This window comes from Channa argus, chromosome 2, assembly GCF_033026475.1.
Source record: "Channa argus isolate prfri chromosome 2, Channa argus male v1.0, whole genome shotgun sequence".
Lineage (NCBI taxonomy): Eukaryota > Metazoa > Chordata > Actinopteri > Anabantiformes > Channidae > Channa > Channa argus.
The window spans coordinates 16,706,880-16,778,968 of NC_090198.1; the positions used below are offsets into that span (position 1 = coordinate 16,706,880).

The 72,089-nt window shown below is 41.7% G+C and overlaps 1 protein-coding gene and 1 long non-coding RNA gene across 10 annotated transcripts; one reads left to right on the forward strand and one right to left on the reverse strand.

Annotated features, from left to right (window-relative positions):
- Positions 1 to 4,708: 4,708 nt before the first annotated feature.
- sema6d (semaphorin 6D) lies at positions 4,709 to 25,112 on the reverse strand. 7 transcript variants are annotated; one of them, XM_067495930.1, is made up of 20 exons: positions 24,956 to 25,112; positions 18,720 to 18,891; positions 18,100 to 18,211; positions 17,384 to 17,444; positions 17,116 to 17,178; positions 16,891 to 16,992; positions 16,572 to 16,662; positions 16,224 to 16,343; positions 15,801 to 15,889; positions 14,790 to 15,007; positions 14,572 to 14,703; positions 13,841 to 13,996; positions 12,631 to 12,804; positions 12,146 to 12,286; positions 11,833 to 11,910; positions 11,669 to 11,727; positions 11,023 to 11,079; positions 10,316 to 10,498; positions 9,095 to 9,336; positions 4,709 to 8,986 (listed from the first exon to the last, which is right to left on the reverse strand). In XM_067495930.1, exons 2-20 carry the CDS (start codon positions 18,841 to 18,843, stop codon positions 7,856 to 7,858), a joined length of 3,333 nt encoding a protein of 1,110 aa, XP_067352031.1. In that variant the 5' UTR covers positions 18,844 to 18,891; positions 24,956 to 25,112; the 3' UTR covers positions 4,709 to 7,855. The 7 variants fall into 7 exon arrangements, 5 of the variants coding, with proteins under 5 accessions (XP_067352031.1, XP_067352033.1, XP_067352034.1 ...); XM_067495932.1 differs by lacking the exon at positions 24,956 to 25,112 and adding an exon at positions 24,022 to 24,409; XM_067495933.1 differs by lacking the exon at positions 11,023 to 11,079.
- LOC137120471 (uncharacterized) lies at positions 24,409 to 46,688 on the forward strand. Of its 3 annotated transcripts, none has more exons than XR_010913726.1 (5): positions 24,409 to 24,649; positions 28,419 to 28,526; positions 29,755 to 29,830; positions 34,271 to 36,121; positions 36,233 to 46,688. It is a non-coding gene; the product is annotated as an uncharacterized lncRNA (long non-coding RNA). The 3 variants fall into 3 exon arrangements; XR_010913727.1 differs by lacking the exon at positions 28,419 to 28,526 and having other exon boundaries at positions 34,271 to 34,433; positions 34,557 to 36,121; XR_010913725.1 differs by lacking the exon at positions 28,419 to 28,526.
- Positions 46,689 to 72,089: the final 25,401 nt, after the last annotated feature.

Genomic DNA, 72,089 nt, shown 5'->3' on the forward strand with positions numbered 1-72,089 from the left:
GCACAGGACGTAAGGCTTTTATCATTATTACAGCATCCCGCTCGTTTACCCAAAGTATTTGCCTGGGGTTAGGTGTGCACTAGTGTTTATGTGTGTTAGTATGTATTTGTGCATTGGGGGCTTTCCCAGGCTCAGGGTTTTGCAGGTGATGGTCCTTTTGGCTGTGATGTGTATGTACTCGTCACCCCTCAGGGATAAGGGTGGGTGTGTTGGGGTGTGTCTCAGGGTGCATGTCTGGGAAGATGTGATTTCCCAATGACAGAGAACCGTAATAGCAGGGTAGGCTTTAGTCATGAAGCAATCAGGATAATCCACTGGTTTACCAACAAAGGATCCAGAACACCCACACTGTAAATGGCCTGAGTCAGACTTCAGAGAAATGTGGGTAAAAAAATATAAAGGAACATAACATAACAAAGGGAAACTGTTGAAAATGTTGTTTGATTTGTACCCATGAACACAGGTTGAGGATGATGTTGCTACCAGATGGACAGTCTGTTGTGATGATCACTAATTTGAACACGTGAAACCCTTGCAACAAGCATTAGACTCAGGTGTTTACAGCCTCAGCAAGTGACTGTGCACTTGATATGCTTGCTGCAACTTGCCCCACTTGCCTACCCTTCTTCAAAACACAGTTTTTACCCTCACACACACTTAGCTTTGTGAGCAGATGAAATCTGACAGATAAGCACCTTTACTTGCAGGTGCTAGAGCATGGTCTGTGAATCTTAAAGAACCACATTGGGCAGATATTCATCTCACTCTCTCTTCCTCCTCTTAGCACTGTTCTATCTGTGTCTCCTGACTCTCTCTGACTGACCTTTATCTCCAGGTTGATGCTCTGCAAGGTAATACTGAATGACATACTCTAAGTCGACATTCAATACCGTGCAACTCAAAATTCCAGAATTACTAACAAACCAAATATGGCACCAGGTACTCTGTGAAATTTGCCCAGCTCGCATCCATTTGCAGATGTGATGGTAAATACATCCAAATTATTTGTGAGTGGGTGTATATGAATGTGACATGTGTCACGTTCACCTGTAACAGCCATATTGATGCACAAGCTAACATAGGCTTTCGTCAGCTTTCCGATGGTTTTCTGGACTAATAGACTCTAATAGTCTCTCTTAACAACTTGTACAAACGTCTGGCTGCACTCAGCCAAGATTGTTTACTAAGAAAGATTTCGTTAGTATTTCTCCAAAAGCTTGGCTGAATTGTCTTTCCTTATAACAACAATCATATTTTCATAGTTCCAGTGTTCAAAATCTTATAGATGAATTTTTTTACTAATACAATGTCGGTAAAACCAGCAGATCAACTTTCAGCTCTTAATCAGGACCTTCAGTCCATTAAAGTAGCTTCTGAAATTTAAGTGAGCCAAAGTGAACCATTTGATTTTTTTGTGCTTCATCGTATGCATAAAATTTATCTTTGAGAGAGAAAGAAAAAACCTTGTTCAGGTAGGCATGATGGTGTGTTTGATAGTAGTAAAAACAGGCAAAAACATGCAACTCTTCAGTTTGTTAGTTCAGTGTAAAACATAACTTAATAGGAGTCAATAGGAAATAGGAGTCAAATGGTGCCATAAAATATTATGTTAAGTCAAAAAATGCAATTTATCATTCTAACATTGACGTATTACAAAACTATTGCATAAGGTTGCTCCCAGTGACTGATAAAGTTTCATTCACAAATATCTGGTAATAGGGACTAAATTTAATACTGTGGTTCACGTTGTTTTCAGTGTGAAATGCACTAATTTAACATAAAGACAGCAAGTTTCCAGTGTGAATGTTGTCTTTAAATCGTCTAAAAGAACAACATTTGGGGAACTGCATTGCTGACACATTACATACCGGGATATCTACCTATATATCTACCTATCTATGCTCGTTTTGTTTTTTGTCAAATTAATGAATTTTATTATACAATCTTAACTTAAAACACATGTAACGTAAATAAGTTCTGATAAAAAAAACTGGAATATTAAGTTGAAATAACCTAAAAATATATTTGTGTTATTTATTAAACAAAAACAACAACACAAAATTCCTGGGTGACAATTAACCGTGTTTGTGGTTGCAGTGAAAGAAAGAAGAAAACACGCTGAAATACATTCTGGACTTGAGTGCATATTTTAATATATTGTCTTTGTGGACTCAGCATAATTGTTTCCATATATAAAACATATTAATAATTCTGTCTCATGACAAAACACCGGTCGTTGTGCCGATGCAGGCATAAAAAGCGATTGTCTTGACATTTTCATGAGGCTAGCTGGAAACACTGCAGCCATGCACTGCAGCGAAATCTTAGCAGCCATTATATAATATACCAGTGAATTCAACTCTCTGTAGCCTAGTTCTCCCTCTGCTGCCATCTCTCACACTGTCGCTCTCTGTGGTGTAAATACAGCTGTGTGTTTGTATGTATGTACAATGCTTTGTTTCTCTCATTAAGCTGTTTTGTTTATCCACCATCTAACTATCTGTATCTACTCATAAAAGTGACTTCCCACTGGAACTTCTATTCCTCATATTTCAACAATTCTACTCTCTTCCTTGCTTTTGCTTGCCTGCTTTTAAAGTCGCTTTTCAAAGAAATGTGTGCCATTAACCAACTGTCAATGTAAGGGTGCTTGGCACATGGATTAGATTTTGATGGCTTTTCCTGACTGTGGAGGCTGTACTGCAAAAGTGTCAAAACTTTATTCAATCCAACTCGATGAAATTTTGACTATTTCCCTGTCATTTAATTCGACTTTCAAATGAAGCATTACCCGGACACTGTCATATTTTAATGCATCAGAGAGTAGAGAGCACATGTACTTGCTAAAGCCACAAAGAAACCCTCTAAGCACCTTTCCATGACTGAGGCTTGTAAATGTAATTGCTGGTTTCACCTCCGGGCATTTAAGAAAAGGGGACAGGAAGGAGTACAGATGGGTGATTTTCAGTCTAATCACCATCCTTAAATTTCTAAAGAGATGCTGCACAGAAAGCCAAAAAGCAGAGAAATGGACCAGATCGCTCTCTGTGTTAGTATGTGCTATGCGTAGCGTGTGTGTGTGTGTGTGATTCGCTCTGTATTTCGTGTTGCAGTTTCAAAGCACATTTTAATGTGTGCTTTGAACTTAAGCAAATTACTTTCATCATACTGCATCTAGATGAGTGACCTTGGAGAGTTCCACTTTTACTTAAGAGATGTTTTTTTAGCATCTGCTTCCTCTGTCCCTTGAGAAGTGGAACAAACACACACACAAGTGCGTGCACAGACAAACACACAGACGTGTCCGTATGACAACAAACACATGCTTTTTGTCCAGGAACAGTCTGTGCTAGTAATGAGACTGAGTGTGGCCAGGCGGACGGGCAAATGAATGAAACAGCTACAGATTCACTGGCTGTGTTTGATTTGCCCCCACTAATTCAAAGAGACCATCTGATAAATTGAGAGGATGGGATGTACATCAGAATAGCAAGAGGCGGCTCTTTGTTGTTCCCCATTCCCAACCAAATCACACCCAAACCCCCATTAGAACACCCAGAGGGGAGAATGTTCCCCTTGTGTGCGTGTGTGAGTCTGAGAGAGAGAGAGAGAGAGAGCAGGGTTGCTAGGAGTTGTGAGTTTTCTGAAGGTCCTGCTGAAAGCAAATGAAGGAGCACTTGTGTCAACATTCTGACGGCAGCGATGAGCCACACAGTTTCCCGGCCAAACATCCAAAGCGCCTGATCACCTCTCTGACAAAAGCAGGAGGCACACTCACAGAGCCCCTGTGCACTATTTATATTTGTGCAAATGAGTGAGATGAAATCCCATTTCCTCCCAGTCTGGATGTTTGAGTTTAAGTGTTTCACAGATTGTTGACTTGTGCTTGATGTTTTGTAAGATTATGTTTTGACCATTTGAAGTGAAGAGGTCCAAGCCACCGTGACATCTGCATTCCTGTTATGTTGTAACACAGTGCAGTTATCTGAACTTCAGAGAAATTCCTATCAAGCCAATTTAATTGTATGTGCATGTTTACGTCTTTTTAACAGGAATGTGAGTGCATGAGAATGAAAAGTTTTCATCCCTCATCTAACCACTATTATTTGTTGTGAATAGCTAATCTTATCCCAGCCCTATCTGTGCAGAACATTGTGTACAGAATGTTTATTCTGCATGCATCTAGTGTAAATGTATCCAAGTAGTGACGTGTGTGTGTGTGTTTGTGTGTGTGAGAGTGACTGTGTGTATTCCTCCACAGCTCATTGCTAGCTTAGATCTTATGCCCTGAGCAGTAGTTAGTCCAGATGTTCGGTGTCTACAGGAACATATTACTTTGGAAACTTTCCCACACGCTATCTGGTGTGGTTGACTCTGAGCTGGCCTCAAACTTCAAAACAACCCAGTTCCTAAAATAGTCTGAAGCGCTTAATCATTCTGCAGACTCTTAATGTCTCTGATAGTCAGCACACAGAGCTCTGCAAGGACATGGGCAGTTTTATACATACAGCTGTCATGCTGTACATACTGAATACATCTCAAGGCTCTTACACTGAATTCACAAAGCACTAAGCATCAGTTTTTAAATCTTCTCAGCTCTGACTTGCTCTTCCTCACCAGAAACACATGATGTAACATAAGGAGCTGACTTACGAAACCAAACCAGGCAAAAAACTACTTCCTCAACATAAAAAAACCAAAAGACCACTCTGTGTGCAGTACTGTTTTATTTCAACTATACATGCCGTGTTAAAAAAAAACCAAAACAACCCAAAGAGTCATGAAGCAAAGACCATCATTATTATTTACAAATTCACAGTACAACTTTACAACATATCTACAAGCTGAAATACTCTGTAGATCGTACGTATATACAGCTGGCCTTGCGTCGCCATGTTGCACAGTATTTAAACCAAAATTACATGACAAAATCTGGTTCATCTGCACGTACACCAAGCTTACACTGAACTATAAAGGCGTCAATTGAGATTGCAACAGAAAGTCCCAGTTCATATTGCAATGTACAAGGCAGTTGAGCAGAAAATGCATGAGCAGTGTATTTGATGTCAGTGTGCATTTGTCAAGTACAAAAGGAGCCCAAATACTAGTGAGATGACAGGCAGAGAGTCTTTACATACAATCATCACTTGTAAACAAAATGTGGCTTTGGGCTATACAGGCAACTGACACTGAAATAAGATGTCTCCCAAATAATATCCCCATTGCTTTGAAAAATGATCCCTCGGTCACCTCTACTGACCAATAGAAACAATTCCAGTCACTGCAATTCTGTGGAATTACAGATTCTATGTAACCACTGCCCATGCCAAAAAACAGCTTTCGTGTGAACACTGTTAATAAATTGGCTGTGGGAAGGATGTGCTGCATTGCATTGCTCCACAGTGCAAGGTCTAACCACCCTACATCCCACTGTCAAGAAAATACATTCACTGCATGGCACCTCTATGTAACACCAGTCTCTTTTCTACAGCGACAGTAAAGGAGAAAAATTGATTCATAAACCAAATAAATGTTTCCGACTGCCCTTTTGCATGACTACCATTTACAAGTGGAATGTTTGTAAGTCAATTTGTTTTCCACATCACTTTGGTTTGGATTAGGTAGTGATTTTTCAACACATCCTGCTGTTCCAAATTTCTCATAAAAACATGTTTATATATTATATAACAATAACATACAGAGGACCAATTGACATTGCCAATATTATATACTGTAGCAGTCCATTTTTTGAGTAAGGCACACAATGCACAGATTCAGGTTCACTTGCCTAAAATATTTATAATCCCCCATTTGTACAATTTCAGTATATACAGGATCTTGTCATTCCCAGCATGACTCATTTGGACACATTGGTAAACGTTGTTGATTGTAGACTGGCCACTCACAGGGAGGCTGCACAGGGAACAGAGGCTGCAGAACCAGGGCAACAGATGACAGATTTTACATCCATGTATTGTTCTAGGGTCAGTTTAATATACCTTTAATGGGACTGATGTAGGAAGAAAATTATGGTGTTCATCTTTTAGGGGACATAGAAGTTTAACAGAACAGATGTGTCCTGTAATGTGGAATTCATACAAATACGCAAAACCATTGGTGCAGCTCTATATTTATATAGTAAATGTTTTCAAATAAAACATTATAAAAGTTTTTGTTCAAAATGCAATTTTAGAATGAGATGAGTATGTTTTCTTAATACCATTGCTACATAAAGAAAGAAATGTCTTGAACCATTTATTCATAGGGGCAGTAGAGGTTATGGGAGGCTTCGGTCCTGGAGAGAATTATTTATTTCTATGAATCCGATTTAACAGTGTTTGGTTGCCAAAATCTAGACTTTTTGGCCTCTGTCTGCAACACACACACACACACACACACACACACACACACACACACTAAGGGTTATCGCACTCTAGTAGAGAATGAAGAATTATTTATTTCTATGAATCCGATTTAACAGTGTTTGGTTGCCAAAATCTAGACTTTTTGGCCTCTGTCTGCAACACACACACACACACACACACACACACACACTAAGGGTTATCGCACTCTAGTAGAGAATGAAGAATTATTTATTTCTATGAATCCGATTTAACAGTGTTTGGTTGCCAAAATCTAGACTTTTTGGCCTCTGTCTGCAACACACACACACACACACACACACACACACACACACACACACACACACACACACACACACACACACACACACACACACACACACACACACACACACACACACACACACACACACACACACACACACACACACACACACACACACACACACACACACACACACACACACACACACACACTAAGGGTTATCGCACTCTAGTAGAGAATGAAATAACCCATCAAAGACAAACACCTGTCTCAAAAACCAGTAGCAGCAAATGTACTAGACAGTATACTGTATATTAAACCTTCCCAGTAAGTTACAGTCCCTCTATCTGTATTTACCCAGCATGACCAACTTGACCACAGCCGAATTAAATTACAAAAAATACTAGAGTGACACAAACATATGGTTTAGACTTTAGACCAAGAAGAGACTAGTTTATTGAAATGAAAGACTTAAGACAGGTTTTAAGGTGCATCTTTATCATATGGCTCCACTCTGGATTACGAAGTGTGAAGACCATATATGTGTGCTGCCTGTAAACCAAGCTGCTTTCCAGTCAAAGCGGACACACAAACACATTTATAGGCTCTGCTCGTTTGCTGCCTTTATTCAGCTGTTTGCGGCCATATGTATCCCAAGCAACGCACACACTGTGATTATTGATTTTCCTCTCCTCTGCCCCCAGCCATCTTACTAATAAAGGCATGGCTTACCCCTCCTCTCAGTTCAGTTCACATTTGTGGGAAGACAGTGCTCAAGGGCAGTGACAAATGAGACCATTCTTCAAGTATTCCACTGTTTTTGACCTGGTAACCCTTGCGCAGATACCCTAGTGGATTCTGCTGGTGTCCTACACCTTGTACTTAATGTGAACAAGGGACACCAAAGCCCAGATACAATGGGGAGCAGCAGATTCACCACTATCCACTGTTCATGTCTTGTGGCTACCATGATAAGGAAGGGAGATGGAGAAGTAGGGAGCGAAAAATGCCCCAAGGAGTATCTTTGGCCATATGTGTGATTTTCCCTTTTTAGTGTGAGTGAATGTGCATATCATTTAAAGGGGGAACACACACACACACCTCAAGTCAATACACAAACACACCTTAGGCCCTACCCCATCCACAGACCCACCCCCACTTTCAAGCACTCAGGGCTCAGCCCTTTACAGTAAAGGACCAGATCTCACTTAGAAGTGTTCATGCTCTTTTAATAACTGTACTTATTGACCACTCGCATCTGTGGAGTCTGTGGTGAAAACCCATTAGGTTTAGGGGGCACATCTGGCTTTAGAGATGGGGTCCGTTTAAGTCCTGTGCGAGGGAGTGAGCCATGCCCACTGTAGCTGCTCTGTCGGGATGCAGAGGATGGGTGGGGTGAGTGCATTCCTGCCTCCATCATTCCACCCTGGGAGTCAAGTCTGGAGGGGGGTGTTGGGGGCATGTAACCCCCTCTATTCATACTGTGTTGGCGAGACACAGAGACCCCCATGGTTACCCCATTTGGTGAGGTGGATAAGGACTGCCTATGAGAGGTGCTCCGGTGGAGTTGGTAACCACCTCTTTGCCTCTCCAGGGTGCCCGCCATGCTCAGGCTACCCGTTGGTGTGGTGGGAGTGGTGGGCATCGGCACATCAACCCTCTTGGTGGGGCTGTGCCTCGGTAGGGAGGAGGAGGGAGAGTATAGGGAAGCCTCACGGCTGGGGACCTTGGGGGGAATTTCAGTCAGTTCCTCCATGGTCTCCAGTGTGAGTTGTGGCCTTGGCCGGAGCCCTGATCCTTCTTGAATAATGGTCTTGGGGTTGGCCACAGAGTCATTGAGGTGCTTTAAAAGATCATTTAGTGTATTTCTGGCATCCACAGACCTCTTCTGTTCTTTTCTACTTCCTTTAGAATCTGGGTTCTTCAGCTTCTTTTCAGATGAATGTGGGAGTGTATCATCTCCATTGTCAAGGTTAGGATGGCTATGTGTGGCATTGGGTAAGACAACTGCACTAGGAATGTGGGAGTGTCCCAGGACAGGGTGAGGATGTTGAGAGTTGGAGTTAGGAGGAGCAGGAGCAGAAGGAAGGAACTGAGCACTTTTGACTGATGAGTTGGACTCCTTACGTGGCCCACTGACCTTTCCATGAGCCCTCTCCCACTGGTTTTTGATGGGCTGCAGACCTTTCAGCTGAAGGACAGGGGTGGACTCGGGTGTAGGCAGGGCAGCTAGCTCAGGGGGCTGACAGCCATCCCGCAGAATCATGGTCTTGGTGTCACCAATGGGTGTATTCAGATCTTTGCCGTTGCTCTGCAAATTGGTGTACAGCTTGGGAGAATCAATGTTGGTTTGGTACTCCTGAGAATGTGACAAAGAAATCAAGAGTAACATTAGACACAGTTTCACATCTTGTTAAATAGTCTCTCTCCACAATATATTTCTGTGTCATTGGAGCTTTTTTTATACCTTTACAGGGCTGTCAAAGAGAGCATTATGCTTAACAAAACTTCCAGTGGAGTCGGAGCATGATGGTGCAGACTCCGCATCCTTGTGGACATGTCTTGGCTTACGGAGGAACGAGTCTCGGTAGCAGAAAACGATCAAACCAGCCAGGAGGGCGCCCATGAGAAAAGCAGCAAACACGCAGGTGATGAGGATGTTCATGTGAACCATCTGGTTGGTCTCTCCTGCCTGAATATCCCACACACCTATAACCATTAAGGCATTGGTTAACTCCTTGGTGAAATGAGTCAAAATGGTCAAGTTATTCATTACTACCCACTCAACAGCAGAAACATGCATGTTTGTATGTGGTCACAACCATGCATGTGTTTCTGCTTTTCCCCAGGAATCCACAACCAGATTTTGTAATATTGAGACAGATCAGATTCAAAGCAACCTAACCACAGATGAAGAAGAAATATGGTGGCATTTGGCAGAAGCTGTTAGGTACCCACATCCATTTCACCACCTATAACAAAAAATGTCTGTAATGCTGTTAGTTCAGAACAGGGGACAGTTTGCGCGATTCCACTAGGGGCTTTTTATCATGCATTTAAAATGGTAAGAAAGTGTTAGGAATGTACTCTTAGCTGAGATAGAGAGGAGCCAAATCTGTCTTTTTGCACAACCAGCAGTAAGTTGGTCAGAAGAAAGAGAAGCGGTGTTTGCATCCAGGCACTGAGAGAGCTATTGCTCAGCTAGAAGTTTGTTAGTAACCACAGACACTGAAAGAGTTAGTCATCCACTGTGCAACCACAGTGGGCATGTGGTAGAGCAGGCCCAGTCACTGATCTACCAGCCAGTTTAAACAGTTACTAAAGCTAGGGTTAAAAATCTATATGGCAGACACATTAGAGACTGTATAGAAACACTATGAGAAGTGAGCGAAATGTGTGTTAGAAAACTGGGAATTTTAAAGAGTGAAAGAACATAAGAAAATTACAATTTAAAAGAAAGAAAGTAATGTTAACAAGGAAACATAACATGAGGAATGTGTGAAACTGTCTATTTGTAAAGAAACCAAATAAAACTCTGCCATGTTACCTATTGAAAATACTAAAAAGCTGTAAAATGCACACTATGTGCATTTGTGTGGCTTCCAAGCTATGTGGCTTAGTGAGAGTGCTTGGCAGCTATCAGATCAGGCTCAATGCAGCATACTGGCTGCCTCCCTATGGGCCTTACCCTCGTGGCCCCCTGGGATAGAGTTTAAAGAATGGGAGGTTGCTGGGTCATCCTGCAGCACAAAGCCTGAGCCGTAGAGCTCTGGACCAGGCCCAGAGCTGTGGCTTTGAGTGGGTATGAGTACTGGGGGGTGTATGGGCCCACTGGGCTGGACAGTGAATGGCGCTGATGAAAACTCCATGTCTGTGGTGACAAACAAATTGTTAACAAATGCGCAGACGTGGGTAAAGCATACTGTTATCATCGCTGTCAGCACAAATGGGCAATGGGTAATTCTTAAGGTTAGTGTCTAAAAAAATAATCTTATCACAGTTTAGCAAAAAATATTTATATCTCCTTCACAAACCAATGACAGCACATTTCAAGTTTTAGGTTAGACATTTCTGAAGAAACAAATTGAGGATACAGGGGAGAAAATAGGAGTTGGTACACAACACTAAGGAGGCTGGGGGATGGTGGGTGGGCATGCAAGAGGAAAGAGGTATTGGAACACTAAGTAATGGGTGAAAAGGAGGAAGTGAATCTGTGCTGAGAGAGCACTTGTGTCGCCTGGTGGTTTTATTCTTTGTGATGATGAAAAATGAAGATGACATTAGCATAAAGGTGGTGTTTGATAAGAAAAGATGAATGGTGGCAGTGGCAGAAAGACAGGGCTGGAGATGCTGAACTCAAGGAAAGAAACCATTTGAGTAAAAGATCAAACTAACCAGAGGTAGGGTCGCCAAATGATTTGTAATCTGGTGCTGAAGTAGTGCCCAAAAATGCTAAGAGAATTAAAAGGACAAGAAATCAGTATAACGGAATTCAGAAGTAAAAAGTAAAAGATAATAAAATAAAATGTCTAAAAGACACCAAGAGTGCAGTTCAGGTAGTATAATAAAAATATTAAGCACTCGCTTGCTGTGTCCTTTTCACGCTGCAGTCACTGGAGGCTCTCTGGTTCTGATCAATACCGAGGTTCAGCTTGGGTCATGTTTAGTGGGTACAAATGAAGGGATGGAGGTTTTAAAAGAAAAATCAGAAAAAGCTACATTTTCTGGTTACCAGATATAAGACCTCTACAATTTGCACCAGCTGAACATGACCCTTAATTGTACATGTCCATGTTTCTTGCTCGCAGGCAGCATTAGTTACAGGTGGCCATGTACTATATGTAGATGTGTGTGTTAATACTGCACATAGACTTATGTAGGGGTAAGTTACTGGACTGGTTACTGGTGTGAGGGTGCAGGCTCATGGTGTATGTGGAGATGAGTTTGTTTCATTTGATGTGTGTAGCATTATCTGTGTGTGTCTATATGTGTGTGTGTATGTCTGACGATAAATGTCATGGCATGGGAATGAAATTCATACCGCGACAATCTCCCAAGTGGGCAGAGTTTCCAAAATCAACGTCCTGCTCGTATCCACTCCTAAAAAAACAAAACATAACAAAATTTTGCAAATAAAAATTCTAGCCACCCTATTTTCTCATCTGTAACGTTTGCACTTATATTGCTTCTGGGGCTTGAACTCACAAAACACCAGGCTCTATCCTCTCACAGGCTCCATGAGGCTTCCAGCCACAATAAGGATCCCTTGATGCAATGCAGGACCTGGTGCCAAATACGAACACAAACACACACAGACGGAAGATCAGAACACCAGGTTTAATCATTCTGGTAAGAGCACTATAATAATTTGTGACTGACTGAACATTAACCAGAAGTTATAAGGTGGAGCTGTTATCATGCCCTTTATGACCAGTACTGCAAAACAAAACAATAAACCTATGACTGACCGTAACAAACAAATTTGAAGCCCCTACGTGCGCATTAGTGCGTCACTTACTTATGGCAGGGAGAATGCCTTTCACAGCGACTCAGGGGAATACGGATGACACAGCTTGAATAGGCAACATACAGGCTGTGTGTGCCTTTGTCTACGTGCAGCGAGAGGACACGCTTGTCATCCTCGCGGTTAGACAGGCATCTGGAAAGGGAGGAGAGAAACCTGATCAGAGGTTTATCAGATAGGTCCCTCTACAGTTTCAGTCTCAGTAGATTTAATCACTTGTTATGTGAAGAAGTATCATAAAGCTTTTTCTCACAGTTTAACCTCTGACACATGACAACATATTTGCCTGCATCCACAAATAGGCACAGAAAAAGGAAATCAATCACACACATAGTGTGCATGCACAAACCAGACACAGACACTGCCATCTGTGCCAGGAAACTTGATTTTAAGAGTTCCTGAATCCTCAGCCAAAGTGGGAAGAGAGAAAGAGAACAAAAAGCAGACAGAGAAGGGGTGAAAAGTGTGTGTATCCCTACTTGGCTCTGTTAAAAACATCTATCTCCTCCAGAAGTAGACCGTCCGTCAGGGACACAGAGGGGGTCTTGGCCAAAATCTTGAGGACAACCCCTGACTCAGCCCCAATGAACACCACTGTGTAGTTCTTGTGGGGTCCTGCTTCATTGTCCACAGCCAGTGCTGTCAGCCTGTACCTTCACACAGAGAAAAGAGGCATGTGTTACTCCCAGCAGGGGGTTGTTCTATTCAAAACAGGGAAGGTCATGTAAATACATTAGTAACTTTGATGCTTGAGATAATAATATTCAAACTTATTTTTTGTACTCAATTTCAAATGGATTTCGAATCATCAATATGTATATTAATCTGTTCATGTTTTACAAATGCTAGTAAATCATTAGATACTGAATAGTTAACTGTTAAGCTTTTAGCTGTGCATTGGACCGTAATACCTTTTGAGGGCTGAACAAAATGTGTCTGAAATACTGAGTTTTTAAAATTTGCATTCAAAGGTTGGCCATATTTTAGGTTTTGTACTTTACCACTTTTACTTTTGCTACACAAAGAATTTGCTGTTTTATCTTTTATTGTATTATACTATATTTAATAAAGTCTTTTTACTTTCTTTCAGCATCCTGGAATTGAATTTTTTTTAAGCCACATGGATGTGGATACTTTTGTTTGTAGGTTAGATATACACTTTTGATTTAGCTGAGTTCTTGTAAGAAGAACTTGCAAAGAGGCAGGATCACACAGACAGTTCTACAGCACAAACTTCATTCTAAGAGCTGAAGCTTCAGCATTACTATAAAAAGTCCGACTATATAAAGCCTCCAGGTCACCCAGAAGTGCATGAAGGTCGATATCAAACATAGCTTTGATTTTCAATAAATATTAGAAATATCAATATACAATAATAAATTACATTATTTCATAATTTGTTCAATGTATGTGTGTGTGTGTGTGTGTGTGTGTGTGTGTGTGTGTGTGTGTGTGTGTGTGTGTGTGTGTGTGTGTGTGTGTCAGGGTTCCCACAGGAGAAACAGAAAACCCTTTAAAATTTACAAAGAACACTAATATAGAGGAGGTTGGGAATATAAATTGATTTTCTGGAGAACTTCCTAGTGATTAAATACCAATGGATTTAGAAAAGTTTGCATTCTACTGTAGAAGGACACATATATATTCCTTTGATCCCTAGTCACTAAGCACTACTACTATGCTATTTACCTGACACGTGTCTTGGTGAACCAAGGCTCATCCCCAATGGAGGGGACAGCTGCGTCCATTAGGGGGTGGGACTTTATGAACTGCAGCGTATCATCCGGGAACTCGGTGGAGCTCTTAAAAGATGCAGCTGGTCCATGACCTGCACAGCTCCCAGGTCTAGCATGGAAGGTGCACATGCACAGAGGGAAAACGGTCAAAGATCAACTTAAACCATCACAAACCAGGGATTAATAACATATTGTAAAATATGTAATCTGCAATAACAGTGTGGGTTAAGGGAAGGAGGAGCCTATTAGGATCACAAAAAAGCCTCAGCTGGAAGCATAAAACACACAAGTGATTATCCTCCATCAATGATTTACTGAGGTAATGTGGTGCTGCAGACTATGTGTCTGTGACACAAGGCAGAGCTACAGATATACGTGCTGACTGTAAACAGGTTAAAATATGCAACTGGTCTATTATGCCTAATTAATAATTTATCATCAACAGATGGTGAATGTGTGTGCACTGGGTCAAAGCTAATAACCTGGTCCCTCACTAGTGAAAAAGATTTGATTTCATTGGGATTAACTTGGACAAAGGAGGGTAGAAAAAATTAGTAATTAACAGATGGTAAACAGCTGCAATCAAGAACCACACGCTCAAGTAAAAGTCATTTTTAAAAACTTTTGCCTTATTGGTTGTTTTTTATTGAACATTTTCTGAACAACGGGTGGTAAAGCCCTTACCGAGGTTTGGGGAGCTTCTCCTCTGGGAATGGGGTCCACACAGAGTCAGGAGTCTTTTGCTCTTTGAACCGGCCCAAGAACACTTTCTCTATGTCATCCATGGAGAAAGCACACACTGCAGACCCGGGGATACTATAATGCAAATAAAGGTCCACATTTGACTTTGTGATGTCTTGCTTCTATCCTCTGTATTAGGCAACTGAAGAACTGCGCCTCACCTATTCATCTGTGTGGTGAACACACCCACCACTGAGGGAACGCCGTTGATGTTGAGGATGTCTGTGACAGACTGAAGCACATCAAAGTAGAAGAATGACTCCCCTGGCACCGAGCAGTTCAGCCTTGCTTTCACAAATGAGGTCCAGTGCTTCTCCAGCACCCGCTGTGACCCCCCAACGTCATTCTTACAGATCCGAGCCACACGAGAATAGACAACCTGTGAGAAGCAGGGGTTTAAGAGAGGACAGAAACGGGTGAAAGAGGGAAGCAGCTGAGTGAATGTCACTGAAAACACTTCAACACACTGAATAATGCATCTCTTCATCCTGTAGCAAGTCAGCACAGGCAACACACACTTTCATATTTGACTTTCTATATGGAGAATGTTTTCCATGCTAGAGCAAACATTTAAAAACACATCTATTGGCCTTGAATGGCCTTATGCAGCACCACATGGTCACGTGTTTGATTGCACGTTACCAAGTCTTACAGTATAAATGGAGTGCTTGAAGCAGTTGGCTTAGACAATTTTAATAATTTACCAGCGCAAACCTCCATCAGAGGCCAGGTGTCACCCCAGCATTAGTATGGTTAAAATATTTATTAGCTAGTGACTGATGGAGGATGCTGGTTTCCTGTGGCTCGGCCACACCAGCTCATGGATGAGGCATGGTCACATCTGAAGTTGGCTTCCAACATAGAACATGTTCATGTGTGTGTCATAGGGAGAGACAGATGCACAGTGTAGAATCTCTACGAGACAAATTCTCTCTACTATGTAATGGTTTTACATTAGTAGAACATTCCCAGCAAACACTGGCTGTTGAAATTCTTGTGTATTCCAATGCGATGTATTGTCATCGCCTGAATGGGCCCCATTACTACTGGGCCCATTTGTAGCAGAAACGCATGCACTGAGGGAGGTGTAAACCTTTTTTTGGATCAAGGCCTGCAACCTGTATCCCTGTGGAATATGTAATGCATTATAAACAGCAGGTGCACTGTCTTACCTTGCCCAGATTGCTGTGCTCCACGGCAATCTCTCGATAGAAGAAGTACACATAATTCCCGTACTCTGCTGCGTGCAGGAAATGAGGTTCTGAGGGAGAGACAGAGGCAGAGCATTGAAGTGTATTTCTGCACCGTCACCAACACTGTGCATGTTGAATATTTCAGGGATTTGTACAAGGCTGTATATGACTGGGGGTGACCTAGATTGCCTGGGAGAGAACAGGCCATATCCCAAAGGGATCTTGGCAAGGGGAGAGCTCTCTATCACTCCAAAAACAGGTCTGACAGCCACAAACATACAGTCGCCATGGAAAGGCACCACAGGCATTTAGCTCGGTTACACGCAGACACAGGTACCACTAGAAAACGAAGGTGGTAAGAAAGAAGTAACATTTGAGAGTGATGAAGTGGCATTCACTTACCTTTCAGCCATTTGGAGTCATATTTGATAGTCCTCAAGGCTGATCCATCACCCATACTACGATAGATGACAGAATCACTGGCCTGGAAGTCAGCTACAGTTGCAGAATACAGCTTCCCTTCTAAAAAAGAAAACAAAGAGCACAGTGACCAACAACTAGGGTGCAGTGCTCTTCAATGCTTTGTTGTTTCTCTTTTATAAGGCTTAATTGGTTTAGTTGTTAGGGTTGCAGGCACAGTTTTACTGTGGCAAAAACACAGAGGTGATAATTGGACCATAAGTAGGAACACATTAGTTTTTCTTCTTCAGCAAGATTAACTGTGTGGGAGGATGTATATTTGACCCTTACCAGCAAAAAGGGCAACATTGGTTTGCTTGGAGTCAAATGGGCATCGTGCCAGTCCATTGATCTCCTCCCCATCTAACTCTAGGTTATCCAGCTGAAAACAATACAATCACCCACACATTTAAAAAGGTTTGCCTAGAGACAGGGTGAAAATAAATACACAGAAAAACAGTAGCATTTGCACGAATCAGTCCAATCCAATAACTTGTCAAATGCATTTAAATAACATGGTATCTGAATGTCTTTAAGAAAATATACACAATACTAATCCAGATTGTGTGTCATGTAAACCCCACAGCAGTTCCTGGCACTTGATACTAACTCTGTAATATCTGCACATGGGGTTAAAACCATTTGTACCACAGATGAACACAAGGTCATCATTTCTGGGAACCAGCACTTTGATAAAGTTGTGGCACTCATCCTAAAAAGAGACAAAGAACATGGGACAGTTATTCGAGAGTCAGCCAGCTTTTCTGTTTAAGTGTTTGTGTGCGCAGTGGAATCTTAAACAAAATGTGCAAGGTGAAATTCATTTTATACGTACTCTGTGTTTTCCCTTGACAGCACACATCTCTCTGTCAGCTTGGCCCGATCTCCATGTCAGTTTCTGTAAAAACCAATACATGAACATGAAACGCCTGTTTGGCACACATACACACCTTCACTTGCATTTACAAATATACACACAGTCTTTGGCTTTTCCACTGTCTCATTTTACAACCTGTCCAGTTTGTGATGAATAGCTCTATGTTTTCTATGGATCCCTTTTAGTACTTGGGGATTGAGAGAGCAGCTCGTGGTGAGAATCTTACCCTGTAAGGAATGATCTCATTCCTGTAGGATTCTCTCAGACTGACTAGGTACACCTGATCTCTGCAAAAAGAAAACGACAAAACACAAAGCTCAATGACATAGCAAATCTAGGAATATACTGAGATTAGAAAATAAAAATCTGCTGGTTTTTTGAGTGTAAAAATGGGAAAACGTCACCAAATCCAAAATCAAGTTTTAATTTATATACATTTTCATCACACACAGTATGTGATGGACACGTCTTTTTCTTCCTTTTTCCCAAATAACCAAAAAAAAAACCCAAATAATTTTTCATGACAACTGCTAATTGTTTTTGATCAGTTTTTAACATTTTGCTTCACCTTAAGTAGAAACATACACCCAACCTGACAACAGTGATACATGTGGTGGTGATTATAGGGGCTTCAGTGGTGGGAGTTTTATGTTGAGGTGATTTCCTGTTACAGTATTAGTGCTGGCCGGTTAATCCCAGTGCCCATAAATAACAAAAACACATGTAAAAATGCCAAGAAATTCCTGACAGAGTGTCAGGTTGGGATGATAGATGCCTTTCCTGGATCAATAGACCATATACATCATATGCAAGCCTAGAAGCCACAGATCCAATAACAGTAAGAGCTTTTCCCTCTTATGCGACTGTTTACCTGCCAAAGAGTGACTGAGTATATCTGTGTGGGGGAGAGACAGAGTGTGTACGTGTATGTGTTGAGTTTACCTGCCAGCGATGAACAGAGTGTCCTGTATCTTGGTCATCAGCTGAAAGTCAAGGCGATGCTGTGATTCGTTGCCAGAGGGCCTGCCTCTGAACACAGGGTACCTCCGTGAAACTGTAAAGACGTCACACACACGCACTATTAATGAGAATCTCAAAGTAAGAACAGACAAATATAGTAAACTTCTTAGAACATTTACCATGACTGTACTAATTATGCAGACTATGTAGTGTATATTTTTTATATTTACATCTCTGTGTCACTTTGTTACGTCTGTGCATTAGATATTGGCCGCTGGTATGAGCATGTCCCTCAAATTTTCTAGTGCATCGCACAAATGAAAATAAAAACCACTTAAAGCTTACACCTGACCATAGAGCAGATTGATGTTATTACCACGAATATCTATTGCATGCTAGGGTCTAAAGAGCTGACGCAAGTAAAAAAGGAGGCAGCTGGCATTTGTCTTTATTCTATTTGTATTATGCCTATAAACATAGGATCTAAGTCGAGTAAAAAGGAAAACTGTATATGAGAGCTGTTCACCTTTACACTGAATTTGCAGTAATTGTACAATTGTTCTTAATGTCTCTGATGAGTTCATTTGCGTGCATGTACTTACAGTGCGCATCAACGACATCAAGGGGTACAATATCCTCAGGGAAGCTGACTGCGAGGAGAGTGCGTGAAGCTGTCAGCAAAAACAGCAGCAGCTCACTGAGCAGAAGCGCAGCTCTCTGGCCCATGGCTGCTCACAGACGACACTTCCTGTTTCACACTAGTGGAGATGTTACCTGGAAACACACACAAAATGCAGGCTTTTGTTGCGAAATATGCAATAAATTTCAAATTATATGTAACACTTTTCATGAGCAAAATCCAAACATTTTGTTAAACCCAGAACAATAAAAAAAATAAATATAAAAAATATTTTTCTTGTTGCCATTTTAGTAAAATCTAAACCTAATACCCTCTCTTGATTGAGCTCTCAGTGGCAGTGCTTGGCATTTACCCTCTACCTCTTCCTGCATCTGCTATCTAAGGGAAGGTCAGCCAACTGACCAGTGGGGTGTCTCAGTGTGTGTGTGCGCAACGGAAGTCCACTCTGTTAGAAACGTAGCAGGCCTGCTGCGTCTGTACATCTGTGCTTCAATTGGTTTGTCCTGGGCCAGACTCAACACTAATCAGCACATTGCAGCTTCATCACCTTCATGTAGCCTAGAGTAGAGTAGCCTCTGCTCTGACCTTAGGTGACTTCTATTAGAGCTCTGTTGACTGTTATTGCTTCTGCCTTTCGTTGGCACTGGCACGCAGTGCAGTGATTCACTTATCTGTGTTATGAACATCTAGACGTGGACAGTTATTTTGACATAGTAGTTTTTTGTGAATAACCGTTGCAGCATCTGATTGCAGACATGATACATCAGCAACTACACTGATAATAAATTATTGTGGGAGTGGCAGAGGTTTAGTATGTATGTTAGCGCATTGGGGAACTCTAAAAAAAAGACTGTCTGTGCATATTAATGATCAGTGTACATTCAAATATTTATAAGTCAAACAAATTATTCATGCAGGCAAAGCCTGAACGGATATAAACAATTTACCGGGAGACGTCACACGAGCAGAGGGATGGATTAGCTGGGAGCGCACTGTGACACACACACACGGCTGCACATACATAATCAGTCTTTCAAACGATGTAATGCAAAGAGTGACAAATGTGTGCGTGCACCAACACACAGAGTATTGACTCATTTTTCAATTAGCCCCAAAGCACACCTGCTCCAATGCTGTCTGTGAGCCCTGCCTGCCAAGCCATTAGTGCTTTGATTGATCCATACAGGAAGCATGGGAGAGCAGCAGCCAGCAAACGCAACGTATGGACTTTACCATATCACTGTGGCCATGTGAGAACTTTGGTCACTTACATTTTATATGGCAGGCTAAACACTCACAACACTAAATGAACCATAATACACATGGTGGTAATAAATTTGAACACACAAGGTTGTCGAATTGAAAATTAGGTGGTGAGGTGTTTCTGTGACAGTAACATTATTAGATTCAAAGTAGTGTATTTGGGTTATATAACCTAATGAATGTCCATGTCTATATACATATAGACATGTAGGAATTAAGTTATGGTCTGAACAGTAATTATATGATTACTGTCGCTTAAAAGAATGGAAGTGTTGGTGAGAAGGAATAAGAGTAAAACCAGTGCATTTTAGCCATCAACTGGGTGTAATCATGGCTATTCACTACACAGTGGGATACCGAGGTCTGTGAAAGGGCAATGTCATTATGACTGAGTAATGCAAGGTTTCAACAAGACAGCCACCATCTCAATAAGTCTACTTAATAGTTAAATTGCAGGTTTGATGTTTTGACTAAATAGAAAAATTGTATGGAGACAAAAACTGTCTCTCTTCCTTTAACTCTTCCCAATGAAGTCACTACTCCAATCTAGACTCAAAACAATCCACAGTTCTCTGCACCCAGACTTCCACATCTATACAGCACAACTATTGGCAACTTACACTAAATGAGAAGTGATGACACTGGTCTGTAAGGAGAGACGGAGGTGTTCCTTAAAAGCATTGCAGCTATATTTTTACTACCTGGTTCAGACGCTCCCTCACAACAAGACTGCTGCGTTAAAACCCAGGCAATAAATTGCTGCATTTCTAGGAGAAGCCTGGGACAGGAATAGATACCTAACACACAAGAATAGAAAAAAAGAGAAGCTATGAAAGGTAAATAAACCTAGCTCCACATTTCAATTCTATGGTGCTATCACACAGGCTGCAGGCTGAGCTTCAGGCCCAAACTTGGCTGTGTTCACAGGTAAATCATTTCCTTGGTTGTCAGAATTTATAGAGTCCTGCTCTGTATCACGTCTTTGTAAGCACACGTACACAGTGTTTTCCTGCCACTCTCCTCACTAAACAATTGGTAGAAAAACACTCCACAACCAGGGGCCGAACCTCAGATCCAATCTCTCGTGATTCCTAGCAGGGTAATAGCCATACTGCAGAGGCAAAGGCTTTCCTCAGAAACTTTAATGTAAAAGAGACGGAGAAGTCAGTGATCTAAAATTACTTCTCAATCTCTAAAAGAGCCCAGCATGTTTTCTAGCGACTATTCCTTTGCGCTTTCTGGTTCCTGCCCTACAGTGTGTAACTGCATGTGTGGGTGTGTGTATATATATGTGTGTGCATGCACATATAGGCCTCAACAAGCCTAGAGATGCTGGTCTTGTCATGCAACTTGGTGCCATTCAGTCTTGCCTCACTCTGCCTCTGTTATTACACTTTTCAGTGTGCTACAACCATGAACTTTCTCTGCTGATGTTGTTGGCTCAGGCCTATGGTGTTAAACACAGGTGGAGGAGGGGGCTGGGTGGATTACTGTTTCTACTAATGGTGGGTGTAGGGGTCTGTAGCCCAATTCTGGTAGTTACAGCTAAAGATTTAGTGTTCCAATCTCAAAATGACAGATTAACACACATTCTTCTTTATGCAGTGCTTTCACTGGCATATGTCAGCCACATAAGAACTAATGTACTTTGCAGGAAGCCCATTTTAATAGGAACAGTACCTAATAAAAGGATGGCAAACAACAGCTGTGCGTGAGAGTTTGTAAGTCATGTGTGAATGTGATGGGTGGATGTAATCCCAACATAACAATGCCTACTGCTGCTTGAGGCTGCTTGACTGTCACCTTGCACAACATACTTGAGGTGTAAACCAAAGAGCATAGGAAATCAGATAGGTCAGGACTTCATTTTTAGGCATTTCACTCCTCCCACTTGGTGAATGTACGTCTAAACACGTACTGTGTACAGCCTAGAATGTGGTTGTCTCAACTGTCATCTGTGACTAAGAAAGTATTCAAGATGCAGCCACACAGGAGAGTGAGCCAGCCTGATAATTAGAGGGGCCTCAACACAGGCCCAGAAATGATTACTAGTCCTTTTCCTACTTCAGTAATAACCACTACACCTAATCACATATTTACCTAAGGATCACTTGTGAGGGGCTTGGTTGGACTTGTTGATTCAAAGATTTGGCAGATGGAGAGGGCTGTGCCACCCTAAACTGTGCTTCCCTCCCTTTCTTCTCTACCTTGGCAAGAGGAGGGATGAAACAGGAGAAAGGCTGTTCTCAGCAGTAGTTCTACTATAGGACAACACAAAGGGCCTGAGCTGCAGGTGTGACCAAGAAACAAAAGGGGCTTTGGGCAAGTCAACACAATGGAGCCCCACCCCCGGTCAGTGAACACACATTCAAGAGTTGTTCGGGGGTTCCTAAAAGGGGTTCTGAGAGTAAAAAGCTAACTATATAAACCTATTGACTGGAAATGCTGTACACAGGGTCAAACTTTTATCACTCAGCTGGTTACAAACTGGACAACCTGACTTGTGAGCAGCAGTGTAGGGCAACCTGAATGCTGTAACGGGTTAACACTGATCGCTGTATGTTTTAATGGTGATTGTTCCAGGGTTAAAGACGGCTGTAGTAGAGGTTAACGGTGGTCGTTCTGGTCGCTGGGTTCTGACCCCGTGGCCAGTGAGCCATACCGGCCAGCTGTCCAGGCAACAAAAGTGGAACTAGCTCTGATGTTTGACCTGGCAGGAGTGTGGCTCTTCTAATAACAAGTTTGTAGTTTTAGTAACAAAAGTAGGGATTGACTATTTCAGCCACAGGCTGACCAGATTTTCAAAACTATGCATGTATCTGGTCTATAAAGGAGCTGCTCTGGTTTGAGGGAATACCAACAATAGAATTTCGACCACAAACTAAATAATGACATGAGTGCACACTTTTGTTATTTTAAGAATAATGTTGCACATAATGTTGTTTGTGACTCTATAGTGACAAGTTGAGAACAAGACTTTTGGTTACTTATTTGGTTCATCTCCACTTGCCCATTTACTCAATTTAGCACGTTCTTGAACGAGGCTTCCTAAAAAAAAAAAAAACACTCCAAAACTCAACACTTCCATGCCTCCTTGTGGCAACAAATAAACCATACTTTTCTTTCTGTACTGCCCTTCCCTTTTTTCCTTCGTTCATAGGTGATTTAATTGTTTCAACTTTCCGTGGACATCTTTCGCATACAGCAGCCCGGACTCCAAAGCTTGCATTGTGCGGGGTACGGCGTAAAGGCATTCAGGTTTTATCCGTGTTAAATCTTTTCACTCCGCTTTAGTCCACATGTAGGACCCATACAAAAGATAACAAAGACTCGGCGGACAGCGGCGGAGTGACAGCACTGATGGGGCTGCGTTTTACTGCCTCCACAGCACTTAATGCATGCACAGGGATGGGTCTTACTCTGCCTCCAAAAAGGTTCCGGGCGCGTCTTCCATATATTACCCAAAATGGGAACGCCATAATTGAGTTGAGGATACATTAAATTGATTAAAAGGCATCGGAGAATGCGCAGTCAACAACATACAAGTAAAACCAGCCCACGTTGTTCGCGTTGTAGCTATTGTTTTCTGTTTGCAAGCAAGGTCCATTCAAACATGTGCTGGTTACCTTTATTTCAAGGTGATTTCTCTGAAAACGATACGACAGCAATACTTCTACACAACTAACAATACACCATAAGACAGATAATGTACTCTGAGCGAAACTGCAGCAAATAAGGACCCTTCTTTGCCAGAAAGGTTTGTTTAAAGGATGTGGCTCTAATTTATCATTATGTGTACAGCTGTTTGTTTTTTTTTGACGTGATAATTTTAATTCAAAATCTAAATTGGCTCAGTGTGGTTCACTCTCTTTGAGTAGAATAAACTCCATAGTTGAAATATACACTACCGTGTATTAAATCCAATGCAACTGCTCACCATAGAACCCAGGGAGTGTACCGTAAAATTTGGATGTTTGGTAATTAAAAATAAGAAAACCTACCTTGAGTATCCGAATTCACTCACAAATTCGGTAATCCGACTAAATGTCATATTCCTTTGGTAATCCATTTAAGAGGAAAACATCATGTAATGTTCCTGTCATTTTATACTCCATCCGGACCCCACTTCTCTTTTATCCACTTGTACACAGATTTCGGCTCCGCTCGCCACACAGGAGCATTTGGACTGTCTGCTCTGTCTCCGTCCACGGGCCCCTGAGCTCTGATGACTGATCTTCAAAGCTCTGCCACGACCACACAGCCCCCTCCCTCATACACCAATACATCAGCCCCTTTCCAGTACTATGAACTTTGTCAACCGGAGAAAAAAAGACATAAACCTTAACGACGCGATATCCTCAGTACGCCGCACTCTGACTTCAGGTACAATCATCGATTTAATGGTGATTGAAAATTAAAGGGCGTGGGGACTGTCGGACAACGTGATACAGCACACATCCACCTGATTATAAATAACTCTTCCAACAAACGCATTGTCTGCGGACACAATGCGCACATAACTTTGGGTCCACCAGTGTCCTGAATGGTTTAATTATACAAATATAGACAACTTAATAAAAATGCCTTGACAGCTCCAACAGGAAAGTAAACTGCTTCACAGATAAAGAGGTGAGTAAACAATTTGGATTTGGTGTATTCCCTCTTACACCGTTTTTATGGGCGGTGAAAAGACGGCGCCGAGCTGCACTGCTACTGCCAGAAATGAATGAACAGTAAATAGGATAGAGGAATAAGTATAAATAGTCCGGACCTGAACTATTTCTGTCCTGCAACCATCAGTTTTGCAGAGCGGCATAGCGACTGGGTGAGAAGCAATTCTGTTACCCAGCAAAGACTTCTCTCTAGTTTTCCCCTCGACTTTCACTGCGTACTGCGGCGCAACAAAGTGCATCCACGTAGCTGCAAACAACTCACCTCATCTGAATTCGTTATTTTGTATCCTTTTGCGTTGCCGTAATCCCCAAAAATATTGTGCGCGTAGCAGAGAACGAACTTCTCCTGGCTGAGAGAAAAACAAACTAATGCACGGCAAATGGTGTAATTCGACCTGTGCTAAGTCAATCCATCCACAGAGAGATCCACAGCCTACCAATAAGCAGCGCTCTTGCTCCGGTCCCTCCCCCATCATCCACTGCTTCTCAGTTAGTTTGGACTTCTCTGCTTTGCTCTGGCTCCCTTCCTTTCTTTCCTAGAGCCCGGAGAGAAAGAAAAAGCGACCCCCTCCCTTCCAGTTCTCCTCCTGTGTGACCCCGTACTGCCCCCCCCCCCTCTCCTCTCCCTTCTGTTAAATCCCATCCCCCCAACTCCAAGTCAGCAAGAGCGCCTAGTTAAAATCATTTCAGCGGTGCTTTGTAAAACAGCCTAAAATATTGGGATGTAAAATTGAGGTGGGTTAAGCAAAAACCTCCTTCTGGCTCAGTGTCTTTCAACTAGTGCACTCACTTAATTACCAAAAAAACTGTACTTTTCAGCAGACTCAATTTGGCCTGTATTTTATTGCAAAGCACCCTCCGCGGCCTTAAGAGTTGGCTTTACCTGCGGTTTTCCCACCACAACTAGATCAATTTCCTCTTCCATTATTAATTTCCACTTGCCAGCTGCTGTTAGCTTCATATATGACAAAATACTCAATGGCTTACAAAGTTGTTCCGACGGTCGTTTGCGGTTAAGTAACGTCTCGTTAGCAACTAATTTGTTGTGGATATCCTAAAGTTTTTGTTATTTTAACTTCCGTCTTCCGTACGTTTTTAGCGCCTAACAACATCGGCATACCTTCAGAAACACCGTTCAAAGTTCAGATTATTATTGCATGTATACGGATTTTGAAATATCTTTTGTACTTTTTAAGAATTTTATACTTTAAGAAATGTCCGTTGATGACGTCACCAAAGCTTTTAAAGCTAACTGGCTTTAAAGTTTGCCTAACCAGTAATATAAGGAAACGACATTTTCGTTTCAGCAAAAGCAAAACTTTCAACTATTTAGGCAGAAACAGCACCAAAGCTTTCATAGTGCATTTTCTTTCTGAAAATGCTTTTTCTAGTTAACATACCGGTTGTTTGAAAATGGTAACTCCATTTTCTGTCAGTATCACCAACTTCACTTCCCCTTTCAAGACCTTTATTTTGCAGCCACTTCCTATTCCCGTCACATTTTTTCCCCAATTTACTAATCACCGGGAATTAGGTTCACCTGCTCTCCTCACTCAATCAGGGATTGGAGATTCACCACAGCTATGTTCGCTCACTACCAGGCCTGCCTCTGTTACGGATCCAGACCACATTTTCCCCAGAGGTCACTCCTCCCACCATTTCCCTACCCTATTGTCAAGTTACTCAACCCCGCTGCATCTCAAGATTCGTCTTCTCTACCAGGAATGTACTCTACTCTTCCCAATAAAATCTGGTTTTACAAGTTTTTGTTTGATAAAACTCTGAAAACGAATCACATTTTACGTTTCGTAATTGAGCTGATAACAAATTCCACAGAATGTGTTAAACGGTGTACCTCCAAGGCCACACACGTTTGCTAAAAAAGCTAAAATGAAATAAACTAGTTAATCAAACTTTAAAGCCAGTCAACCTCAAAATCTTCAAAGGCAATTATGTGATTTCATTGATGATGCCATGGATACAAAAAATCAAAAGTAGAACAAATGCAGGGAAAACTTGCTGGGTCATACGTACACACAAATACTTGATAGTAATAATGTGTTTTGTTTGACCAAGCCATCCATAGGCATTATAATCTGTGTGTGTGTGTATGTGTAAACATCACGTATGTATGTGTGGCTGAGGTCGTCATAGACTCGGATCATTCTGGCTAGGTCTGGAAGGCCTAACAATAGAAGCCATTTGCACCCCATTAGGGAAGTAGGTTAGCAGATGTGTGAGAATCTCCCCCACATGAGTTTCGTCCCCCACGTGAGTTTCCTCAACCACATGCACAAACAACTCCTACCACAACTGTCCTTTTCCTGAAACACCACCTATAGTTCTTAATTTCTCTAACTCACAGCAGGGTATCTCAACTGATATACACTCCTTTTCTGTTTGTCACTTATTCTTTAGTCATCCCATTCAGTCTTAAAAGTCCTAGGTTATTTCTGTGTGCTGTTTCTCTATCCTGTGTGAACTGAATCAGCATGAGCATCTATTATTGTAAAAGGGGGGGGGGGGGGGGGGTATAGATCAATGGCATGAAGGTTTGCTGAGATGCAATTCTGAGTGTCGGGATGGATGGATGGATGGATATATGGATTTGTGTATGTCCGGTGATTGGTGGGTGTATTGATTGGTCTTCTTTTTCCTAGTGAATTGCCAGTTTTATTGGGAGAGTAATGGCAATGTGACACCCTTTCTATAACTTTTAATGGGTTTTGGTTCATGACTATTGGCTTTAACAATCCTTAAACTGCTTGTTGCCTATTTTTTTTAAATGTAAATCGAATTGTCACCAACCCCGAGATTCATACAAGGATGATTCACACACGATATCGTACACTTATCTCAACCTAAATAACCTATTTTGTGAGGTAATAATCATTTGAGGAAAATAAAAATGTTGTACGAACATTTCCAAATATAATGTGAAGTAATAGAAGTGAACCAGATGCCTATGTGACAAAGGGCTTTAAGAGCAAACACATTTCTCGACAGTGTATTGTAAACATGTACTGACGTAGGAGATGAAGAGGTGAATGCAGGGATAAACCTGAAGTGTAGGGTAAACACAGGACAGAAAGCCTGTGCCACTCCTGCAGCCTGATATTTTCCCTTGAGGACTCAACAAGTGTGTAGGTCAAACCAAAAGGGCGAGTCTCGGTTTAGGGGTGCAGAGTAGAATGTGAGGGCTTGGCCTTAGGGCTGGGCTTTCCAGAGAGCGCACCACTTTCTATTCACTTATTTACTGCCACTACAGATGGTCATGTGTCACAATGGAGGCTGCTGGCTCAAGGCTGGGGGTTGAGACCAGACCTGGAGAGAACCAGAGGGTCAGATGTTTTACTACATTAAAACATTATCTTTATGCATCCTTTTAACACCGCGTAATCAGTGGACCTGACGAAATGAAATACCACAGAGAAAGTTAAGCGAATGCAGCAGGAATGTTAAAAGGTTCCAAATTAAAAGTTGTCAAGTTGAATTCAATTGTGAATTGACTTACTGTCATAATCAACAAGCAAAAGATAGATTAAGGCAACTCTGTTATGAGTGGTTCATTTTTCAGAAATGATGAGCTGACAGTAACAACAGCAGTTGTGTGCTAACTAGGAGAAGCTTTGTGGCTTGGCATTGAGTGTTCTATAAGATGACTGCCTCTCACGGTGGAAGGAGTCAGGACTGATTCTCCACGGTGACCTCTGATTGATTGACAGGTACTTGGGGCACCATTTGTCACCTGGCTGTGCAGTCCTGGTGAGACTTCGAGGCTCCAATCTACAGCACATGCAAATCTTTTCTCCAAATCCCCACAGCCAGATCCAGTAAGACCACTCATGTCAAAAATCTGTTTTACTCTCTCTGGTGCACAGCATTTTGAATTAAACACCACACGATGTGATAAATCACAAAAACAGAACACATGAAACAGTTTTTTGTAAGTAAGAAACAGTGTACCTCCAGAGCTACACACTGAACCTTTCACTTCTATATTTTTGCGATCCCCACTACCGTGTAGTAGTTCCCGTGCTCCATTCACTGTCTCTCTTGTAGTCCACGTCTGTTCGTTTCAATTGCTGAGCCAAACTGAACTGTCTTGTAACAAAACTATTGCTATGCACTGTTTCCTTGACAGCTGGAAATCAAACTTAAAAGCTAAACTACAAAGTCAAACATCAAAGCCAAATTATGTCACTAATGACATCATCAGTACGCCTAAACGTATACCTCATAGTCTAATTAACCATACAATACACAAGTGTGCAAGCTAGTGTAGTTAATTGTTGAAAACACTACACTGTTCAGTCTGTCCAGGATTTTGCAAATGTTTCTGTGATTGTGGTGGCCTGCACTAAAATGACACACACTGACAAAAAATAAAATAAAAAAAATTGAGATGCATTTTAATTCACGGGGTATTGGTTGAATTTATTATTGTGATACCAGTATAGCAAATTCCTGGAGGGATGGGTGTGATTATAACTTGTAGATCGTGATCACAGGAGTAAGTTTGTGGTAGAACATGTGTGTGTACAGACCTGTCAACTGCTGCAAAAAACCCACCTAGATAATAGAGGCTTTGAGCTTGTTTCCACCAAAGGTACAAAACATATCCCACATTTATTCCATCTGTTAATGTTATTAATTATTGTACTTGTCCTAACACAGAAGTGAGCACAACTCAGATTTCATTTTGACTTTAAGTTAAGCACAGTTCATAACTGTTTGGATTGAAGTGCCATAGTTATATTATTACTGCTCTGTATATGAGCTATATGTCACAGATTGACAATTTTATGATTATGCCATTCTTTTATTGGAAATTCATTCCAACCAAAGGTCAGAGAAAGGTGGCAAGTTTGATAGCATTGCCAGTTAATTGCAGCGACTGGAGTTCGGACTGAAACATATATTTGTAATTTGCCATGAAATTACCTGTGCTCTGTTTGCACATATTGCTCCTTCAGCTTCCTTTCTGAGATTATTTTGTAGATGAAGGCAAGATCGAAGCAAATCTGTTTTGTCATAACTTGTCTTCTGCTCTGAATTTAGGGAAATTACAGGATCCTAATTTGCTTTGATGCAATCCTGATGGCTGCCACATTTATTCAAGGAAATGCGCAGAAAGGTAGGAAATAGATTCTTATATAATGTAATTGTGTTTATTAAAGTTTTCTTGTGGAAAATGAGAATGCTAATCATATTCATGACCAGTGCTGTGGGTAATTTGCAGCCTGCGATAACCTGCCATATCAGTCTGAACTGCTTATGATTGAGTGACACACGTGACATTTTCCACTCATTTATTGATCCCTTTTCCTTTTCACATCTACATGTCTTATTCTGCTTGGCTATGGAAGTGCTCAAATAGAAAAACTACAGTATATAAAATGTCCTGAATTTGAGCTGATGGTGACATAATATGATGTGTGTATAATGCACCGCAACCTTGACACCACTTGGACAGTGTTCCCAACAATTAAGGGTAGCACTCACAGCCCAAGCCTTACATTGACATTGACTTGGTGTGGGAGGGAGCCCATTGTTAGGGGGGAAAAATGCATTACTTCTGATAATGATAATAAATTCTTCCTCCTACGCACCATGCCCTTAATTATAGCCTTGATCCCATAACATCTCTGTTAAAATCCATCACTGTACCTCTATTAATAAAGGTTCCAAACATAGCAGTCAACTGTGCAGATGATCCAAGACCTTGTCACATTCTCTGTAATGAAGTTAATGAGCGAACAGAGTAGACATTTTCAGGAAGGAAGGGTATGACTTTATTTAGGGTAGAAGGGGATAGAAGCAGGATTTAGCAGGCTGAGGTTGAAGCGTGAATACGAAAGGAAGGGCCACAGAGGTTGCTCTGTTCACACGCTCTGAAGTATTGGTCTATTCTTGTGTGTTAGCTGGCTGGCACACACACATACACTGACATGCACACAGACTTACATATGTGGACAGGTGCTGTGTGTATGGTGTGTATGGCTGTGTTTGGTTAACAGCTGTGTGTACGAGCTTGCTGTTGCATTCTCTGACATTACTACCGGAAACAGAGAGACAAACCGACTCTCTCTCTCTCTCACACACTCACACTCACTCTCTCACACACACTCACTCAAACACGGCAGCTGCAAGGTGCCATTGACTGCCCACACAGAACCGACTGTCTTTAGTGTAATACACTTTCAGCTTATAGCAAGATGACCCTGCTTCTGTTACACATTCAAAAACTAAAGTAGTATCCTTCAACCGTACATCTGTAACTACTAGCCCAGAAGCCAACAGACCCACAACCTGCCACTTAAACCACAACTGTTGTCTCAGATGTTTGCCTACCCCCTTACCCAACCCCAGCACCAGTCATGAGCTCTGGCATCACAACCTCGTTCCACCTCCCATCCTGGCCGTCAGTCGCCAGTTAAGTCCTCCTCGGAGCTCGGAGGCTATCAGGGATTTAAGGGAAAAGCCCTTTATCCAAGGACTTTCTCAACAGGCTGGGGCGAGCAAATGTCTCATGTCAGCAAAAGACTGTAAATGCTGCAAATGGCATCTTTCCCGTCTCAAAGGTGGCAAACAAACTTTTCTAGGACAGCAAACACATGGTGGTATGGTTTAAAGGGGAATAAATCAGTTAGGCAGGAGAGCAGCTGGATTGTGGATCTATTGGTTAATATTACATCTATAGAGCTTTTTATTTATATTTAATTTGATATTGTGTTAAGTACACATGTCCTTGTTCATGCAGACATTACTTGTGTTTACAGAGCTAGTAGGATGAGGTGCTACATGCTGATTTAGCCTTAGGTGGATTGTAGAGGCTAATCTGAGGAATTAGGCTTCTAGCCCTTAGGAATGCCATCAGCTTCTAGATCTAGACCAGGTGTCCATGCATGGCTGGACTGGTCAGTGTTTGTGGTGTCTTAAAGAGAAAATTACAAGAATGTCCTAAACTTTCTGGCAACACTTTAAACTGTGGGTTTCTTAAGGGGGACCAGTGTGCTGGAATTTGCTACACCATCCTGTCTCTTATCATATTTACATCAACGGTTCGTGTGCATGCAGAGCAAATGTTTATGCTCACACCCACATTATCCCTCCTTATATTCTCTCATACCAAACACACAATCCCTTCTTTTGGACTCTGACCACTCTATCCGCGGCAATTACGACTTATCAGTTTCGCTTTTATTCCTACCCTGATACGTGTGCAGGCAAGTTGGATTACACAGAGTCCATTCGTTTTGTGAAATGCGGAAAGGCTGATAACAATCTAACTATTAACCGGAATATTGCGCAAAAATGTTGAGTGTCCTATCATTTTGATGCTGCTTCACATATCTGGATTGAATTCTGCTTAATGTCCAGTTGGACATCAGCATAGCCCAAGTTAATAAAATTAAAGAGAGCCAGTGTCACCTGTCCCTTTAATAAAGGTGGAATTAGAAAAGGCAGCAGGGAGGAGAGCAGCTGGAGAAGGTAATCCCGTCTCCAGGTCAGCCATCAGACAAGCTGCAGCAGGCCCCACTAACTCTAGCCTAATTAACACACACCATCAGGGAAATCTTTCCTTAGACCAGCGCACACCCAGTTCTCCAGCCAGCCGTTTTAGAGTTAATACTTTCCAGCATCCACACTTGGGGGTTTGACCAGTTCCAACATGCTTTGGCTCCTGCTTCCCAACTTCTATGTTACACCACCTCAGGGGATCAAGAGATACATGAGTGGGTGGAATTAGATAGGATGCAGAACCAGGCAAGATTCAGAAATTCCTTCGTGTCGGTCCTGTTTTGTCAGCGCAGGTCCTGGATTTTTGCATGTACCCTGCAAAAGCCGTCTTATGTATTTAAATGGCAGTTAGCTCAATTTATAACTGGCGTTAAAAATTAGATGTAAATATTGCAACCACATCTTTTTACAAAAACATTATAACAATGGTTTCTTGTGGTCCTTGCTGCAATAATATATATTTGATCAATTCTGCTGCTTTTCCAGATCTTAGCATTTAATTTACAATGACATCACTACGGCCTGATTATAACTGAAATGACAGCTAAAGCTATGGAAATATAACGCAGGCTCTAAAAAAACAGTCTTTCAATTCTGCCATTAATGCTTCTGAAAACCAAATAAGTAGTCTATCACTGATGCAATCACTCATGCATCACTTCTCTGAGGCTAAAGCACTAAGATAGTGTGTGTGACTTTTACTCCAATCAGGTGGAATGTGAAACAAACACTGTCATGAACACTTGGAGACAGTTGTGGATGTGGTGACGGCACAGAGATGTGCAACCCTGGCGTCTGACCCCTCACACACTCCTCCGCAACAGCACTCATCCATTTCTCATCCCCCTCCTTCTCATGCCCTTCTTCAAGTGTCTCCAGCTGAAAAGTGGTAGGGGGAAACTGGGGGCGTAAGAGTATCATGTGTCATTTAAAAAAGCAGTTGTCAGGACTAGCTGAAAATGGAGCATGACTTTATTCAGTCCAAATTGTAGCCTGGTGAAAACAGTGTGGCCTCTCTGTGCCCTCCCTGCAATGGAGTGGCCATTTCTGTACAGCTCTGAGAGTCAGTTTAATGGAACTCTATTAAGTGCTCTGTTTTTATGGGATTGATTTCGCCTTCCTGTTGCGCCAAGTGAATATTTCCATAGATTTTTCTGCTCCTGCTGGATGCTAGCTGTCATTGAATAAAAAACATGTCTTTTGTCTCTAGCAGGAAGATTATATTTAAATGAAGCAAACCTAACTCATTTCTCCTGCAAGTCATCTGGCGTTAGCAGCATCACATATCTCTGCACACACACACACACACACACACACACACACACACACACACACACACACACACAGCTGGTGGGGATTAGTGGAGAGGAAACAAAGTGAACACATAGGATTTTAGGACTCAAAACAAAGGAGCTGGACTTGACCTATGACCTTTATGGCCATTCATCTGTTGATAACATCAGTCTGTTACACAAGACAGCTCCAGAGTGTGTATAGGCCATTAAGTTTACTCCGGACAGACAGGCAGACTCTTTACGGAGAAGAAAAACACCTATCTTTGACAATATACACTCCTGTCTAAGCTATTTAACTCAAGATAGGAATGGCTATGAAGTATAAGGGTATATGGTAATTAATGGCTTCCATTAGAGGGAAACCCCTTTCTCTGCACTTTTCCTGGTGGATAGAGTGCTGAAGTAGCTTAACTCTGTGTTTCTCTGCTACCTGAGGCTGTAGACAAGTGGTATCCTGCATTTTAAATAAAGTCTTTCCCTCCTCTGAGCCCCTCATCTGTGGTCCCCATTCCTCAAGTTAAATTACATCTTCCCCTGCTTCACAGCTCTGCCTCCTCATCTTTCACCATCCAGGCATTGTTAATGGGATCATCTCTTCAATTATATTATCCCAGTATTTTACATCCTGTTACACTTCCTCCCAGTGTGCTGAGTATGATAATAGAAATGGAGATGTGGATATTTTACTGTGATAAAGACAGAATAATGACTGTTGTTTCTGTATACTGTAGGTTATGTGTGTGTCTTTATCCCTGCAGAGGAACTTCAGTGTGTCAGTGCACCGTTGCAGTGGGATGTTAATTTTGTCTCCCATCGGGCTGATGACCATGTCATGGACTAAGTGGAGTCATTTACCAAAGGTTACAGCTGCAGTCATGGATATCAGCAGATGATAAGTCATACCAATGAGCCTTATCCTAGGTAATCACACTTTACATTCAGTGCTTCTTTCCATTTCTGTCTCCCTTTCTGATGTCCTGTTTGTCTGTCTGCATTTGTTTGCCTCTATTTTTCAACCGGATTCCTTTCTTTTATCTCTCTTAGATTCTGGTTATTCTCACATCCCCTTTTTTGATAGAGAAGAGCTAACCAGCATGTAGCTGTCAGAGGCTTATTATACAGTCTGTGATTTTCGTAGATCATGGTATCCGCACTACTATATCATATCCACTGCTATGAAGATATGGAAATGAGACAGCAGCTCTCAACAGGGGCTCTCAAAACAATTACTACACTTTATAGGCCGGGATACTGCTGGGCCAGTGTCCAGTACCCTGGGCGTACCCCATTACGACTCCAGGAGAGTTATCACCTTTCTGAAAGTTTCAATTTAAAACAGAAGTTAGTACTTTGTAAATTTGGATTTTATGGCAGAGCTGCTGCATTGGATTGCATTAGATTATACAGGTGTTCCTAATGTTGTGGCTTATCGGTGTATTTTAAAGGCAGTATAAACACTTTATCATCTAAGAAGCATTTGATTTACTAACCTCAGTTTAAAAAGTGTCATTTTTTTAAAATTAAAAAGTATAATACATCACATTATATTTAGATACTTAAAAACTTTTTCTACAATCTACAATCTACCACTTACCTGTTTCTCCATGTCTGTTTTGTTAGATTAACTCAGCCTCACAGTGTAACACAGCCCCAAATTGCTAATGTTTTCTCATTCTTAATTTGAGCTGCTATATTTAAAGATCTTATGTGAGCTCATGCCAGCTTTATTACTGCAGGCTCCTTGATCTCTGTGCCAGAGTTTCAAAAAGCAAAAACACTTTCGAATATCTGTTTTATTTGTATTAGTACATCAGTATGAGGGCACACGGCCAAACTTGCCCTCTACGACTCTTTCCTTAGCTCTTGGGTATATCCTTGAAAGACCAGTAGGGTCTTAGTAATTTATTTCATCACATGGATGCGTATCGCTCAGCCCATGTGAATATGTAGTCAGCAGTAATTCCATAATGAGCCGTTAGTGTGCGTCTGTTTTGTGTTTCTCTGTTTGCCCGCCGGTCTGAGCCTGTGTCTACATGTAGGGTCGTGACTGATGCACAGCCAATCCCTAGAGTTGGGGAAGATAGACGTGGGTGAAACGTAAACTCTGTAATGAGCACTCCGAGCATGTGTATGTAAAAGGTTGTGACTGCATGCTCATGTATGCGACTGAATCATTCTCTTGCCTAAGGGGGTCTGGGCTGTGGTTTCAGGTATTTTAACAGAAGTGATTAGACAACAGAGGCAGACTGAGATGTGTGCGTCAGTAGCATGACTACCCGTGTTTGAGGATAGGATGAATGTTCTGTGGTGGCTGGAGTTCCCCCTAGATCAAGCGTATGCTGTTTTCGGATGGCTGTTTTTAGCAGCTGTCGGCCTGCCCGTTGGACATGAAACACAAAGATGCAAGGCGAGAAGAGCAAGATCCAAAGACCAAGTATCCAAACAAAAAAGCAGCACAAAAAGACTATACTATTGTATACTAATGACACTTTTGATTACGTGAGTAGAGTCGACAATGCTGCCTGAGCATGCCAGTGCTTTAACTGGAACACACCAACACACCTGCCTGAGTCAGCTGAGTCAGGGCATGCACGACTGGAGACATGTGGGTGTGTACATCTTTATTTATGAGAGTTTGGGCTCAAAAGATTTTTCTCCTGATTGTTCTCACTCTCTTTCTTGATCTCTCGCTCTCATTTGATGTTGTGCTCCCTCCTCAGGTTTTAATGTGCGGATGAAGGCTCCGTGGGAGGGGATCAGCCATCCTGTCCTGTTTGTGTCCTAACAGCCCCATCCTGCTCTACACAACTCGCTGGCCACAGGCAGCCAAGGGAGTGCAGAACTAATTGTGCAGGTCACTGAGGTTACACAGCCCCTGTGAGCCTTTCTACCCTTCTATGTCCACCTCCCTCACTTTGATGTGGTTTGCTGTCTGCTCTCTACTCAATTACTGTATAATAATGCATGACATCACAATTTACATTGCCATGGACAAATAAATACTGACTCTGATGTTTAAAAGTGGAAACATGAAATGCATCATGCTGTAGAAGTTTGCTTTCTTGTTCGCTAGAGAGGTTAATCATGTACATGTAGCGAATCCTTGAACGCTTCCACATTTTCAGCACAACCTCTGCTCATCTAAAATCATTTAGAGCTTGTTTTGTTTCCTCTCTTTCTCCCGCTGTGTGTGATGTAGGAAATGTAGGAGATGTTTGTCTTTTCAGGCGAGTTCCGTTGTCTTTTGTGTGTCTTGTCTGAAACAGCATGTCAGCCAGGCGGGGCGGCTCTGGGAGGATGTGTGTGTGAGAAAAAGAGTGTGTGTGCTGAATGAAATGTAAAAAGCAGTACGCCTGCCTGCACACACACACAACAGCCTTTGGCCTAATGGGAGCTGACACTCTGACAGGCTCTCTGAGCTCTTTATCTGGGCCTCTCGCCTCAGAATTTGTGTACGCTGTGTTTGTGCATGAGCATTTGTGTAATTTTGCTTGAATTTGTATGCGTATGTGTGTGCACGCATGTGCGTGTGTGACCCCAGCGGTGGTAGTCATCAGGCCTCTAGAGAGTTCTTTAACCCCCTAACAGAGTCAGTCTCATTTACATTGAAATGGGAGAGTGGCAGGGCCTCTTTATGGACTGTTTGCTTTTGCTCTAAAGGCTTCAGCTCCACCTCTTGTTCTCAAACACACTAGTGTGTGTCTCTGCATGTGTTTGTATGTGCATGCGTACATGCACATACAAACACACATGCAGACACAAGAGATACATGGGAAATTACTCTGCTGCAGCACAGACAAACTGTTATGCCATCGTGATAGGCCTCAATTGTTTGTGGGTGTGTGTGTCTATGCGTGTGTGTGTGCGTGAGTTATAAGGGGTAAAAAAAAGCTGTTGTATCAGGTCTGTGTGACTGAGGCCATGTGGTTGTTAGCTGAGTGTTTTTCCACCTCATACAACAGCTCTGCTACTGCTGCCAAAAGCTGATCTCGAGTCCCCCAGGTTCCCATCATCTAGCTGGTCCCACACTCCAGATAAACGCTGCCTGAGGCATGAGATGCCCGATCACAGCTTCCTCCTCAAAGAACTTCCTCATCCTTTAGAAGGGAAGCTCTAAATGTGACCCCAGACCAGTGTCTGTGCCAGTTCAATGCAGAGAGGCTTCCCAGTGTTGGTGGTGGCTGTCAGAGAGAGCACATGTCTAATTATAGCAAGCAGGAAGTGAGTGGGAAGGAACCTCTTTGATGATTCATGCAATTACAGTATATTTCTGTCAGTGAAGTACTGTGGCTGAGGAGGGGAGCATCTCTGCTCCTTTCTTCACTGCCTCATACAAATAGCAGGGACTTTGTCCTCTCTGCAAGCTTAATGTGGTGTTTTCCCCACTATCTTCTATCTTACCTTTCTGTAAGGGCTTTCTATTAAAAAAAGCAGTGTGCTGTTTAAAGTCAAGTGACTGGGTAAATGTTTTCCACCTGTCTTGGTCCTTGTTCTCTAATTTCATCCTGATTAATGCTCACTTCTATCCTTCTCTGTGTGTACAACCCCTATTTTCTGACAAATGTCCCTGTTAAAGATCACAGAGGAACAAAGGGAAATGAGTTTAGCCTATGTCTGTATATATTATAGGTATGCATGCTGTCTCTATAAACACTATAATATAATATTCAAATGTGATGGACATGTGATGGAAGGAAGTTAAACTTCTATTTTCTCTATATAAAATAGCTTTTCATTAAAAAAAATAATTGTTGACATGCTTAAGTTTGTAAAGCGAGCATAACAGGATCCAATGATTTAATTCAGGAAAAAAACGTGTGTTTTATAATTAGTGTCATAACTGCTTTATGATAAATGATGATTAAGGCATGAATAGTGATTTTAGTGGAGCTGCTCCTTCCAAAGCATTACCTGCTAAAGCAAACAAAATATTTCCTGTTGCTCTTTCACATTGAAACAAGTTCCATTGTGAAAACACCAGGGGGCTATGAGTGTTTGACAAAAGAAAATGTTCCTACGCAATAAAAACAGAAATACTTTTGGCACTTTTTAAATTTCGTTAGTTGTAAGGATTACATGAAGGTAATTATTTAAAGGAAGGAATGGTAGTTTTATTAAACATTTTATGCCATATTCTTTAATCCATCCTTAACTAAATCAGATCAACTTATTAAACAATTAATACTTTGTTCGAGAAATCTACTTACTACTATAAAAATCTTCTATACTGTGATAAGTGACTTCAATTTTATCCCATGCCCTATATCCTCTCCTCCTACAGTAATGAGTTCAATGAGTCCACAGTGGAGAATTTATTCCAAATGAAAAAAGCAATCAGAAATAAAAAATAGGATTACCCAAGCCACCCTTTGTTTCACGATTGCATGTTCATTGGCAGCCACAACACATTTTGTTCATCAATAGGTCCATGCCATAAAGAGGAATCTTCATGTTTGCTTAGCTTGACTTGTATACTGTGTTTTTGGATGTAGCAATTAATTTTTTGTACTGTTATACATGTTTTAGCTGCACACCACTTCCCTTTCCTGTCGAGGATGAGTCATTGTGTGTGTGTGTCTGTGTGTGTGTGTGGTGAGTCCAGTGACCACAGTAAGAGGAAGCCACTCTCTACCTCCCTGTGATGAGATCCAGATGGAAAATTTCAGTGGATTGCCCACTCTGCTAACCATTATGGTTCTTAAAATGTTCCCAAAACATTTTTTCCCTTTCTCTCAACTCTCAAGTTGCCTTGATAGTTTGATACAGCAATAGACACATTTAGGAATACTTGTTCCACAGTTGGGCTCAGTACTGCAGTGAATATGTAAAACTATTACTTTAAGGAGTTGTCTTACTTTGGTGTGTTTATATGTAATTTGCCTGAATTATCGAGAGCAAGCCAAACATTACCTGCAGTCACTCACATCAAGAGAAGAACAAAACAGTTTCTGTTCCTTCCCAGACTCTCCCCCAGATGTCTCATTTGCATTGCCACAAACCAGATCAAAAGGATCTCTATATATCCCCAATCTTTGGTTACAAAAAAACTCATGCCAGCATCTTAGCATGCACACAAACACCCATTCACAAAAGGAAACACACACATACTGTATATCCAAACACATTCAGTGTTCTGAGCTGTGAAAAACAGACTCACCAGGGTCCAAGCAAGAGGGCTTTCAAGTTTGGCCAAATGGTCTACAACTCATGTCATCCAGCCAGCCAACCCCCCTCTGGATATGGGACACGGATCCAGGATAATCTTACTTTTCAGAAAAACACTCAAATCCATACACAGCACTAGTGCAAGCTGATTAGTGTTAAGGTAACATGTTTCCTGCTATTATGTGTTGGGGTTTTTGACTTTTGAGGTACAGGGATTCCAGTTTAGGAAGACTAATGCACATTGTTAGTATTCAACTGTGGCTGCCTAAAAGAAAACGAGGTGTGAGGATGTGTGCGAGTGGCCTTCTCTCATTTGCCTGTATGTGTTTGTGCGTGAGACAAAGAGAAAGATAACTGTGTCTATTTAGGGTTATTTGATGATGTGTTTCCAGTGTTTGCAGACAGTAGACTTTGCATTTATGAGCCAATATGGTGGCCTGTGGGCACAGCTTTATGTCTCAATAAGAAAGTTCATCTTGAGAAAATGGCAACAGTTGATGAATTAGTCCCCATTGCATCTCAAGGTCAAGCAGTCAAGCAGAACACACATCTGTCTTTGCCGTTGCCTATTTCTTTAAAGAAGAAAAATAAAATGTAAAATTGAACACAATTACTTTATTGTTCCACAGAACACGGAGACTGTAAAGGGTCTTCATAACAACAGCATCATAGAGAGCCACCTACAGGTAAATGTACAGAGAGCAAAGTGAACCAAACAGAAAAATGAAAACAAAACATGAATCTGTCTTTTATCTTTTTTGCAGCCACTTTGCAGCTTATCTTCAGCTCTGTTTCACCTTTCCCTGCTTTTTACTGCCTACTGAAAACTACAACTGCAAACTTTGCTCGAACCACTTTCAGTGGTGACCTCAAATCTCAGCAGGCATGCAGATAGCATATTCGAGTTGAGTTGTTGCGTAAATGTGTGTGTGTGTGTGTGTGTGTTTTTTCAGACTTCATTTGGATTGAATAATTCACCGGCAGTCCTATATGAGGTTATGACCACTGGGTTCTGTATTTTTAGTGAGCACCAGGATTTATGTAAGACTCTTTATATAATCACAAGGATTATCGTTACATTTTGCTATTACATGTCGCACATGATGTGCTGATGGGGGGTCAGAGGTCTTGTTATCCATGCCTTTAGACACATACATGCACCTATACATGTAGCCCTATGATCAGTACAGTGTCATGTATGTGTGTGAGTCACAGTCTTTGCATGGCAGCATAATTTTGTGCATGTTAAAAATGTCACAAAAACCTTCACTCGTGCTTTTTTATTACAAGCTATATATACCAGTCTTCACACTACTGTAATATCACACATCTGCTTGTCCTGCACTGATGAGAATGAGTCACCAGCCAGCAGGCGTTCAACAGCCTGAATGGGGGCTGTGAAAGAGTTATTAGTAAACACATTTATCTTTCTGATGTGCCCTCTGTGAAAAGGGACTTAAGTCTGCGTGTACTGGCATCCAGTGGTTTCTTATCAGGAGCTAAATAGAAGTCGTGGTGACAACCACAATTAAGCAGGACAGCACAGGATGGGAGAGGGTCACACACATAGTAATTACTCTGTCACTGCAGCGAGGCCAGTGACACTAAAATACTGGCTACAGATCAACGAACACACCACTGAGACAAATATACACATTATTAAGACACAGACAAAACACACAGTTTCAGATGTAAGAGTGAAGAGGTAAGGCAGTTTGTCAGGTACCAGAAGCCAATGATGTGTCAGCATGTCTGTTTTGAGTTGCAGAGTGGTACTTTCTGATTAGTGATGAATGACTTAATTTTAATGAAATTCTGAAGTTCCAAAGGAGCAGCAAATATTTAGATTGCTGTGGTGACTTATACCTAGTGAAAGTATGAAAAATTATCTCAAGAGTGAGTTATCATTGCAGCATGGTTCCAGGCAGGTCTTCAGAGCCAGAACAACAACAGTGTTGGCTGAGAGTTTTTTAAAAATAAATCTGAACTCTTTCTACCACAGGACATTTATTTATCCCACAGATACAGACTCCATTCCTCCAGGCTGTCTGACATAACCATGCCCTGGACTTTATATATTCACAATGGCTAAACAACACAGAGTCTGACAGTCCCACAAAGACTGAAGTATGTCAAGATGTGTGCGCATATTCTACATGTGGCTAACTGTCAAATGTGTTCCTTTGTTCAATTACTTTTTAAGTATTGCTCCAGCATCATCCTCTGCAACAAAAATAGAATTTATTCTGTATGAAACATGTACACGTCACATGTGCACACACACTCACTGAAATAAATGTGGTATCATACAGTAGCTTTCGGCCCATCTGACTGTGTGTGTGTGTGTGTGTGTTTGTGTGTGTGAGAGATGTGTGCGTGTCTCACTGGGATATTTACACCCAGAGTTGACTGATAACATAATTAAGGTCATGTAGTGATCTGTGGCAGCTGCGTTCCCACTAGGCACCCTAGACCTGGTCAGTAAATAAAGCCTTGGCCTGGGAGGTGACGTGTGGCAAAACTTATGTTCAGCGTGCAGTCATCTCACAGAGTATATAAGTGGCTGTAGGAAAGTACACTAGTGCTACTTGCGCTACTTTGTAAGACAAACAATGTTTATTCAGTGATGATCATTCTTTTTATAGCAGGAGGAGGTGTATATTGGGAAGCAAAAGAAGCAAAAGAAATCACTTTTTGTGACAGTTGATAAATTATTCCAACACGTTCAGCAACATTAGCATCACAGCTGTCCACTTTTCACCAAGAGAATATTATCAAGCTATCTATGAAATGTTTCACTGTGATAAAATGAAAAGTGGCAACTGATAAACTAAAGAACCAAAGTCAGACCAGTCTGTAAAAATGGATTGAGGTATGTTGTTTTTAAACCATGACCTATTTTATATATATTTGCTGTTCAGATCTAAACAGGAAATCATAGCTGTGAACTTAAAGGAATACTTCATTTATTTGCCTATTGCAAGGTATAGAAAGATTCCACTGAACTAGACACTGACACACAGTATCTGGTCCTTTTTGTCATTGAAGCTTTCCCATTGAAATGCCGTTTGATTTTCACTTCATTAAATAAGCACAAATGCGTTCACATACAAAGATTCTGTTACCCAGAAGAAGGCTACCTGTTTCCTATTGAATTGCTACACTCTCATCAGCTCATCAATATAATTTTGCAGCCTCCCCAAAATTAATTCATCGTACTGTTTTCTAATGTTCAGCTTTAAGTTGTGTTAATAACAGTTAAATGTTTGTGCAAAATTGTTAATGATTATAGCAAGAGAAAATGGATGCCGTAGCATGCTTTTTTTTCTTTCGTCTGTCTTTGCTCTTCTTATGTATCATCTGTAAATTCATGTGTATATGTGGTTTCTCTAAATACTAAAGATCATCAATCGCAGCATGTTATAAACTAAGACGTTCCCTTCTCTGGAATGTTAATGACACAGGCCACTGCAGCTAATTGGACTATGTGTGTGCATGTGTGTATGAATAAGTAAATAAGACACGTAAACTTGGTTAACTGATGTAGAGTCTTCATTCATTCAACTTAAATGAGGTCCTGATCTGTGAGAGGATATTGTCACAAGCAGCAGACACACTGAGCCCATCTGCATGCAATGCACTCCCACATCTTCATCAACAGATCAAAACCTACTTTATTATGCAAATTGCATAATTTATGTTCTATAGTGAAGTATATCCTTTGTAGAACAGTCTCTTTATGTATATTTTAATTGCAAAGCTCTTTATGGCACACTTACCATTAATCCACATCTATAAAAAAGTTTAACAAAAAAAGGCTTCATCACGTGACCACGGCTGTCCGGCCAACTGCTTTCAGACTTGGGACAGGATTAAAGACACTGTCAGCCTAAAAACAAAAGCTCTGCATGTCAGCTAGGTAACAGACAAGTAGGATGGTACTGTGGGCAGTTCTCTATGATTTACTGAGGAAGCAAACGGAAACAAGGTCACAGAGGCCAAAGGGGTTGTGGGGTCCATTCTCCTTTGTGACGCAAAGGGACAATTTGGCCTATGTGAACATTGACAGGTACAGAATTGATTTATTTGCACCGCAAAGTTGTGGATGCTTAATGGGCTACCACATAGCTGTTGTTACATTTGTGCTCGCTGAAAGATGATCTTTCACTCACTGTTTTGTCATAATTCAATGTAAATCTACAGAGCTTGAGACTGTCCTGTGAAATATGACAGCCGCAAAAAATTACAAAAAAATAGATGTTACAGCTGGCATCTAGCAGCTCTACTGAACATTGCACTGTGACATACTGTTCCCAAAGCAAAAGACTTTCACACAGGAGAGTGGGGTTAAAGTCCACTGCAAAATGACTGTCCTTGCTGGGGTCACATGAAATCATATGACACATGATGTGACGTTAAGGAAATACTGATTATTAACCCTAGCAACCCTTATTTAGTGCCAAACCCTAACCAAACTGCAGTGTGTGCACATTTTAAATCCTGTGTTTTGGCACAAAAAAATGGCACCATTTTGGCTCCATTGAAAGGAAGGGTTATCTGCCATTTTGTAGCATTACCCAGGTCTCCCTCTCAAAAGAGATCTAATCTTATGGAAATTCCTAGTAATCTAAAGGTTAAAAAAGTTTTATCAAATGGGGTGGAATTTCAACAAATACTTGCCTCTGTATGTAGCGGTGCTATTTCAACAATTGATTTATTGATTTGTATGAGAGGGTAGGAACAAACAACGTTTGGGGCCAATAAAGTTGAAGGACTTGTTGCACAGCTTTTATATGAAATTGACACATGAAGGTTGTTTTCATAGAGATGTCAGTTAGCAAAAATGCTAAATCTATTCTCAGTGGCAAACAACAAAATTAATCAGATGGTTAAAAGTGGGACAGTCTTAAAATTCTGATGAATTTAAATTTTGTGACTTGGTCATCCTGCAGGATTCAGTCAGTATCAAAGTCACAGATTTCGAGGATGCAAAGTTAGTTTTTACCAATGCCACACAGTACCTTTGTCTGGGAAGAGTAAATCAGTGTTTTGGCTTCATCACTTCCTCAATTAATATACAAATGATCTCAGTTTTATATTGGTACACAGCTTTTGAAAACCTCGATGTGGGGTGTGAAAATGTCAATTCAGAGCAAATGGAGTTCAGATGGTTCTGATCCTGGTTTGGTTTGTTTATTCTGGAAAATGGCTCATTACTGCCTTTTTGTTGTAGTTGTGGTAATACCTACTTTATACAAGTGAACCAACTGGAGGAAGCATGAAACCTTACATACTGACACACATTCACTGATTGGACCGTTCTGCTGATGTCATTTGCATATTAGCAATAGGAAATAAACAAATTCTGGTGACTGACAGTGAGTCAGTCTTCACATTAATAGTCTGAACTGCTTGTCAGATAGTTGGATAGCACTGTAAATCTTGTCTCACACCTTTCCAGTGTCACATTAGGGAGATTGTGTGACAATTTCTGTAACTTTCCAGACATTCCCACACACTTCACACAGTGATTGGTCAGCTGTGTGAAGGTGAGAAAGGAGTAAGAATTTGAATTTCTTTTCTTTTCTTCAATACTAATAGACCCTTTCTGTAATTTTTGTTCATGTGAAGACTCAAGTGTAACATTATGAATGCCTTGAACCATGCCGACTGGTTTTTACACATTATCACACACTTCATATAAAGTAGTATGAACATAAACTTGCCTTTAAAGCGTCACTTCACTTTCTCGCATCTCCCTATCAAGATAAACAACAGGTAAGAGCTAAAGTGTTAATGTAGTTCCCATGAAAACACACAGAAATAAACAAAATATTAATACTAAATATTTTAGACTTGCAATCAGACACTGGACTCTACTTACCTTCACCTTTTGGCTCTCTCTACACCAGTGTAACCACTCACACACCCTACCCTCTGTCATTTCCTATACCTAAACTACTTCTCTGTCTATTCTTTTCTTCCCATCAATCTCTGCCCTTCACGGTCATTTGCTCTCCCACCCTGTTTTGCCCAGCCCTGCTTCCTGTTTCCTAGCTTTTATTTTCTAGTCCCTCATTTTCACTTCCTGTCCAGCCATTTCAGTTACTACAATACTCATCAGCCCTGATTGTTTTAACCTGTTTCCTTGTGTGTTTAAACATGGCTTTACCCACAATGTCTATGTGGCTCTGGATGTATGCATTGTTATATTTAATGTTAGTACAGGATCTCTAGATTAATGTAATTAATTAACTATTCCAGATCAGTTCTGTGGTATTTCTCAATGTAATTTCATTTTTTTCCCAGCACTGTTTATTTTCTAGATCATTTTCATTTTCCCTCACTCCTGTACTTAGGTTCATCTTTATTCGTTAGGTTTTCCTGCCCTGTAAACTTTTCTTTAGCTTGAGTGTAGTACTTCTGTCTTCCATTTTAGCAGTGATTTTCTTTTTACATTTTATTTATTTTTTGTTACCTTACTATATAATCATAATAAAATCCTTTCTACCATCAAAAATACCCTGGAAGTCTCCTCACTTGGTTCATTAAACAAAAACCCTCACATCAGTATTAATTTCGTTAATGAAAACTGACAAAATATATAATGTTTATTTAAAAACATCAGGCTAAAACTAAATTAAATGGCAAAATATTTTCTGAAAAATAAAAATTTTGATGAGTGTGTTACATTTTTCAACAGCAACACACACACACAAAAAAGCAAATGATTTAAAGGAGGAATGAATGGAAACGTCTTAAGGCAAACTCGTATTTACTGACCTACAGTTTGTGATCTGTGGAATTGCATACTGTAGCTCTCCATCAGTGAGTCCCAAAATATCTCTTGTTTACAAGTTTATTTAGCTGTGCATCCTGTTGCAGCACCAATAATGAGTAGGTTCTTATATTAGGTAACATTCTCTGGTTTTCCTTTTCCTTTTTGTCTAATCCCCTCAGAATTAGACAAAAACCGTTGAGACTATTAAAAATGCAGTGACGTATCATCAAAACAAGGCATGATTATCAAAAGTTTGACTGCGCTTGCTGGAAAAATCTTGTTGTTTCATGTTCTCAAATGAGTAAGCTATATATGAACCAAGTGAACAATTTTTGAGTCAAAATTTAAATGAACCACCCTCTGAATAACTCTCCAGTGCAAAGGGACACATAAGTTGTGTGGACCAGTAAATCTCACCATAGACGAGAACAACGCCCATAATCATGGTAACTATACACAAGAGCGTGTGTATAGATATAAATATTATAAGCACAGGACAAAAATGTGATTAAACTATTGATGAAAACAAGACTAAAGTGTTATTACTTTTTAAAATCAAATGACTAAAATTTAAATAAAAGTAAATTAAATTTTTGTCACAAGACTAATACTAAATCAAAATGAGACAAGATAAACCTATATTCGTCCTACAGTGGGCCAATTATACAGCGGCATCAAAAATGTGCCACAAACATTTTTGTGCAGAACAAAAACAAAAATCTTTTACCAGAGTTCTTTCTTTAACATTACAAATATTATAAAATAAAAAATGTAGTTTTGGAATATAACAGAACAAAACAAAAACAAAAAGCACTTTGAAATTGTGATAATGACCAATCACAAACAATAAAAATGTAGTCTGTGGAGAGCAATTTCTTTCATATTTGGAGTATTTCAGTGTACACATGTTTGTACATGTATATTTAATGTGCATGCAAGTTTTCTCCGAAAGATTTTTTAAACTGTTGGAAAATCATTCTTTACACATCTGTTTAATTCAATGCAAAAGACCCAGCATGTAAGGTATCGCTGACCTTGCAATCTCATTACAGCTTCAAACCTACATAATGAAGTCCCCAAGTACATCACAACAATACCAGATATCTACTGTATTGTTGCCTATCAGAAGTCAAAAGAACACTTTCAAAAGAAAGACAATAGACCTGCCAATTGAAAGCAGTCATTCTGCGATCTTGAAGGAGGCCCACTGTCACCCCATCTAGTTTTGTGAGATCTGTCTAGAGCTAAATTCACAGAGTCTGGGGGTCTTTCATCTCCCTCGACCTATCAGTCCAAGCTGGGAAACAGGAGCTAAGAAACCCACAACTCACAGTACCCTAGTACAGCTTCCCCATCATTAAACCCCTCCTGCTCCTGCCTGCAGTATTGGCCCTCTCAAAAGACTCTTTCAGCAGTGTGTTGGGGCCCAGTTCCAGGTCAATAGAAGCCCAGGGATTTAGATTTGCAGTCTGAGAGGGAACAAATGGCTTGTTTGGTGAACGAGCTGAAGTAGCTTTAGAACTTCCATCAGAATGAAGGTATTGCTGACTTTAGTATTTAGTATTACTGCAGTAGAACTGATATGACTGTGATGGCAGCACTGTCAGTTCCTTCTCCAAATGTTAATGCCGGGTTACACTCAGAGGCTGGGTATAGGTCCTCAAGCAAAAGTTTATGTAATCTTTTATTTTTTTTTATCGATTTCACAAAACTTATTCAACACCTCTCAACAAAATGCCACCAAATGTCCAAGATAAATTAAAGCTGCTGACACCTGCTGTGGTATTTTCAGAAACACAATTACACTGACCTGCGAGGGGCTGACATTTAAAAGAAAACACATTTGCACCCATCAGTGGAATTACGGCAGCAAATCCGCTTTAAGAGACATAGGAATATACCAACTGAGTAAAGAAACCAATTTAATTGCCACAGGCACCATCAGTCAGGCTGAATCAGTAGGTGTTAAACAGCCTGCTCTTGTTTTGATGTGCCACTGCAGGAATGCGTCTGCGTGTGGAAGGTCATATCCTTGTGCAGGGTGTTCTTTGTCTTGTCCCCCATCTGCCCTGAGTGGCAGCTCAGCTTCATTTGGGAGACATCAACCCCTGTACTCTATCTCTTGCTGTCTCTTCTCAGGCCCTTGTGTGAGTCCCAGCCACTGATTGGTCTGTATAATGTGACTGATGTCCTCTGGGCAATCTGCTACAGGGACAAGGATGTGCTCAGGTGATCCAGACGCTGATTGGCGCCTGGCTAATGGAGAGGACATCATGACCTCTGGGCGGTCAGGTGCCAAACCAGCCTGTTAATTATGCATCCGGACCCACGTCGGTTGCTGGAACCAGCCTGCCACTGCCTGTGTGCTATTGAAGTAGCATGCAAACACCTAAAAATTCACTAGCATCACACACTCACCAGTGGCTGGTAACTGTGCGTGTGTGTGTGCACATGTGTACGTGAGAATTTTGAACCATCTGGTCTCAGGCTGAACTGTCTCTCCGTGCTGGGTTTGAACATCAGGGCAGGGAATACTTCCCTACTGCTCATAGGTGTGTGAAATGTCCATATTTCCCACAATTAGGATTTCATGGCTAAGTACTGTTGGCCAGCTGACCACAATGTTTTTCTCTCTGATAGTCCCCACAATTGTTTTTTGCTCATTCTTTTTTCTTTCTTTCTTGGTTGCTTGCTTGCTTTCATTCTTGCTTTCTATTTAGTATACATCAAAAATATGTTTCTATTGACCTCAATGCCTTTCATCCTGTCATTGTTGTATGAATAAGAAATCAAATACGGATGTTTTCATAGCTTTCTCCACTGTCCTCATCACTCACCACCTTCTCCTCATAGTTCCTTCCTCATCTGTTTTTAATTGGTCATCTGTATGCTTGATCTTCCACCTCCCCCTCTGTCTCTGTCCTACATTTACCCATTTTTTTTGTCTCAGATAATCTGGTAGATAGGCTGATTTCTTTCTCCTTTATCACCTGCAGTAATCACACGCGCAATTACTGATGTAGTCCCTACAGTAAAGTGTGTGTGATTTAGTGTGTGGCAGTAGATACTGACTAAGTTTACATGCAAGTAACCAGGGTTCTGGAAATCCACATATGCAGCAGAAGAGAAATGTGATTTCTCCTCCACCTCAGACTTATTTGGAAGCCTGGTGAACAGATTTTAACTGTATATTGACAGAAAACATGTGTTTGTGTCACAGCAGAGTGACAGCACGGGAGGAGAGAAAATAAAAAAGGGGAGACACACAGCAGATCCATAACGGGAATTGTGTGAGTTTTAAAAAATCAGGAGAGGAAAAAGACTTATTAAGATTTCTTGGAAGCACTTTGTGCTAGTTAAATTATCTGTTTGAAAGACTTTGTTTGAAAAAGGCTGCATTGCCCCATAAATGATCTCTCATTTAATTCAGACTTTCACTGAGCTGCCTGTTCCTGTTTGAAGCCTTTCCTTTCAGCTTATCCTGTGAGTTCAGGGTCGCCACAGCGGATCATTGTCCGCATGTTGATTTGACACACCTTCATGATGCAACCTTCCCCGATTTCTACTGGATATGCACAGGAGAAAGCTGATTAGAAAATACTCGTATACATGGCAAAGAAAGTGAGTGTTCTCCAACAGATACCTACCTGGTGAAACTGACTTTGGAAATCTGCTTTCCTGTTTACATGACAGTTAAGAAATCAGCTTTCTATAGAAATCCTTCTGCAAATTGTTCACTTAAGTCCATGTAAAGACACTCACTTCCTTCCAGCACTATTCTCTATAAACCCAATTGGATGAACCATATTTATTATTCATTTGTTCAAGCTGACACTGTTTTTTGTTGCAGAATGAATAATGGCTGCATTCTTGTGTGTGTGTGTGTGTGTGTGTGTGTGTGTGTGTGTGTGTGTGTGTGTGTGTTTGTGCCATTAACACTATTAGTTGGTGGAATTCTAATAGTGACATTTATAATTTGAAGAGAGTATATCACATGAGGAAGTGAAAGGTGTGTAGGTAAGTGGGTAGCTGCAACACACTTACCCAACGCCCTTTCTAAAAGCTTTTTCTATTTTAGTGACAGGACTAGTTAATTTGATAGTAGAAAGCTCAATGTTATCTTTGCCAATTCTTTACCCTTTTTCACTCTCTTCATCCAAAATTCACAGTGGATCACTCTTTCATTTTTATTGTCTGATTTAAACTTATATCAGTTTTGAATTCATTTATGTGCTATACATCCATCCATTATCTTAACTGCTTATCCCTTTTAGGGTCACAGGGGTGCTGGAGTCTATTCCCTGGACAGATCACCAGTCAGGGAAAACACAGAGAGATTTACATAGACAGACAACCATTGACACCCACATTCACAACCACAGGTAATTTAGACTCTCAAGTTAAACTAACATGCATGTTTTTGGACTGTGGATTGAAACCCGGGATCAAGTGAAAAATAAACTCAATAAAATAAAAATTCATACCACTCAGATAATTGTATAGATAACTCAATTGGAATCGTTTTATCTGAGACAGTAATAGAAATGTACTTAGTAAAGAAATAAGTATCAAGCCAAATATGCACTTAACAAGAAATGATCATAACAAAATCAATTACAAGTAGCAGAGATAATTGGGTGTTGAAGCCATTTTTGGGGAGATGAGTTTTCAGTTGATAGCAGATAAATTGGACATATTTCTTCAGTACTGAGTGGAATGGGCAGGACAGTCCAACAATGAACAATCAGGGCACAAATAATTCAAGGCCAAGTGGATTGAAAACCATGTTGCTAGAAGGAAGGAAAGAGATAAGCACATGTGGTAGAGAGCTCTGCTTATTATACAAACATGCCATATACATATGCATATACATTCATATTATTTGAACGATTATTATTTTATACTGGTTTTGTATGGGTTGTACTGGAGTTAGGATAAGAGGCATGTTGTAATGTCTGTAGATATCTGAAGGTCAATTACGTATCTCATTCAAGACAGGATGATGTCATACAGGAGGAGGAGGGTTAACAGGAATAAGGTCTGGCATCAGATGTGAATAGAAACATAGTTCAGTTTCCTTTAAGTTTTTATAATGCACATCCTGACTACTGACTAATCAATAAATGCATTTAACCTCCCAGACTTTAACCTCCCAGATTTAAGTTTCTAATATTAACCCAAAGCCACAGCTCACAGAGAGGGGTAAGATGACAAGTCTGAGAACAGTCATATACTAATAAAACGTTTTACCTGTAAAAAACAGCAGTTCATACTGAGTATTGTAGTGTGTGGAGCTGCTGTTGCTTCATTTTGTTTCCAAATATACGCAACACTGTGGGGCACACTGGGGGTGCCATAAGAAACTAACTACAACCCAGGGAAAGAAGAAATAGCAACGTCATTAACAACAATGCACTAAGGTGCCAATTTGAAAAAGCAACAAATGCCTCTAAGGGATTTTGAGGCAGAAAACTCAGCATAAAGGTGCACAAGTATTTTAACAAGTTTGTGCAAAGTGAAAAGACTTGAGAAACCCAAGACAAAATCGATGAAATGTTCATGCCTGACTCTAACCTCAAAGTCTCTTTTATCACTAAGCATTGGTTGGCATCGCAGTCCTGCTGAGCTTTGAGTTTGCAACTTGTGTCATTATAATCAGAATTTGAAAGTGTTAAATTAACTCTGAGAGTGTTGGATTTTTATTCTTGAAGTGCTAATTTGACAGTCTCAAAGTTAATTAAAACTGTGGAGTTTGTTGCACACATTGTCTTACATGCTCAAAACAGGTTTATATCCATTTATGAAGACTGGGTGACTCAGTCAATCACATTATGAACCCTTCATACACTGTCCTTTCCCGCTAAACATGTACACTTCTCTTTTAGTGGCAGCTGTGTGTGGACAAAGACCTGGTGTAAGAGAACATGAAAGTGCAAAGTTAAGTTGTTTGGTGATGGGAGATTAAAGTGTGGAGTGTTTCCTTTTAATAGGAAGAGGAAGGTTAAGTGACAAAAGAAGTGAGATAGAATGCATCACTACTCAATGTCCTGCTTTTACCTTTACTATATTATTTATATAATCATATATTAATAGACACAGCCAGGCAGGCAAATTATGACTATTAAAAATCTCTAATCACAATATGCAATTAGATTAATAATGTGCAATATTTGTTAGAATGAGTAATCAATATGTCCAGTCTCTGATATAGATGTATTTACTGAAGCCTCAATTTGCTGCACACCAGTGTTAGTTTGTTTGCTCATTTACAGAAGATGACTGTAATTTTAACATTAACTAACTTATTTCATTTATTTTAATTTATTTTAAGTGAAACGAAGGACTTAAAACTGATTTCATTTCAAAGAGTTCTCATTTCCATCTGTTGATCGTCTTTAGTTATTGCTTAGGCTGGATGTTTGTACTGGATGGATCGCTATTCATTTAGGAAAACAAAGAAAATAAAGAGGAGAAAACTGCAACACTGAGAAATCTAAGCCTATCACATATGCAATTGTTCAGTGGGAATGACAGATGTATTTTTTGACTCTACACTCTACAAAAGATTCAGCAATAAGATCAAAAGGAGCCATTGTGTTCTACAGTTCCCTTATGTCCACTTCTCTATAGCTGTCCTGGATTTCTAGCCTCCACTTTGCTGGTTCATATTTTACCCCGATGTATTTACATAAAAGTCTGTTCCAACCATTCTGCGTTAAATAGGCATTATAATAATTTGGACATATTTGCACAGATTTGTGCACATTAGTTCATCCAAGTAACCATTCCACAGGCTGTTACCAAACAAGCATTGCTTCAATTACAAAAACATTTTATTGACTTGCGCACACTCCCTTGCTGCCTGTACAAAGGCATTCCATTTCTAAAAACCTATGCACCATCCATCCATCCATCTATCTACTATAGGCATTTATTTCCCTTCAGGGTGGTGTTGGGATGACTCTAATACGAGCATGCATTAGGTGAAATGGAGCTGAATGAGCTTTCTTTTGAAATGCTCACAACATTAAAAGTAGTAGTTAAAAATTCAACAGCAACATCTCTTTCCAGAAACACTGGCCCAGTTATTTTGGTTAATCCAAGGAGCACACTGTAAGCACTTTTCCTAGGGACCGTGTCATGGAAGGTACTTTCAAATTCAAAACAGGAGCTAACTCTACCTACCAGATGTATTAATTTGATGCATGGTGTTCTTAAAAATCAGTATGATAAGAATGTTTCATTCTAACAATATACATGTATCTGCCCTTTATTGATACACAATGTGATTTAATTGTATTGTTTATTTTCTGGTATTCCTTGCCTTTTGGGTATTTCAAACACTCCCTGTAGCACACTGACAATAGCCATTTTTTTCAAATGACATTGTGTTACAACATATGCCGTCACAGTGATAATAGTTGTATTGGAACTGCAGAATACATTGTGTAATCATGCATTATAAACTTCTTTAGCACCAATCACTAACTGCTGTTTGGAAAAATACAACACTCGAGAAAACTCTCGTGTCTGAAAATGTTTCCTCTGATGCTGAGAGCCAACGTCAATGGGGCAGACCAAAATAACGCAGATAATCTGATTCAAATGATTTATCCTCAGGGGGCAGAGGAGGAAGTGCTGCACTGTTCCCTGGCACCACCAGAGTCCTGACGATAGCACTTTCCTACCCCTCACAAGTCAACAAGCTAATACTATCTTGGCCTTTCCAGGTTTGTCAAATGCACAGTATTTGATGCAGTGGCACTACTTCTGCTGGCACATATCTGGATTTTTCCTGCCACAATTTTACATTAAGTTGAATCCTATATTCAAATTAAGATTTCATAAGAATGAAATCATAAGAAATAGTGGTGAGCTAATGAGAAATAACATGGAAATCTCTGGAAAATTCACAAGGTTGCATTCAAGGACATTTCAGCATCAGCGATGCTGCAAATTTGCCAGGTGTGTGTCTCTCCCTCTCATTTTCCCTCTTTCACCACCCCACCACACACACACACACTCACACTCTTCTCCCAAACCAGGCCAATCTCCTCTTGTCTGTGGAGATTGAGCTGCTCATCAGAGCCTGTTAATTACACCGTTCTCTAAAGGGATGACAAGTTAAGCCAGTCTCTTTTCCCGGTTGGGTCTGAGGCATGGGGGTGGGCCTAAAAGCTAATCTTATTAATCCATAGTGTGGAAGGACACATCTCTGCTGTCATCAGTCATCAATGAGTCTAGTAATTTTTTAGTAGAAACTAACTCTCTCCATCTACTATCAGCTTCTAGAGGAACATTACTAAACGCATCATGGCACTTTACCTCCATGGTTTTCAGTGTCCACCCCCTGCACTCCCCTGTGCCCCGCTCTACTGCAGTGAGAACATAATTTCAATTTAACACAGCTACAGACACAGAGGAAATATGAGTGTCTTGTGGCATCTGAGGCCTCCTCCACTGGCAAGTGCAAAGCAGCTGATCTCTCTCTGACTATTACGCTGTTTTTTTAGGACTTTATATGTGTGTGTGCGTGTGTGACATAACCAGTGCCCCACCTCTGCTTAATCTAAAGGCTTCTTTATACTTTCTGTGCCAGCGTGTCTGTATTCAACACATAACTTTCTTCTTCTCAATCTCCTCCTTTCGTCCTGCAGCGCCTGGATGAAGTCTTTTTAGATGGCCACATGCAGGCCAAACATTTTTGTCCGTACAGGCATTTCTCAGCCCTAGTGCACCAACTTCATATGTGCTAGAGAAGTAAATCAGCCACTTATTTTATATATCAAAGGCATGTACTGTAGCGTTAATTTCAATATCTTTGACACTGTTTATGTAAAGCACACAATGTTTTATTCGCTTCACTTTTTCACATTTTTTTAGTCAAACAGAACAAACAAGTTGTACTCTTTACTGTTGCAACTGTCGAGAATTGCTATGGTGTTTTGCAATGAGCATGGATAGAACGTGTCCACATCCGTATCCACATTTATAGTATTGTAACGGCCCAGCAAGTGGGTTAGTGTGGGGGCGGATGCAATCTGCCCCGAGGGAATTATGGGTAAATGTGTTGTGAATAGTTCTGTGCTTTAATTGCTTAAATGTTAAATGTTGTTAAATGATTACGTTACAGTTAGTGTTATTAGGTGTGTTCACATGTTTAGGTTTGTTATGTAAAGTGTATGTGTTAACCGGCACCGTGAGGGAAGGTGATGGGTGTATGAATGGCCCTCACGGTGATCGGCTACTTGTGGGTTTGTTCAAAATAAAGCTCAGCTATCTCTGTTGTGAGAGGTAGCTGTAAAAAGGCAAGAGATGTGTTGTGATTGCTTATGTCAAACAGCTCGAGGCACTTGGGGTCGTGCGGTGTATGGTGCGCAAGTGTTCTCCCTTCTGCCTGCCATTTTGAACTGTTCTTTGACGTTAGCTTGCTAGCACCCAAGCTAGCCGATTAGGTTAGCTAAATCAGTTAGGGTTAGCTTTAGCTTCACCGCCTCCCACAGTTAGCTCCCATAAACCGTGGGTTGCTACATTGGTGTCAGCAAGTGGGATTTATCGTCTAGTAGACGCCATAATGGAGCGAAGCATAGGTGAGTTAGAGCGTGCAGTCTTAGAGAGCAGCGTGCTGCCGGAGCACCTCAAGCTGGGGGCAAGGCGAAAGGCTAGCGAGGCTAGCAGGTGCTTGCTGACCTACTCCCAGAGGATCGTCGGGAGCTCCAAGCCATCACTGTGTCATCGTAGGGCAGCTTTGCAGGGCGCTAGTGGATACAGGATCCACCATCTGCCTGTTGCGACAGGGGGTACTGCCGGGGACCGCTGGTCCTCTCCCCGCAGACTGGACACCCACCACCACTGAACTGCTTACGGTGACGGGAGAAAAGACAGTTATGCCAGGCAAGAAACTGTTACCTGTGGTGGTGGGGGCGCAACAGATAACCCATGAGTTTTGGCTTGCAGACATTAGAGACGACTGCATTGTGGGTCTGGATCTGCTGGCCCGCTGGGGAGCTTGTGTCGACGTGCAGAGACCATACCCCTCCGGTCAGGCCTGAGTGCTGCTGGAGAATCCCAGAGACGTCGTGGGAGCTGCACAGCCAGGGCCAGCGCACCCCAGCCGCCTCATCGAGACCATCGCTCTCCAGCCCAGGCCGGGCAGGAGAGGCAACGGAGACGTCGCGGGAGCCGCACAGCCAGGGCCAGCGCACCCGAGCAGCCTCATCGAGACCATCGCTCTCCAGCCCAGGCCGGGCAGGAGGGGCAATGGAGACACCGTGGGAGCCGCACAGCCAGGGCCAGCGTACCCCAACAGCCACCCCCCCGTGCCTATGCTCCTCCCTCTGATGATACTGCTGCCGCTGTTGTGGAGCTAGCGCAGTGGAGCGGTGGACACCTTGACGCAGCGCAGTGGCAGCAGCTGAACAGGCTGCTGCAGGACTTCGTAGACATTTTTGCTGCCAGGGACGAGGACTGCACTAGGACGGGCCTGGTGCAGCACCACATTGACACTGGCGATGCGCCTCCCATTCGCTTGCGGCCCCATAGACTGCCGTTGGTGAAACGCCAAGCCGCACAGGAACTGATCGAGAGCATGGTGGCCAATGACATCATCGAGCCCTCGGACAGCCCGTGGGCTGCACCAATGGTGATGGTGCGAAAAAAAAACGGGATAATGGCGCCCCTGTGTGGATTATAGGCATTTAAACGCAGTTACTAAGAAAGACTCTTACCCGCTGCCCCGCATCGACGATGCCCTGGACTATGTTGCTGGATCCTGTTGGTTCAGCTCTTTGGACTTGCGTAGCGGGTACTGGCAAGTAGAGCTGGCACCAGAGGGCCGCTCAAAGACTGCTTTCACCATCGGGCAAGGACTGTGGCAGTTTAAAGTAATGCCTTTTGGACTTTGCAATGCCCCTGCCACCTTTGAACGGTTGATGGAGCGTGTTCTTAAGGACATTCCACGGAGCCGCTGTGTTGTCTACCTGGACGACCTGCTGGTGCATGCCAAGGGCTTCGAGGACGCCATCAATAACCTTGCAGGCGTGTTCATGGCCATTCGTCAGGCTGGACTGCGGCTTAACCCAGCGAAATGCCACTTGCTGGCGAGAGAGACTCAGTTTCTGGGTCACGTGGTCAACGAGCATGGGGTGACCACGGACCGGGCCAAGGTGGCTGCAATTAAAGAGTGGCCCCAGCCAACCACCACCAGTGAGCTGAGGAGTTTCCTTGGCCTAGCCTCCTATTACCGGAGGTTTGTAAAAGACTTTGCCACCATTGCCAGTCCCCTCCACTGAGTGACTGAGAAGGGCCGGCGGTTCGAGTGGTCTGAGGCCTGCTCAAGGGCTTTCCAACGTTTGAAGGTGGACCTCTCGGAGGCTCCTGTCTTGGCGTACCCCGACCCCCAGCGGCCGTTCATTGTGGACACAGATGCCAGTGGAGTGGGAATTGGAGTGGTACTCTCACAAGGGGGGCAGACAGGAGAACGAGTGGTGGCCTACTACAGCTGCAGTCTAAGCCGCCCTGAACGCAACTATTGTGTGACTAGGCGAGAACTGTTGGCGGTGGTCCTGGCTGTAAGACACTTTAGACCATATCTCCTTGGCACTAGGTTCACTTTGAGGACCGACCACGCCTCTCTCACCTGGCTGCTCAACTTCAAGCAGCCCGAGGGCCAGGTGGCAAGGTGGCTGGAGATCCTCCAGGAGTATGACTTTGATATCCAGCACCGGCCAGGGCGACAGCATTGCAATGCTGATGCCCTCTCACGACACCCCTGTCTTCTGGACGAGTGCCGCTACTGTCGCCGCCATGAGGAACGAGAGCTGGGGCCATCAGCAGCTGCAGTCACCACCGGGGAGGGAGAGCCGTTCAGCAGAGAACAGCTGCAGCAGCATCAGGAGATGGATCCGGTGCTGGCTGAGGTTCGGAGCTGGCTGGAGACTCAACAACGACCGGAATGGCCGGCCATTTCAGCCAGAGGGCCAGAGATCAAGCTGCTTCACTCACAGTGGGGCAGCCTGGAGCTCTGTGACGGTATCCTCTACCGGCGGTGGCGGGCACCAGGTGGGGGGCTGACCGCATGCAACTCTTGGTCCCCAGTGCTCTTCGGGTGGAGGTACTCCGGTGGGTCCATGGATCTGCCGGGGCTGGCCACTTTGGGAACTCCAAGACGGTGCGCCGTTTGCGACAGCGTTTCTACTGGCCAGGCTGCTGTCAGGACGCGGAGCTTCATGTCCACTGCTGTGATGACTGTACAGCTCAAAAAGGACCCACCCAACGCTCCCGAGGGCCTCTGCAGCAGTACCTGGTCGGTGCGCCTATGGAGAGGGTCGGCATGGATATCCTGGGCCCTTTCCCCACTACCAAGGCTGGCAATCGCTACATCCTGGTCGCAATGGACTACTTCACCAAGTGGCCTGAGGCATATGCAGTTCCGGACCAGACTGCCACTACAGCTGCCCAGCGACTGGTGGAGGACATGTTCTCCCGGTTTGGGGTACCGGAGGAACTGCACAGCGACCAGGGGCGGAACTTTAAGAGCTGGCTGTTTGCTGAGGTGTGCCAGCGGCTCGGGGTGAGAAAGACTCGGACCACACCACTCCACCCTCAGAGCGATGGACTGGTGGAGCGGTTTAATCGCACCCTCGCAACTCAGCTTGCCATTCTAACCAGCCGGCATCAGAAGGACTGGGACCAGCACCTACCCCTGGTCCTGTGGGCTTACCGGACTGCTGTCCAGGAGTCCAGCCAATGTACCCCAGCCACACTGATGTTTGGGAGGGAGCTCCGGACACCCCCGGAGCCTGAAATTACGGGGGGCCCAGAGTTGGATTACCTCAGGCGGCTCAAGGAGCGCCTTAGTGTGGTCCATCAGCTGGCTCGGGAATCCCAAGGGGATGCTGGGGCCCGACAAAAGCGGGCATATGATGGATGGTGCCATGGACACCCTTTTTCAGTTGGGGACAATGTCTGGGTGTACTGCCCTGTGAGGAAGCGGGGGCTCTCGCCAAAACTCACCAGCCACTGGCAGGGGCCCGGAGAGATCCTGGACCGGATCTCTGAGGTGGTGTATCGGGTTCGCATGCCGGGAAGGGGGCGGAGGGTGGTGCTGCACAGGGATCGGCTGGCGCCATATCATCCTCTGGCTCCGAATCCGGTGACAGAACTGGAGGACAGTCTTTTGTCGGCCACTCCCAGTGCCAGCATGAACAATGGTGGACTTGGGGCTGAGCCTGGTACAGTGAGTGGGCCGCTACAAAGACCGGCGCGTGCTCGACGTCTGCCGGGACAGTTAAGAGACTTTGTTGTGGGACTGAGTGACTGAGGGTTGTGGGGACACTGAACCCTCTTGGGGGGGGGCAGTGTAACGGCCCAGCAAGTGGGTTAGTGTGGGGGCGGATGCAATCTGCCCCGAGGGAATTATGGGTAAATGTGTTGTGAATAGTTCTGTGCTTTAATTGCTTAAATGTTAAATGTTGTTAAATGATTACGTTACAGTTAGTGTTATTAGGTGTGTTCACATGTTTAGGTTTGTTATGTAAAGTGTATGTCTTAGCCAGCACCGTGAGGGAAGGTGATGGGTGTATGAATGGCCCTCACGGTGATTGGCTACTTGTGGGTGTGTTCAAAATAAAGCTCAGCTATCTCTGTTGTGAGAGGTAGCTGTAAAAAGGCAAGAGTTGTGTTGTGATTGCTTTTGTCAAACAGCTCGAGGCACTTGGGGTCGTGCGGTGTATGGGGCGCAAGTGTTCTCCCTTCCGCCTGCCATTTTGAACTGTTTGTTGAGGTTAGCTTGCTAGCACCCAAGGTAGCCGATTAGGTTAGCTAAATCTAAATAAACCGTGGGTTGCTACAGTATCAATAACAGCTTTAACCTTTCACCAAGAGCTTTTAATTAGTGCCAGCATCTTTCATCATATGGCTTTTTTTGTGTAAGTGTGTGTGTGTGTGTGTGTGTGTGCAGAGGTATGACAAATTAAAGAAAAAAATCAACTTGGGCCCCTACAAACTGCTGAAACAGGTTCAGTGCTCCTTGGTATTGGTATCTTCTAAGCAGTAATCTGCCAAACCTTCACTGATGATCTACTCAATTTGTCATCCTCGGTTACAACATATTAGCCACTCAATCAGCTAATAAAGCACGATAAATGTTTTATAGTCCTGTTTAGGCAGTCAGTGTTCTTGCTTGAGTCTAGAAACGTGTCTATGCAAACCATCCCTCTAGACCACCTCATTACAAACTGCACTTCTATTAACTGTTTGTTTAATTTCTCATCCTTCTTTATGAGATGTTGTTGCTGATACTGTAGGAGTAGATCCACATAAGAATACAGCTGGCATACAACTTCAACCTCGTGTTTGAATGAGTGGATATTCATGAGTCACATCACCAACTCGACCCTTATTGCTTGGTATTTCAGTGGGCAGATAACGCTGAGGTGTATTTACCACTGGTTGGATATTAATTGTCCTGATAAGAACAGCAGCAGAGAGTAACTCCTTGAGCAAACACCCCAACCCAAACCACACCTATAAACATACTCTCATACCTAAAACCTTGCCTGGCATGGAGATTTCTGTTTTGTGTGTTGCATGTGTTTTACTTTGGTTGTTGGAATTTGTTCTCGGGCCAAGGAAAATCTGCACCTTAAATTAAATTTTTTTGTGATTCTTTAACCGCAAATCTTCCTCCTTACTTTCATTTTTTTCTTCATTCCATCTTCCCATCCCTTCTTTCCTCAAACATTGCCTTACATGATGAAGTCTGTCCACTTCAGCCATTTCCTCCATAACCCAGTAAATATCAATAGCATCTGGGTGATATTTACTGGTGTGGAGAAGATGAATGCCCTGCTCTAAATGCTTCAACCTCATTGCCTCTTGCAGTATTAGTCATATAAACAACGTCTGCTTATTAATGGTAAAAGCTTTCCCTAATGATCCACACCTCACATGAGTCTGAAATATCAAGTCAGGGTATAAAGAGCAGCTGTAGATCATCATGATGAATGATGGCAGGCTGGCGGAAGGCTGGGGGAGGAGACCTGTCCTGATGCTAATTCACTCTCTATTTCCCTGCCTGATTCATATGTGCTTTGGTCATAATACATCAAGGCTGTATGCATCTTCTATTAAAGCACCTAGGTTTAGCTTCACTGCACTGGATGTTATTTCTCAGCATTATAGGACACTTATGTATTTGGTAGTCGTGCCAATTTTCCTAAAAGTCAGCAGTAAGGAGATACACAAGTCACTATCAAATTGAATGCGACAATGAAATCACAGTGTAAGTTCCATTTTCACGTCAAGTTGTTCTTTATCCTGAAGGCAACTCCACCAGGAATGCAACCAATTTACAAACCTAATCAAATGTGTTCAAAAGAAGCCGTATGTGTCTTTTAACAAGTGTTCTGTTATCTGGCTGACATGATCAGTCCCCTGAGAGAATCCATCAAAGCCCTGTTGTCTCTATCACGCTTGATGGTTCAGAAGAAAATTGGCATGACTGTGAATTTGTTCTTGTCAAATGTTGAGTAATCAAAAACCAGCCAGCCGTAAATAAACAAATTCACTTCACTACTCTGTGGCATACTAACTAGCTTCGGCACAATATTGCTCATAATGGAGTGTGATTATTTTTATGGTGCTGCTGAACGGTCAGTGACAATGATAATTCCATAATGAATCATAAGTGTACCTGTGAATTTGCACTAATTGCCTCTGTCACTTAGTCAACACATCCACAAACATGGTGGTTTTAATATGTTCATTCTGAAAAAAACACCAACCTGTTCACATCACACCACTGAAGTAATGAAAAAGCCTCAGGGAAAATGGTTATAGGTCAGGAACATGAAGTGGTGCATTAACGTTGTAAGAGTGTAACATTATCCTCAATGCAGGTGGATGTGTCTTCCGAGCCTCTTACCTCTGATTATTTGATTCACCAATTAGCTCTGAAGATTTGGATGGAGAGGCTAATGGATGGATGACTTAAGTGGTGCTAAAGCCATCTGTTGTTAGTTTCTATTAAGCTGATGCCCCATTTGACATGGTGATAAACATGTGTTGGACGTCACACATGAGAATGAGCGAGTAAGCATGAGGGCGAGGGTATAAAGACACAGATAACACTGGACATTGTTAGCATGCATCTAAACATTATGTAGAGTGTTGCAAAGACCTTGTTAGGTTGCCAATTTCAGAGTTAAGGCAAATACGTACTTACCAATTTGCCTGAGGAAGGGAGTCACACAGTATCTATCTATCTATCTATCTATCTATCTATCTATCTATCTATCTATCTAGATATAGATATATCTATATCTATATCTATATATAGATATAAATATATAAGCAAAGTGTTCTTGTGTTTTTTTAGACCAACTGTTTTATAAGCAGAATTTTTGATGGATTCTCAAGTGTTCTTAAGCAGTCACTGAATAAGAGCCATTCAGACTGATGTAGAGTTGAGTTGAGTGGGTTATGAGGCCACTGTTCAGTGGTCAGCCTCCCTGCAAATACTTCCATTCCTGATGACCTTAGCCCTGTAATAGATCAATCACCATTTCCACTTCTACGAGTCCCAGAATTCTGTCCAAGAAGGGTGATCACAAGAGTTCAGATCAAATCACCCATTCTTACACAGTCCATTACTTATGACCAGAGAGCCACTTGACACAGGAGTGGTCAAGATTATTGCTTATTGGTAGTGAGAGGATGTCATTTGAGATGCAGCAAAAGTAGCCAAGCTTTAAAAGCACAGGGGCTCTCAGATTTCCTCTTGTAAAACTGCTATCAGACCTCTCCAGCCAGCTTCGGCGCCTCTACTAGCCTTGGCACTGGCACTAGTGTGGAACAAGGCTAGGCCTGGGGCCGCCTGTATATAAAAACACAGGCACCATATCCTGAGTGGAAATACAATCCTTCGCTTTTACCACTAACCCATCCACCACTGGCCAAGGCCTGGATCTTCTCTAGTGAGAAGTCTGTTTGGACATGTGAGTATAAGTGCTGGCGTATATGTGACTGTTTATGCTATGTGTGGGCAGTGGGTATTGTGAGTGTTGTTGAAAAAGGAGGTTGTTTGCATGCATCACTTCCATGTCCCTTGATACGTATGGAACGGATTCCTTGTCTGTGGATGTTTTTCTTTTTCATATTACTGCATGTACAAATCACCCTGTCAAACGGGATTTTGTGTAGCTCCTAATGTCAGTGTTTCACTACCATGGCCGTACAGTATGCTGTTATATAGAAAAGCAAGGCTGAAAATGATGACACAGGATTACTTTGTTTCACCCTGAAGCCCCAGCCTGACCCAGAGCTGTATCATAATAATAGCTCTGTGTGACACCCATACTGCTCCACTCAGAGTAAATGCTAGCTGACAGTTCCTGTGTAAGGACCAGTGGGTTCTAGCTGCTGCCGGTGGCCTCTTTCCAGCTCAACTGTACAGTATGTAACAATACCACTGAATGGTACTGAGCTGGTGAGGCTACGACTGAGGCAGTTGTTGTACATGCACAATCAATAATGCAGCTAGGTCAAAGCATGGGTGAAAGGATGAAGCCAAGAGTGGTATGTTTCAAGGTTGACTTCAAAACACAGAATGTATAGTATAACATGCAGAACTGGAATAACAAGACTCCTAAAAATAGTACAACTTGTTTTGTATTTAATTCTTACACATTTTCATAAGGATTCCCAATATAATCACAAATCAAAACTATTAAAACCTATAAAAGCACTCCATTAAAAGACATGTCAAGCCAGGTGGGGAGACGCACACACCACATACACCCCCTTCAAATATAAGGGGAAACCCCATCGTCAAAAGAAGGTTCTGCTAGGCTGGCCAGCTCTCTTGGCTTTGATGGGGTCATTGTTTGTAATGGCCATTTTGTGGTTGCAGGGGACATCGGAGGGTTGAGTGTCATGCTGCCTGGCCATACAGTCACCCCACTGTTCTCCACCAGAGAACACACGGAGCAGCCGCAATTAGTTTCTCCTGTAATCTCCCTACCGTCACATGATCTGGACTGTTTGTAATAACACACAGGGGGCCGGGGCTGGCCCGGTCAGGAAATGAGATGATCCATGGCTGACAGCTTAGACACACAGCTGCCACTTATCTGTTATTACTATGCTGCAAAAACAATCTCACTCTGTGTGTGGGGGGGTATGTGTGTATGCACGTGTACATAAGTTTGTCTATGGGTGCAAGTGTATAAAGAAAATGAAGTGGGATATCAAAACAAATCTTAGATCAGAAGATTATATACTAAAGCTTATTTACTTCAGGTGTGCCTGTGGGCACCAGATTGAAACATAAACACAACATCAAATCACAACCTGTTGATAACACTGCTGGGTCAAGTGTGATTTTGTAACACATGCAGGTTTTATAAGGAAACTACTGTTAAACCGTGAACAATTCTTTCATTATAAAAGGGCTCTGTCAGCCCAGCAGAGGCCCAGCATCTCAAATAATCAGCATCAACATCACCCGTGTCATGTTCTCTGTCAGTGATGTGGATTTACTACTCCACCCTGTACTGAATCTATCCCCTCACTGTCTTGCTAAATATGTAGGTACTATCAGTTGTGGAACAAGATTGAAAATGATAGCCATATACTGTGTGCACAGAAAGAGAGAGAGCGAGAGACAGAGAGAGAGAGAGAGAGAGAGAGAGAGAGAGAGAGAGAGAGAGAGAGAGAGAGAGAGAGAGAGAGAGAGAGAGAGAGAGAGAGAGAGACCTCCTCTGAAATCCTTAGTTCAAAGGCTAAGACTTGCTTCTCACTTTGGGCTCTTGGCAGAGTCAGAGATCAAAGCTAAATGCTGAGCAACAAATGTGTGTTTCTGTCACCGGCGATTTGTCTGTGTGTTTGATCAACAGCCTCCCCTATCTCCCTGCCTCACTCTGCTGCTAATATGCAGTAATGGACTGCCTTTGGTGAGACAAGAGATGTGGGCTTGATGTGAAGGATGTGACTCAGGTGAATGGTGCCGATGGGAAGACTCTTTACAGACAAATCACACAGACTCCTGAAAACTTGGTAGTTCATGCATAGACTACATCTACATTATAAATAATTAATGTACATCTGAAATCCTTCTGACATTAGAACATCAAATGAATTTATTTTTGAACACATCTGCTCCATACGGCTCTTTGCTCTGCCCTGATCACATTCTTTAGAAAGATAACCTCCTTCTTTGACTTTTTTATCCCTTCTTTCTCTGTTTTATTTAGAGAAAATCCCAGCTTTGACCTTTTTATGTTAAAATCCATGCGGTGGTTGGTAAAGGAAAAGCTATTCCCACAGGATTGGCTGAAAGGCCTGTTCATTCTGTCCTGGCTGCCTTTGGTCTGGCAAAGAAGGAAATAGCTTGGCTTTTCCAGTTGCTATGTAAATACTAGAAGAAGTGTGCCACTGTGCTTTAGCAAAACACAGCATGGTGTTATTACAGTGCATGCTTAACTTCACAAGCCTACACTTTTAATCCACACAGAGGTTGGCCACACTCAAAGAATGAAACAATTTCTGCTGGTTGGAAGTTTAAAATTTCCCTGGGGTTGGATGTTGTATTTGCTACCACTGGGCACAGAAGCTTTCACACTTTTGGACGGGCGGTGTTTCAAAAGTGTCTGCTGGCTAGACCTAGACAGGCATAATGGCTTCCTGCCTTATGTCCCAAAAGTGGGAATGTGATACCATCAGCCTCTCAGCTGAATTACTCTGCTCATTGACTCCTAACACTACCATGATGGGTCTAATTAGATAGGTCAGATATAGCTTCAGATACGTAGGTGTAGTTAGTGTCTGAGTGTGTGGTTTTTTGCTTTAGGAGAACTGTTCCGGCAGCAAGGTGCTTAGCATTCCTGAAGGCACCCTGCTGATAAAAGAACTCCAATAATGAGCTGTTTTTAAGATTCAGAACTATTATCCCAATCCCCAGCCCCAACTGAGCAATCACCTTTGTGGTCCAAGCCAGGAGAGCTTCAATGACATCAGCTGGCTAAAGCACAGATCACAAAGTACTGAAACTGTCTTAGCCCACCTCCCTCTTCCCAGGCCAGCTCTGCTTCACACTGTGCACAGCTGGATAGGAACTAGATTAATGTTGTTTGTGGGGCCAGCGTTAAACAAGAGTTTAGTGACTCTGTAAACAAGGATGGGTTTGTTTTTGCTTTACAAAAGTGGCAGAGTGGAAAGCTAAACCTGAATGTGACTGTTGACTTGTGTCGTGCGTCCAGGGTCACTTTGGGTTAATTAGAAATCATGACCCACCCACAGACACTCCTGCTTAATTTTTCTCATCAAGGTGTAATATTTTATAGCCATTATTACAACAGTATTTATAAATAAATCTGGATTGGTCTATCATGTTTACTCAAGTGGAGTGTCTGTTTTGTAGTTTTTAATTAAACTGAGGAATAACAGGGCCATGGGTCGTCTATAAAATATAAACATTGCACAGATATAGTTTAAGATTGCTGCTGCTAATACTGTTTTTGTCAGTAACTCACTTTTGCATTTAGGTTAAACTTAATAAATTGGGCTGACCAACAATTCATTTCAATTCAATTCCTCTTCAAACAGTAAATGGCATTATCTGTACATTATTCTATAAACACCTAATCGAGTTATTGCAATGCCTAAAAGTTGTCACTGTGACCTCACATATTTTATTATAAATAGAATAGGAAGTGTTGACTTCTTTAACCTAACTTTTACCTTATAGCAGCCAAATCAACTCCTGACTCCTTCTGGCCACATGTAAAAGTGTTTCTGGGCAAGACACTGAACACTGAATTTGCAACACCTACCGCATTGCATGGCACCTGGCGTTCAAAGTACACGGACAAGTGTGAGTGTGTGTTTGAAATTAGTAAATGTGAAGCAACATTGGATCAAAGTACTGTAAAGCAGGCAATGTATTTATTTTCTATATTTGAGGTTTCATTACAAATTTAACCTTAATTAACCTTATCTTGCCCCTTCACCTTCGCTTTTTGTAAATTGTATGGTTCTAAATTTTCCAGTATGATTTTTATATTGCCCTTAGAAAAGATACTTGATAAATTTATTATTATTACAGTGAGGTACACAGAACACTGTAATTTCCTTTCATAGCTAAAATAGCATATACCTCTCATGTTTACAGGTTTGTTTTGAAGTATTGAATTGTCTGAGTGGTTTTGTATTAGAGCATGGAAATGGCTGAAAAAAAAATTAAAAGACTGAGAAACGCAGGGATAACTATTGCAGAGCAAAATACAGATGTAATGACAGCAGCCTAATGGCAAATCTGGCAGACAAAGTGGTGAGAGGAGTTAAAAGCAGGGGTAAAAGCAGAGGATGTTTTTCTTCTTGATGTAGCCTCACTGTACAACTAACAGAACAAAATGAAACAATCCTTCCTTTGTGAATAATGATCTGTACTTTTGGTATGTCTTACCATGAGAGAGGATTAGCTTTTTGTCTTTAAATGCTTTAGTACAGATATGATCTGTCCTGGACCTTTGCAGAACGAACTGGTGTAATCACATGGACCAGTTTGCTCCAAGGTATTTGTGCCTGATGTCTTTGATGGTTAAATCTCACTGTGCACGGTCTTTATCAGATTATCTGCCAACCAAGTGTGCAGTTCCAGAAGGCAAGGGGACAGAGTCAGTGAGAGTCTCAGGGGGGATAGGGTAACAGGTGGGCTGAGTGCCATTCACAAGGGTCAGGCAGCACAATGCTAGCATCTCTCTTTGACGCTGATACCATCTTCTCTGTATCTGCTCAGCCCTGCTCCCTATTTCACTGCTCAGCGACTTTACATCCAGTTGCCTCCGATTGTGTCTGCAGAACTGCCCCCAGATCCAATAACACGGCACCACTGTAAGACAATTACTGGCTTTAATAATGAGTGTATTACACACCCAGTGGATAGAATATGAAATATGAATTCTGAATGCAGTGTATTTGTGTGCATGAGGGAGTGTGAGAGGCATCAAATCCCATCTGCAACATCACTGATCATTACAGGAGGTCTTTGTGAGTTTAGCTTCATTAGAGCTGTTAAAGTTTGCCTTAATGACAATGTGTTGGTGTGAATAATTTTCATAATGTAAGTGATGGCTAGAGTTTCACAACCTAAATCCCCTATGTTTTATTGTGTCTACAGAAAACACATTAGCTGAAAACTATATCCTAAATGTGGCTTTACATAAAATCCATGTTTACCCACATTAAGTCTAACAAAACACCACCACAGGCAACAAGCAAATCATTGTGGAATTTTACAGCCTTAGAATGGTCATGCATCTTCAACGTCAGCCATCCATAGCATGCATGGGACTATGGAACTGAAAAAAAAATTGAGTGGAGAAGGAGCTGATAAGTCATTTATGAGAAATAAATTATTAATAAGCATCACGATGGCAGAACAGAGACTGAAAACACACAACGCCATCTGGACTATGAGGATGGTTTGTCAAAACAAAATGGATAAATGAAATTTTGATTAAGTTTATTAGTAGGTCTAATTTATACTCCTTCTCATTTCTCCGACGGTGTTTGGTTCAAGATGATGATTAGCATATTAGATGTTTGATACATACATCAGCATTCATAGATTCTAAGCTATTCGGTTCAACATGGGATCATTACAATATTATGGTAATGTGCATCACTTTTATTTTATAGTAAAGATTTAATAGCGTTGGCTTTGTTTTATGACAACAATATAAAAAGTCAGTCCTCACTTTAACTATCTTCTTTCTGGTGTGACAACAACAGTGCTTCCCAGTATGATTGTCCACATCCTAGCTTAGTGATTTCAAACAAGGGCTATTTTTCAGAGTGCATAAGGACAGATTTTGGAGTAGCCCATTTCAACCAATAGAGTTGAAAGGGTTATTGATTACTGATAGTTAGCTTAAAGTGATGCATAGCCAAAAGTAGTTATGAAAGAGGAGACATAATTAGCTAAAATTATTAGGAAAGAAATAATGAATTGGTAATTAAATTTATAAACATCTACAAGTAATGAAGAAACAATGGAAGATTTAAGCCAAAATAAAGGATAAGTAAAACAAACTGATGGCTTAGGAATGGCAGCTTGACCAAACCGATGCAAAACAAGTGTTTCAAGGTAGCCTTAGCTCTACAACACAGCACCAGCAAGGGCTGTCCTTACCAAAGGCACTTCAAGCAGGTGTTTCACTGCTGTTGGAGGGTTTGCACGTATCCAAAGAGAAAATAAGAGAGAAGCAGAGAGGAAAGTAAGAGTTTCTGTCATGCGCTGGGTCAGAGTAATGCCTAACTATAATCATGTGTGATGGTATAATCATTGCTCAGTCAAACTCCACTCCAGGCTCATATACCCCCCTCTCTTACGACTGTGCAGCTCTGTCTCTCTTTTGATTTGAGTGAAACTGGCAATCTGACTTTAGAGAGCCAAGTCTCAACTTCGTCTGAAGTGTCTTTATCATTCCAAGAGTTTCTTTTTTCAGGCTAATCTACGAGCGCTTTTCCCATTTTAATCTGAGTCTGTGTATGAAGAGTGTCCCACTGGGGCTGCCATACACTAGAAGATTAATGAACCCAATTTGCAAAAGTGACCTTTTGCCTACTAAAGCACTGCCGACGCTAAGCCTCTTAATGCCTGCCTTTAAAAAATGTTGTTATAGAGAACAACTCTTGAGATAAGAGCAGAGAAAATAATCATATCAGAATTTAAAGGAGGTGTCTGGATTAAAGTCAAGGCAATGTGGCCACCATACTAGCCCTCAGAGGACATGTATGCAATGATCAGAGCATTAAATAAACACATCAGAAGTTAGGATGATACTGACATCCCCTGTCAGCACTGAAGCTGATGACAATTAAAAAATGTAACAGCAGTCAAGTATCATGGGCTTATAAGTCATTCAGAAAAGCAGTGTTAAAACATCTTTGAAATGTAGGGCACCAAAATACTGTGAACTAATGTGACCTGTGAGCAAATGTGTGAACATTTGTGGAATGGCTCAATTGATTGAAATCATTTCTAAAAGAGCTGACAAATGACTCACAGAATATGAAGAGATGGCCAATTTAATTGCACTTATGTCAGCATTCTTGATGAATAGTTAAGCTCCATCACTAACCTATTAGGAATGTATGATCATCACCAGTCTTTAGATTTTTCTGACAGTCCTTACCAAAGTCTTAAAATCCTCTCTAATAAAATGAGAGACACTACACTGAAGACATGACTAGTTTAATTTATTTTTTTATTTATTTTTTTATTTATTTTGATATGCTATGGATTACAAGATATATTCCACATTTTACTTATTAGCTGTAAATTATTCTGACACAGAAGTGACACATCTGCATTTGCAATTTTCTTTCCCATTTTGTCAATATATTTTGTCAGTAACCTTATATCTGTGTTTCATTTCTAGATTCTTATGAAAAAACAAACAAACAAACCATTTGGAATAACCCCAGTAATTGCTATTTTGCCCTTCTGTCCAAGACTTCATGCAGTATGGACACAGAATAGGCAGCCTTGGTAATCCAGCGATGGTGGGCCAATGTGGCAATAAATGGCCTATAATTTATTCTTGTCTGAAACGTAGATACCATTTCTTGTCTTTTATTTTAACTGGAGCAATGAAAGGGTGAAAATCTAACATGTGCAACAGGCATACTGTTATCTTGAGCACTGAGTTAAGCCATTGGAAATAAAGATTATTGGCATAAGGCCCAGACAAATTGTAAGATGTGAAATAAATGATTGGACTGAATGGAAGATAAATAAGCCACTACATCTCAGTGTGACTAAGAACTTAAGAATTCTCGGAGCCTTTCTTATACTGCATCTCGCTTACTACTCATCACTTTAAAAATCTTTAGCCAAAGAAATACATATACAGAATTGTAGTTCATATGGAAATATCCCTGCCATTCATACATTTACTGCAACCACTTTTTGATGGTAACTTTGAATGTGCGTGTTACATTTCTGAGACGCAGATCATTGAGTACTGGACATAAAAGGAGCAATAACAGAAGCACTTTGTAGAAACATTTTAACATGAGCATCTGGTATTTTAAGTTGCTACTAATGTTTGTAGCAAGCTGCCTCAAGTTGTTCGTCTTACCCACCGACCCATGAGCCATCACTCTTGCTGTGACGACGGCTTTTAGAGGTATTGTAAGTGCACTAAAATATGATTTAGCTGTAGAGCGCAGCTCTAATTCTTGAGTCATTTCTCGTATTCCTGCCATATTTATTCTGTTAAGATGAATTAAATGCATTTAAAAGGGAGTAAACTGAGTGGTGGGGCGCCTTGCCATGCTCCAAATTAGGAGACAGAGTGGTTATTTAGCAGTCCCTTTCTCTGATGGTAATAGCGAGGTTTAAAAGCAGCAGTGGAAGGTTTTGTCATTGACTCTGACATTGGCAGAGAGATTGATTATAGCGTCATTCATTTGACACAAATGTATGTTTTAAAGCAAATGGGCGAAACATCAGGACTGTCAAGAATATAGATGAGAGAGCTACTGCAGAGATAGTCTGATAGCATATATACAACACAGTGACTGGGAGGTATTTTATTCCTCTCTCGAGTTGGAGATGCAGTTGC

Excerpts from the sequence above, each read along its gene's own strand:
- sema6d (XM_067495930.1), bottom strand. The coding sequence starts at position 18,843 with ATGGGCCAGAGAGCTGCGCTTCTGCTCAGTGAGCTGCTGCTGTTTTTG. Across the intron at positions 17,179-17,383 it reads ATGAGATCATTCCTTACAGG|AAACTGACATGGAGATCGGG; the intron begins GTAAGATTCTCA and ends TGGTTTTTACAG. Across the intron at positions 12,287-12,630 it reads GATGTTTTTAACAGAGCCAA|ATGCCTGTCTAACCGCGAGG; the intron begins GTAGGGATACAC and ends CTCCCTTTCCAG.